General features: G+C 42.1%; 1 protein-coding gene across 3 annotated transcripts; it reads left to right on the top strand.

Moving 5' to 3' along the window:
* Positions 1–19,961: 19,961 nt before the first annotated feature.
* pcdh10b (protocadherin 10b) lies at positions 19,962–44,977 on the top strand. 3 transcript variants are annotated; one of them, XM_039814212.1, is made up of 5 exons: positions 19,962–22,785; positions 25,128–25,186; positions 25,919–26,025; positions 40,549–40,932; positions 44,850–44,977. In XM_039814212.1, exons 1-5 carry the CDS (start codon positions 20,431–20,433, stop codon positions 44,867–44,869), a joined length of 2,925 nt encoding a protein of 974 aa, XP_039670146.1. In that variant the 5' UTR covers positions 19,962–20,430; the 3' UTR covers positions 44,870–44,977. The 3 variants fall into 3 exon arrangements, with proteins under 3 accessions (XP_039670146.1, XP_039670147.1, XP_039670145.1); XM_039814213.1 differs by having other exon boundaries at positions 19,962–22,950; positions 40,549–40,706; XM_039814211.1 differs by having other exon boundaries at positions 19,962–22,950.
* The last annotated feature ends 27,112 nt before the right edge of the window (positions 44,978–72,089 follow it).

Below are 72,089 nucleotides of genomic sequence, written 5' to 3'. Positions count from 1 at the left end.
TTTCAGCTTAGGTGCTGCCCAAAACGGCTCGGTTGCTGCACCTAAACCTTGTAATGGCGGGAAAAACCTGGATAGTACCTCCCTACCTATAGCTGTCTGCATAGTTAGATCCATGAACAATAGTGAAAGATAGACAAGTGTAACAAGCGTGGATGAGACAGATGCAACGGTTCAGCTTACTGTAAGTCAACCTACTGAGATACAACAGGTCTTACAGATCTCGTTCGGGCAAGATCAACAAAATAAAATAAACCCAGCACAAACACAATATCAGGTATATCAATATTAGACTTCTCAGAAACTAGGTTGAAATAAATTAAAACAAATTGCCATACAATAAACCTGTTATGCGGACTACTCCTGCGTTTTCTACATTGTGGAATATTGAGGCCAAGGAAACTTGTAAATAATAATTTACAGTAGTGGATCTTAAAGTGTTTACTGCCAAGTTTCATCAGTATCTTAGTATAATACTACAATACTAGCAACTAGGTCTGGGCATGTTCCTTTAATGCTGCTGGAGAATTGAGTAGGTTCTTGTGGACTCTAATAAAAATAGTTTTGGTATCAGGCAACAGTCGCTGCCGCCACTTGAAGAGAGAAGCGTCGCAGGAAAAGTCGTATTATCTGTAGGGAGTTTGGCTTTGGTGAATTGCTTCGACATGCTAATGTCCTCTTTTCTATATCGGGTCTCTTTCTGTGTCTGACATGATGAGGAGTAATGGCCTTTTAAATGGAAGCGTCCCGCAGCGTTTGCTCAGGGAAAGGAGGCTGCTGGGATCAGACCTGTTTTTAACCGACGCCTCCCCAGTGCAGATCTGACAAGCATCCCAACCTTTCCCTTCCTAATCGGATAAAAGTCAGCTGAGCTCTATACAGCCTGCTTCACATTCTTATAACACGCATTTGTACCAGGGACACTGAATGATTCCCAGGCCCAGAGGCTGGTCGGGGCCCTGGAACATGGCAGGGAGATGCTACAGGATCCTGAATAGGAATGTTTTTCAGAGCTTCTGATTCTGATCACAAAGCTGTCTGAATGTTCACTCTAAGAAATATCTGTGTATTAGCAATTGTATGACTGTATATGTTAACAGAAATTCTCCATAGAATGTTATTCACAGTTGTATTTCAGTTTTTTTTTTTACATTTCAAATTGCATCATTTGTGCTCCGACACAGAGGGTTTTGGGAGATTAATGATGATTAGTGATACTTTTTACGACGTTTTGAAAGCTTTTTCCAACCTTTTTCAATCTTTTTCCTGATGTTTTAGTTCCTTTTTGAAGCTTTTTACAACATTTATCCTTTTTTTTTTCAACACCTGTGCGATGTTTTTGTTGCCTTTTCCGACATTTGGGAAGTTTTCTTCAACATTTTCAGAAGTTTATAGCTGAGCAGCTTCGTAGGAGAGAATTTTAAATAACAGAAAATGTTCGGTATTTTTACTGTAGCTACACACACAAATTCCGTTTTTTAATCACGGGGCAAAGTCTGGGTAATAAGCTGCTAGTTATTTTACGGATTTATTTCTTAAGAGTGTAAAAGAGAGGGATAAAATGCATTGCAGTGCATCTAACCACAAGGTTTGTCTTGCTATTAACCGAGTTTGCGACGCATCCCCTGTGTGGGAGATGGTCGTGGATGCTTCCCACTAACAGGCGCGCACGGCTGGACCGGCTACCAACGCAAAGAACAGAGAAGCTCGGATCACAACACACACACACACACACACACAGAGGGAGTGTGACTTCATTCTCTGATCAGGAGGCCATTAGTCCACTATATATTTACATAGCAAATATGTGTTCACTGCTATATTAATGTTGTGAAGTCGAGTACAGCCACTTTAACCACTAAAGCATTTGGAGTTTTGGAAGGTGCCAGGGGCGATGATCAGAGCTTTAGGGGTACCTAGAACCCTTTTAACGTAATATTGTTTTTAAAGGTTATTCTACTGTGCTAGCCAGGGCTTTAAATGAACTTGTTTGATCACCAGCCAACATGGCTAGGAGATTTTTTTTAAAGTTACCAGCCAATCAGATTTTCCACTAACCACGTTTTTTTTTTTTTCCTTCCTAACTTTATTTCCATTTCAGCTCCTCTGGTTTGTTTGGCTCCGTTCCGTTCGTGTTCTTCGTTTCAGCGTAGCTCGTAATCGCTATAGACAAGTAGCTAACGGTTGTCTGACACGTAACGACTTGGTGTTCATGGGAAATGTAGGATTAGTACCAGAAGCAGTGTTATCAGATAAATATTACGTTTCCAAAGCCCTGGTGCCAACTGTGCATTTTAACATCATTGTGGACCATCATGATAGGGGAAACACTGAATTATGTAAATAGAAAGACACTAACAATTCTGAGAAAACTTCCTTTAATGCTGAGCCACAGGGCTATTACTACAAAGGTCACGTGGTTCAGATATTTATCCATGGAAAAGCAGACATTCCCAAAATGCAGTATCAATAACTTAGAGATTTATGCAATTTTGACTAATGGCTGACAAGGACTATTTTCTGTAAAATGGCAACAAAAAAAATTCTGAATGGTAAAGGCGTCTAGATTCTGGGTTCAGTTTCACGATACTGGGATATTCCTAGAGCAGAACTCTTAAGCTCATTAATAGATAAAATAATTTTTTTATTTATTTTTCTTTTTTAGGGGTGACAGGATCAAGTTAAGGGGTGCTTCAGCATAGCTGGGATCGGGGGGGAAACACTCACTGCAACTAGTCACTGGTCAGAACTGCTGTTATAGTGGGTGTCTTTTCTTCATCGACCACAAGGGGCAGCAGAAAGGCCAATCCAGCCACAGCCGGTAACAAACAAACCAAAAAAAGGAGATATTTATGCTTTATTTACACAGGAAAAGACAAATTAATTTGATGAATGTACGTCTGCTTAACCTCCTCAGCCCAATAAACAGCAGCGGACAGCCGCTTCGCTAAATTCCTCCCACATGGCAAGATAGTCCCAAACAGTGCTCATCACACATGTGAAGCTAAGAAAGGAAATGTACACGTAAATGTACAGAAGTTGTTCTTAAAATGTAAAAAAGTTGCTTGTCATAGTGCAATCAACTGGCCAATTATGTAACATATGTTGCCTTGGCGACAGGGCATTTTGACCACGCTGTAAAAAAAAAAAAGCTGCAAGTCAATAGTATACATGCATCAGCTTGCTCTGTTTGCCGTGCAAAGGCAGACACTGTCATTTAATAAAATATAAATATATTTAACCTTTATTTAACCAGGTTAGCCGATTGAGAACAAATTCTCATTTGCAACGACGACCTGGCCAAGACAAAGCATACACCTGCAAGACAACATAGAGTTACACATTAAATATGCAAAATATAAATATACAAAATAAAGTGAAGAGTCTACCAACAATACAAGTCAAATATAGAGTCAATAAACAGTTTGTGCAACGGGATGTCTAAGTACTGAATAAATACTGAGCGTATATACAGTTTGTGTAAATGGAATAGTGCAAAAGAGCATTAAGCAAATATGAAACACACCTAAACTATGTCTAAACCTCTTTTCTTGTCATCAAACCATCTCGCTGTTTGCAGTGCTGTAGATGGAACAGAAAATGACAACGGCTCTCTCCGGCTGAATGTCAGGACAGAGGGAGAAAGACAGGAACACCTACTCGGGTAGAGAGCGAGAGAGAGAGAGAGAGAGAGAGAGAGAGAGGAAACTGTAGGATGATGAAAAAGGGAATGAATTATGGAATGAAAGAGGAGTGATAAAGAATGGCCAGTGTGAGCTGCGGCGACCTATAAATAATAAAGACGGACACGGAGGGGGGGAAAAGGACAAGACAATTAAAGCCCCTGACTGATGTGCTGCTCGGCGACAGGACGCCTGGATGTTTCCTGCCAAAGAGACAAACAAGAAGGAGACGAGGAAAGTCTCATGGAGCGTCGGAGGGAGCCGATAATGAGGACTCGCCTGTAAACAATGAAACACTTTATGAATTTGATCGGTGACATACGCAGAGGGGATACAGACACATTCCGTTAATTAGCATGGCTAATTAGCCGCAATGCAACAATAATTAATTTAAAAAGTGATATTTAAATTAATTATTGATTACATTAATTAAGTCAGAGGGGGTAAGAGGGAGTGTGGGGGTAATTAAGATAAATGTTAAATGTGTTGGTAATTAGGTTAGGATTGGAGCGAGGTGATGATGATAATGATGTAAAGACAGGAGGCAAGGGAGGAAGAGGAGCACACTGTCAATCCATCAGCAGGCTGCAAGCTGAATGAGATAGATAGATAGATAGGTAGATAGATAGATAGATAGATAGATAGATAGATAGATGGTTTAGTGGGTGGGTGGATGGATGGATGGATGGATAGATAGATAGATGATAGATAGATAGATAGATAGATAGATCGAAAGATAGGTGGGTGGTGGGTGGAAAAATAGATAGATAGATAGATAGATAGATAGATAGATAGATAGATAGATAGATAGATGGTTTGGTGGGTGGATGGATGGATGGATGGATGGATGGATAGATAGATAGATGGTTTAGTGGGTGGATGGATGGATGGATAGATAGATAGATAGATAGATAGATAGATAGATAGATATATGGTTTAGTGGATGGATGGATGGATGGATGGACCGATAGATAGATCAACGCTTATTACGATTATTTATCTATAATCTCATTGTACAAAATATTTAGTGAAAGCACCAATTGTCAACCCTATAATCGTTGCAATATCGACTTTGATGTATTTGCTCAAGAATATTGTGATGTCTGATTTTCTCTTATCGCCCAGCCTATGTCGAATGCAAACCACTTACAGTGCTTTACTTTTCAGAGCTGTGTGTAAGAATGGCTCAGAGCAGCTAGATAGATAGATATATAGATAGATAAATAGATAGATAGATAGATAGATAGATAGATAGATAGATCAACGCATTTTCATTAACGGGTTCTTGATATTGTACGAAACGTTCGCACAACAGTTGGTATGATATCCTACCAAATTACGGTGACGACCAGTCATGTGACTGTTAACTTTAGCGCTCTTTCCAGTTAGATTTAGCCGAGAAAAGGTGACTAAGAGCCGGGTACAGAGCACCGCGAGGGGCCGGTCCTTTCAGGGGGCAGTTGCAGCTGAGTTTAGCCGACAAAAAGTGAGCGTCATGCAGCGATGACAGTTAAGTTTAGACACCAAGAGGACTAGTTGAGATTGTAAAAAAGATTGTGGTTTGGGTTATAACTCCTGTCCCGTTAAGTAGCCCTCCCAGCACACAAACACACGTTTCCTGTGTGAAGGTCTTCTGTTTCCCTCGGGACACAAACTCTGCTCCCCCACTTCAAAGCCCTGTGCTCTATGATCTCATTCTCGCTCCTATACAGCAGCAGTCAATGTGGTGCTGACTGTAATAAATACGTGGAATACATACCAATTACAGTGCTTCACTTTTTAGAGCTGTATGTAAGAATGGTTCATGAGAACAGCCTGGAGGGATCGATAGATGGCTAGATGGATGGATGGATGGATGGATGGATAGATATTGACACTTTTTCTTCCGAGATTTCCTGCTGATCAGCTGCGGACTGTGCGCAGTGTTTCCTTGGTGTTCTTTCTAATGAGTGGCTATTGATTGGTCTGACCCTTTCTCAGCCCTGCTCACCTGCTGTTTGATCAGAGCACTGAATCACTGGTTAACACCGGACCGCTGCTGGATGGACACAGACAAGCTGCTGCTGATAATTACAATGAGAGCAGACACCAGACTTTAGCTCCTGCCTTCTCTCTACATCAGCGACACGAGAAATGTGAAGAGCGTGAGGCCACATCTTTGCACGATTAAAGCCCGGCTGCATTAACTGCTCCACACCTCCACAACACAATACAGCTTTGTTGTCCACAAGGGTGGTACTTTTTTCCCTTTGGTCCATCTGACACACAAACCACATTACAACAACACTGAGAGTATACATTATCCCAAGTAATAAACTACGTACACCGAACAAAATTATTAACGCAACACTTTTGTTTTTGCCCCCATTTTTCATGAGCAGAACTCAAAGATCTAAGACTTTTTCTATGTACAGAAAAGGCCTATTTCTCTCAAATATTGTTCACAAATCTGTCTAAGTCTGTGTTAGTGAGCACTTCTCCTTTGCCGAGAAAATCCATCCACCTCACAGGTGTGGCATATCAAGATGCTGATTAGACAGCATGATTATTGCACAGGTGTGCCTTAGGCTGGACACAATAAAAGGCCACTCTGAAATGTGCAGTTTTACTGTGTTGGGGGGGTCCAGGGTTAGGGTTAGGGTTATTTTTTTTTTTTTTTTTTTTTTTTTTTTTTTTTTTTTTTTTTTTTTTTTTTTTTTTTTTTTTTTTTTTTTCTATTCTCTCTCTCTCTCTCTCTCTCTCTCTCGACCTGACTGCAGTTCGTAATGGTAACCAACTTGAGTGGGCAAATGCTCACATTCAATGAAGTCTGGCACTTTGGAGAGATGCTCTCTTCACGGATTAACCCTAATCCTAACCCTTACCCTAACACCAGAGACCCCCCCGGACCCCTCCAATACAGTAAAACTGCACATTTTAGAGTGGCCTTTTATTGTGGCCTAAAGAACACCTGTGCAATAATCATGCTGTCTAATCAGAATCTTGATATGTCACACCTGTGAGGTGGATGGGTTATCTTGGCAAAGCATAAGCCTTTTGTGTACATAAAAAAGCCTTAGATCTTTGAGTTTAGCTCATGAAAAATGGGGGAAAGAACAAAAGTGTTGCGTTTATAATTTTATTGAGTATAGTATTGATGATGTTTCGCTAACGAGATTGTTCCAGTTTTGCCGTGGTCGGAGCCAGAAGCAGAGACGGTATGGACAACATCTGTGTCGTAAAAGGAAATCAAACGCAAAAGTAAGTGTAAAGCATTACAATTCTGAGGCAGTAATATTGTAACATACCTAATTACGCTCAAATGAAGAAGAAAAAAGGAACTACTAATCTATAATGTATTACATTTTGGAAGAAATTTGCCCAACACTGCTAACAGATGACTGTGTTTAATTAAAGGCTAATCAGATACCATAACACACACATGTTGGCTTAAAGGATGAGGATCAAAGTTTATTCTTGACCTTGGAAACAAACAAAAAAAATCACTAACATTGCAAACGCCAATTAGCAAATCTGACCTAAATGCAGTCAAGCGAGGACACGGACATTAATGCAGATGTAAATGTGTGGTGTTGGAAACTGTTATTAACTGCTGTTAACAGAGAAGGAGTCTTGTAGGTTCAGGTTCATGAGGGATCCTCTGATGGAAATGGAAGGTTTGTCTAGATTCCAAGTGGAAATGAGGAGAGCAGAAGGCGGCTTCACCTCCAAATGTGTTGACAAGCCAAATGATAATGTGATGGAGTGAGAGAGACGGAGAGAGTGCGAGAGAGAGTGTGATCAGATCGGGTGGGAATAGGGAATAGATATGCAAGGTAACTCAATTAAGGGAGGCAATTTCCACCCTCCCCTCTTGCCCTGAAAGAACTAGAGCAAGTGAAGCCACTTACAATGGTGTCAGAGGACAAATGGAGCACAGAGGCAGAACAAAGACGTGTACATTTTAAAGAGAGAGGACACCAAAATCCTGCAGAACCTGGATGTTCCGACACATGGAACCATCTTGTTCAATGTCAGGGATTGAGATAGAACCAACAACTTCAAAAAGAATAAGTTAAAGGAGAGAAAATAGCCTGATATCCTTTTTAATTCCTCTGGCCTCCTCTGTCATTGAGCTCAGGCTGTTCTCATGAACCATTCATACATACAGTATAGCTATGAAAAGTATTGCATTGTAATCCGTATGGAATTCACATATTACTGCATTCACCACACTAGCCAAGTTTCCATCCACTTGTCAATCGAATTATCTGAAGTTCGGTAAAGAAAACTCATGCGAATAAAGCTGGTGAAAGTGTGTTTCCGTCCAACGGCTTTAAAGCGAATAAAAACCAGTGCGTAATGACGTCAGATGCTGTTTTGTGGTCAAATTGCCTCCATTAATTGAGTTACCTTGCATATACCAATTGACAAGACAGATAACTACTTAAGGGGCACAGTGATTTAACCCTAACCGCAATCTTTTTTTCTAAATTTAACAAGTAAACTCAACTCCAACGGCCGTTGTAATGTCCGTCACCTCTCGGTGCTCCGGCTCACAGTAACCTTTCCTCTGCTAAATTTAACTGTAAAGACCGCTAACCTCATGTGACGGGTGATCACGTGACCTTGAATTGTTGCACATACGTTTTAGAAACAATATCATACGAATACGTTGAGCTCTATTCCCATTCAAGAAACACATGACATGCTTGTGTAGGCACATTTGGAGGCCTGATGGGGGGAAAGGTCCAGGATTCATCAAAAGAGACCATCAGAAATATGACAGCATTAGATGTTCCTTTAAATCGTAAACCCCACAAACTGTGGTGGATTTGGCATAGTGGCCACATTCACAAGAACAATATCCTTGAAGTTAGTCGCTTCAAAAACAGGTTACACATTAGATGTTTGGAAGCCTTTGGAAGATCCATGACGTAATCCATTACCTGCCAAGCAGGTAAAGTCAATGTTAGTGTTTTGTGTTTCTAAAGTTTATGTGGTATTGGTATATCTGATAACCCATGTTACCTTTGGTGATGAGGTTAGTCTATATCCACAACATTTCACTTTGGGGATTGTATCAGGTGCCGCTGGAAATTCTGCCGGATGTCCGTCACCTTCCTCTTTCTTTGTGTTGGTGTTCTAAACTCCGGTGGATTTATGAGGACTATGGTTAACTGCTCCTCAGATCTCTGCAGGGTAAATCCAGACAGATAGCTAGACTATCTGTCCAATCTGAGTTTTCTGTTGCACGACTAAAACAACCTTTGAATGTTCCACCAAAACAAGGTTAAAGTGCCCATATTATGCTCATCTTCAGGTTCATAATTGTATTTAGAGGTTGTACCAGAATAGGTTTACATGGTTTAATTTTCAAAACACACCATATTTTTGTTGTATTGCACATTGCTGCAGCTCCTCTTTTTCACCCTGTGTGTTGAGCTCTCTGTTTCAGCTACAGAGGGAGACATGTCACTTCTATCCCATCTTTGTTGGGAGTCGCACATGCGCAGTAGCTAGGTAAGGACTACTAGCTAGAAGCTAGCGCTGCTAGCCGTTAGCCACCTCGTTCTCAATGGCAAAACACTGCTACAACACTATACAACTACTTACATGTCCCTGTAGGTCTGGCAATGCGAGACTAACCGTTTTCCATTTGGAGCAGGACGGAGTGGAGCTAGATGTTGTGTTGCCCCAGGAGGCTGAGAGTGTTAACCTTGTGACACACAACAGTGGGAACAAATGCTATGTTAACCTTATATGTAGTGTTGGCTGTATTTCCATTTTCCAAGTTTCGGTTTTCTCTTGACAGCGTTTCAACCCGTTCCGCTAAAGGTCCACAGAATGTAAACACAACCATAATGTAGCATGATGCTAACTTAGGTGATGGAGGTGACAGATCAGAAAACATTTACAACGACATTTTAAATTGTAATGAAATGATAATTGCACAAACCCAGCAGAAAGGAAGTAATTATTTGGGTTGGCACCACCTACAGAAACATTGGTGTTTGAATTTGCTTTTTTATTTGAAAGAAGGTAAATGATCTGCCGATAGTAGAAGCAATTAAAAAAGAATGTTTTGATTTATTTAATGTAGTTCAAGTACATTTCACAAATCTAATCTTTATCTTTCTAATTCAATGCCATCATCATTGGCTCTGTCTGTCTCTCACACTCACACAAACACACACACACACACACACACACACACACACACACACACACACACACACACACACTCACTCATCTAACCCGTCTCCTCTGTCTTGTTGTCTCCTCTAAATAACGATGCAGCTAACTTAAATCTCAGCCAGCGAATCAGAATGAATATTCTGCTGCCTGCCTCACAGATGGAGCCTTTCAGCAGGCCGCTCTATTTATGCGGCAATCCAGCCGTGGCTCACTCACACCATTACTTTCATTCAGGATTATTGCAGAATGTCTGTCTGCTCGAACTGGAGTATATACCTTGCTGAAGTTTCAAACAGAATTTCAAACAATCTAAATGCAGCGCCACGCTGTGAAGGCCTCACTGCACATCACATTCTTTTACAAATTAAGACAGCTTGGGTACACTGTGATGCACAGCAGTGAGCTGTCTGCACAAAGACACTCACATATGTTTTTTTTTTTTTTTTTATTCAATCTCTGGCATTTTCACATCAAAACAATAGAATCATAATCTTTATCAAAGGATAATTCTGGTTTATTACAACCTGGGTACCAACATTTCTGTTTGTGATGAAGTCATAACATCACGATGACATCAGTAAAAAGAAGACTGTTCTCATGAACCATTCGTTCAAAAACCTTTGAAATGTTAAGCACTGTAATTCGTAAGCATTCCACTTTTTTTCTGTATTCACTACAGTGATGGCCGAGCCGCGTTCTTGTAGATCTTTTTTCTAATCTTAACTAGTTGTTTTGGTGCTTGATCTTAACTTTCGTCGCGGCAAAACGCTCATATTTTGTGGGCTCACAATCACCTATTTTCGGGGAACTGAACTACCGCTGATAGGTCTGTAGCCAGTGGCAGGAAGCTCTGTAGCGGCTTAAACAACTAGCCACTGCCGCTCGGCGTCATGGAGCTCATAGCCAGCCGGCATCATGTGACCACCTGGCGTCACGTGACCTCCTAATCTCCTAGGATATAATACGTTTTGGTGTGGCGTCCTCATTTTCAAAGGTCTACGTTTGTGTCCGTCGAAGACTACAAAGCAACCCTGGAGCTTTCAAAACCAAAACGGGGTGTTTAAAATGTTTCCGTTTTCGAGGCTCAGAAACGCCGGAGTAGCGCGAACGCGAGGCGTAAACGTTGCAAAAGATGTTCGTTTAAACCTTCATCTGGAGCAGGTAGAGGTGTCAGGAAACAGATAATTCATACCAGGAGTATCAGATGATTACCAAATTGCATAAATCAGGCTGACGATGTCGCAAGCCTAAACACAAAGAGCTGGTCTGGTTAAACTGTTTTTCAAAACGGTTTGTTGAACACCTGCCTGCGCCTGCTTTGTGTTTGCTGGCCCTTTCCATGTCATTGTGCTGATGTCACTGACTACGTATACATGCAGCCAATAACCCGTTCAAAACCGGAATATTATCAATAACCCGGTCGCGCACGGCCATGTAAACACCGGCAAAAACCCAAATATGCTACCTGGGTTACCCCTTTTTATAACCCGAAATTTTGGTCATGTAAACGCGTATCGGCATATCCCCATCAAAAGGAACATTGATTTGTGTTCTGCGCATGTTCTATTCGCAAGGAATCTTGGTCTTTTGAGTAGAGGAACTTCTTGTATGCGCCAGAAAACATAGTTATAATAATAATTATATACTATAATAATATAGTTATATATGTGTCAATGCAGAAAACCTGCGCGCAGTATACCGTAAGTAAACAAGAAGTAGAGGTAAACATGGCAAGACGCAGCACAGCACCACACTTTTGGAGCGAGGAGGAAACCAATTTCTTTATTAGTGTGGTGAAAACCATGAATATAATGTCTTTTGTTGACGGCAGAAAGTACCGAAATAGTGAGATTTATAAGAAGGTGACCGAAAAGTTATTGCGTCTTTAAGGTTGTCCGTAGGCTACTTCCAGACGCTAACCGTGCGTCGCCGTTTACGTCGGGATATTGCCAATTGATTACAAATTCCATGTAGGAGTAACTCTCTCTGCTCACGCATGTAAACGGGTTATTCCGAATGTTTCAGAAACCCGAATAGTGACCTTAACCCGACCATAACACGAAAATTGACTACGCTTGTAAACGTAGTCACTGTGTTCTCAGATCTCCCAAATGAATGTGGTCAGTACACAGTTATTGAACTGATCTGAAGGACGGTCAAAACCGTGAAAAATAAAAGCCTGGTAAACAAAGCGGAATCATCCTTTAAGTTCCATATTTGAGTCTGTGTTCACTCTGACTCACATGCTTGCTGGTTATTAAATCCACGTTCCAAAAAGAAAAGAAAAAAAAAGGTCAAATTACAGGAGAGGTGAAGCAGGCAACAGTCCTGGGGTCCTCAGAGGGACCTCTGAGGACCCAAAGGCTCCGGGCTGAGTCGGTGGTAATTAATTTTAAAACAACTATTGCAGGCCCAGGCCAAATACAATCAATGACCTGAAACAGCTTTAAAGTGCTCATATTATGCTCATCTTCAGGTTCATAATTGTATTTAGAGGTTGTACCAGAATAGGTTAACATGGTTTAATTTTCAAAAAACACCATGTTTTGGTTGTACTGCACATTGCTGCAGCTCCTCTTTTCACCCTGTGTGTTGAGCTCTCTGTTTTAGCTACAGAGTGAGGCATCTGACTTCTGTTCCATCTTTGTTGGGAGTCGCACATGCGCAGTACCCCGGTAAGCACTACTAGCCAGTCAGAAGCAGAGTATGAGGGCGTGCCACGCTAGCAGCTAGGCGAGCATTATAACGTGTGTTACAAAGTGACGCACGTTCGTCACGGAAGTAAAGGCTGGACTACAACAGAGCTGTTTGGAGCAGTTTGTGAACAGTGTTTTCTGTTGGAGATGGTGAGTCCCTTTGGGGTGGACTTTGGGCTTTTTCACTTTGTAAACCTATAACATGCACAAAAAAGATATATAACACAATAAAGGAAAGGGAAAAAGCCAAAAAAAGCATAATATGAGCACTTTAAAGTTTCATCTTCCCAACGCAGCACAATCGAGATAACACGAAGACGTATTAACAGTAATGCCGGGTGGATCCAAAAACAGGTGAGTGTAGGAGTCAAGACCACCTACACCGAGACCCAGACAAGGCCAAGACCAGAGTGTATCGAGACAGATACAAGACCGAGACTTTGAGGGGTTGAGACCGAGTCAAGACCAAGACCAAGACCAAGACCAAGACCAAGACCAGTGCCAGACGGCCAGACCTTCTTCTCTTGTTTCCCCCATTCACTTCTTTGGGAGTGCGGGGAGAAGTGATTAACAGTAACAAATTTCAAACATTAGAAATGAGTCAAGTTATTGCTCGCTTTTTATTGGTCGCTTTTACATACAATTACAGTAATACACAGGCAATTTAGTGATATCCCTGCAGTTGTGGTACTGACAGGTCTTGAAATAAAATCCATTGTCCTATCTATCCGAGACCGAGACGAGACCGGGCAAAAATGCGGCCGATTCCGAGACGGGGCCCGAATACTACAGCTATTCTATATATACAGCTACTATACAGACCACGTTTTACAGTAATGCCAGCTTGAAACGCCGCTCCCCTCACACACTATGTCTGAGCACCGCTTGCCTGCAGTGGAAACTTTCTGAAGGTTGGACCGTTAAAAGTGTTTGATCTGAGGCAGGCTGGCTGGCTGGCTGGCTGGCTGGCTGGCTGGCTGGCTGGCTGGCTGGCTCGGCCTGGTCTGATTCTGCTGCCTGACGTCCATCTGCGTCCGCGGTGCTCCTTCTCCATTCGTCGGCACTTCTCTCTCCATCTGTCCACTTGCCTCTGTCTGTCTTCTCATCCCTCTCTCTTTCTCTCTCTCTCTTTCTCTCTCTCTCTGACGCCGTGGGAGGCTTGTGTTGGCTTCCCACCGTCTGCCTCTCGCCAGCCGACTGACTGACTGAAGCTCCCACTGCTTGAGTGATGCCACCATGACAGCACCGTTCTGGACACTGTTTGTGTGTGTGTGTGTGTGTGTGTGTGTGTGTGTGCGTGTGTGTGTGTGTGTGTGTGCGTGCGTGTGTGTGTGTGTGTGCGCGTGTGTGTGTGTGTGTCTGTGTGTGCGTGTTCAGGCATGCAGGGGCGTTATTTGCAAAGTTAGCACATATGTGTCCACCGCAGCAGCAGCTGAGTCTTTGACAGCGGCTATTGTTGTCGTTGAAAAGCAGCCTCTGTGTTGGTTTCATAAAAAATGAAGAAAAAAAAAATGGAAGCACCTGGAAGCGTGTGTCTTTGAGGTGTCACATGCAGTCTGGGAGACGGGGATTGTGAGCGGGGCTAAATGAGTCGAGGCGACAGGCAAGATGTGGGAAAGCAGACCAGCTTTAACGCTGTCGCTCTGTGGCGCTGTGCCCCAGCTCCATAAAGCAGCGGTCGGATGAAAACCATTGTTCCACTTCTTCTGAAAACTTTCACCATTACTATCGTGTGTGTCTCTCTCTCTCTCTCTGCTTCACGGAAGTGTCCACACGCCGCCTCAACTGTCTGTTGAAACTTCCAGACTTTGAAGAACATGCAGCTACACTCGGGGGTTTTGTTTTCCAGGGTGGAGTTCGGCCTGTTCAAGTGTGAATTACCTCGGCCCTCGCTCCTCTCTGTTTTATTTTTTTATTTATTTTTTTTAAATGCAATTATTTTTCTGACACATTGTCCATTGTGTGCCTTTAACAAATGAGAAGGGAAACAAACACCGGCTTCCTCAACCGTGAGTTCTGATTGCCTCGCTTCGAGTTAACAGGTTATCTAGAAATCACTGGAGGGCACACACACACACACACTCACGCACACACACACGCACACAAACACACACACACACACACACACACACACACACAAACACACAAACACTGGGGAGGAAGCAGAGATTTCCTGAAAATGGAGAGAAGGTAAAGAAACGCTCAGAGCCTCCAATGAGACAGCTCTGCTGTTTACTCCAGTCTGATGATCATCTCTGGTCTGTGAAGTTTATTCATCTTTTCCATCTGAAGTTTGGTTGTAACTATTGGGGCCAAAAATGTATAAAAAAAAATTCAACTCAATTTTGTGTTGTTCTATAATAATAGATGATAGCATAAATAAATTAGTATGGCTAAAATATACAGATATGTAAGGATTTCCAGCTAGATTAACAACTCCCAGCATGCTGGAGCTAAATGCTAACTTGCTCACAATGACAACATTAGCATGATGATGTTTAGTGGGTATAATGTTTAGCGTGTTAACATGCTAACATATGCTAATTACCAACATGGGAGCGTGCCTATGGTCCCACAGCCCTATGTTCCCACATTTCGAAGAATTTTTTCACTGAAAATAAGGCCCTATGTTCCCATAGCCTCCCACATTTCGAAGATGTTTTTCAAAATCAGGCCCTATATTCCCACAGTTTCCACATTTCTATGATTTTTTTTTCTCCAGAATTAGGCCCTATGTTCCCACATTTCTTTTTTAATACATTTTTATATCAGATTTTATCCCCCTTAACCCTAACCCTTAACATAAGGATAACCCTAACCCAGAACATAGGGCTGTGGGAACATAGGGCCTAATTTTCAGTGAAATGTGGGAACATAGAGCTTTGGGACCATAGGGCTGTGGGAACATTGGGCTGACCCCACCAACATGAAGTAGGGAATGTCATTACTTTTGCAGGTATTAAGTCATAAAGCAATTTACATGTTTGACCTGATGATGGCACTAGATTCTGAAGTCAGGGATCACCAAAGTTTCATGGCAAACCATCCAATAGTTGTTGAAATATTTCAGTCTGATCCAGAGAGGTGGACCGACCAGCGTTACAATCCCTACAAATGAAATGAAGCTAGATTCCTGCAGTCCCTTCTTTCTCATAAAGCTGACATCCAGGCACTGCAGATTTCTTGAGAGCCATTGTTTTGCGAGTCACAAGTATGTCTCAAGTCAAGAACAACAAGTCCAAAATCAATACCAACAAGTCCCAAATCAAGTTCAAAGTCTTAAAGTCCTCGTTATACGTCCCCACCAAATAGCAAGCAGTCAGAAGGTTTAAAGGAGAACCAGTTAGTATAGAAATTGTACAGAAATAATGTTTTTATTTTTTGTTTTGTTTTTTTATCTGCATTTGTAGTTTCAAATATGTTGTAACATAGCATTGCATTCTCATGAAAGGGTTTGTATGACATCATACGGAAACTTATGCCCACCAATTCATACGATGCTGGCTGAAGTCAGGTGGTCTTTACAGTTAAGGTGACAGTGAGCCGGGTACAGAGACCCGTCACGGACCTTTCAGAGGCAGTTACAGTTTAGCCGACAGAAAGTGAGGGTCATGCAGCGACGACAGTTAAAGGTCCCATGGCATGAAAATTTCACTTTATGAGTTTTTTTTAACATTAATATGAATTCCCCCAGCCTGCCTATGGTCCCCCAGTTGCTAGAAATGGCGATAGGTGTAAACCGAGCCCTGGGTATCCTGCTCTGCCTTTCAGAAAATGAAAGCTCAGATGGGCCGATCTGGAATCTTCTCCTTATGAGGTCATAAGGAGCAAGGATACCTCCTCTTTCTCTGCTTTGCCCACCCAGAGAAATTGGCCCACCCATGAGAAAGAGAGAGACATCATGGCTTGCAAACAAGCAAAGTGGCAGTTGGTCAAGGCCACACCCCCCACCCTCCACCTCTCCTCCTCAATAGCTGCAGACACAGAAATGGCACATCCTAAGGAAAGCTCATTGTGGGACTGGCTCTAGTGGCTGTAATTCTGCACCAAGGCTGAATTTATACAGATACAGTATTAGGGGACCACTAAGGCCTATATAAAAGAATCCAAAAAGCAGCATGTCGTAGGACCTTGAAGTTTGGACACCAAAACGACTAGTTAAGATTAGAAAGAAAAAAAGATTGTGGTTTGGGTTAAAACACCAGCCCCCCCCGTTAAGTAGTACTCAAAGAAAAAGTCTGTCATATTCAAAGCACTGATTAGTCTTTGGTAGTAGGAGCTGTTCAAACATCAGACTTTTACATCACAACTGTGCAGTGTCTAGGACACCCAGAGAAATGATAGTTTCAAGTTTGCATTTAGTTGTCTTCCTTCGCATCTAAATTGACCTGGGTGGCAGCACAGGAGTGGCCTCCTCCTCTCTGTGTTAATTGATAATGTGCTTGTTAAAGCTGACAGGAGGAGAGACGGTGCTTGGTTTCAGATTAGACGATGCTCTCTGGTCCCTGGAACTTTATAACACTTGACGATCACACGCTCTTTCTCCTGCTCTAATTATCTTATGGGTGGGATTGCTTTGGGCTGCCTTTTTAGACACTAGTCTCTTTCTATTTTTTATTTTTATTTTTTTTATCTGCCCGCTACAATGCGTGGGAAAACTTGTGATGTGCGAGACAGACATTATTTCTACCCACCAAAAGCAGCAATTACTGGTCGACACGCTGTATTTTTAGCCCTTAAAATGACTTGAGAATAAAGTGTTATGACCAAGGGCGGTTTGCTGCTGTTTCAGTGTGTGTGTGTGTGTGTGTGTGTGTGTGTGTGTGTGTGTGTGTGTGTGTGTGTGTGTGTGTGAGAGAGAGAGAGAGAGCGAGAGAGAGAGATAGAAAGAGAGATGTGCGGTGAGTGCGTGGGGAGCGATGATCGAGAGAGATATAATCATATTTATGTAGTTAAATCAGTTATTGTTCATGGCTGTGAATATGGTTCATGTGTCAGTCTCAGTCTGGCTATCTGATGCATGTCTGACTGCACCACTGACTTGATGGAACCTGATTGGGAAAAAAAATCTCTTCTCGGAGCCAATTCATGTTTCTCAGTGGCCTGTTCTGTGTAACTGTGACAGTTTGCAGACAGCGTGAATCATGCACTTAGGCCACCGTGTGTGTGTGTGTGTGTGTGTGTGTGTGTGTGTGTGTGTGTGTGTGTGTGTGTGTGTGTGTGTGTGTGTGTGTGCGCGCGCGTGTGTGTGTGTCAGGGTGGAGAGGGCAAGACCCCACTGTGCAGGGCGCAGCAGTGTGCATGGCGCAGTGCTGTAGGCGTTCACCAGGGGGAGCAATCGGTCTGTGCTCTCCTCCTCCGCTCTCTAATCTCACCCTGACGCCACAGACAGTATCTCCTGTTGGTTGTGACCGAGGTTAAGCGTGGAAGACCAGAGAGCGAGATATGAACAGGCATCACAGTTCCACGTGGATGCTGGAGAAAATCATCCACATGGACCACAACATTCTGATCAATGGATGAGTGAAAAACCTTGAGAAACACACACACACACACACACACACACACACACACTCACACACACACTGCCATCCACTTCATTTGGTAAAGGCAGCTTTAAAAAACAGCGATGATAAAACGTTATTAGACTCTCAAAAGAGTAAAAAAAAAGAGGCAATATGGAAGGGCAAACATTGTCGATGAAGATCAATCATCTGAAGCGTCCATCATATTAGAAATCAGAATCAGTTCAAATTAAGAATTCATTTTCAGGATATGTTTTGGGCACAGGATGCACAGCTAGAGTGTCCGCTTTCTCCATTTGTGATACAGTTCAAATTCGAAATAATCAAGTATTAGTAAAGTGACTACATGCCTTTGTTGTCATGTGCAATTGCTTCAGTTATGCAATGCGCTTGATCTAATGTAGGACAGAGATTTGCTCGTCTGTGCTTAGAATATTCTGCAAAAGTGACTGACTGCATGCATAAACCTTCTGGAATCTGACTCCTTTTTGTCTGTTCTTATAGCCTACTTTTCATATCCCTGTCTTGCTGTTAATCTAGTGTGATCCACCGTCTCCGCATTGTTTTCTAGTCGCAATTTCCTTCGCAAACGACGTTTCCAACCCATGCACATTCAAATATGCTCAGTGCTCCTTTATATATTTTCAATTCATTCAAATGTTATAATACCGTCGTCACTGCTGTGACAAAAACCTCTGTGGCCCTAAGTCTATAGATAACGCACACATGGTTAAAACAGCCATCAGTGTGAGCAATCTGTTTTGTACTGTCTCAGGCAACATGTGCACACGGACATGTCATGAACACATTTGTTGACATAAAAGTCTCATTTGTAGGCTAGATGGAGGAAGGAATCAGGTCTGAAGTGGTTTAGTTTTTGGGCAATGATGGAGGTGTGGGGCACATCGGAATAGGCACACATACACACAATTAAATAGACATAGGAAACATATACAAAAGGTATTATAAGAAATAGAAAAAAAAATTGAATAAGAGTAATAATAACAATGGTAATATGTAAACTACAAACACCCTTATTATAAACAGACAGGTGCAAAAAAAAATGATATACAGATATACAGACGAGAGAAGGTGCGGATGGATAGAAATGGCATATTGCACCGTAGGAGGTGACAGAGTAATAAATAAATAAATAAATACATATTCAAAGAGCAGAATCCTCAGTTTGTTTAAAACACATCCAACCAGCTTCCCTTCACACACTCCATCCATTGACTGGTCAACACAGGACACAACAGGCCATGCGTTGTAACAACCCCAAAAAACATCATTTTACAAGCCTGTATGTATTCCTGTATATGGTCCTGGCTGTGAACCAGACTCTGGTTCGCATTTACACCGCTAGGGGTCGCATGAGCTCCGCATATGCGCCGCTCTCCCTGCCTCTGTGTCCCGCTGCTCTGTGGCTGCAGGAGAGTTAATAACGGCTCAACTCCTGGCTGTAATTATAACGCACACGCAGCCTTAATAACAGCACATGAATGGTGAATGATTCCCTGCATACATATCACAACATTTGCATGTATTAACCCGGTCAGCCAGTGCTATCCTGAGTCTCACACAGGTTTCCTGCCACCAAGTCAACAAGTCCTCCACTCACTCTGTCTCTGTGTGTCTGGTGATCACACAGGGGTCCGCTGTGACGCGCTTTACATTACGGACAGGTGAGGAGTGGGACCGGGTATGGCGGCTGATGGGTTAAAAGCCCACGTCGTTCTCTATCCCTCTTCTCTTTTGCGTCAGGTGTTGTGAAGTGGAAGCCAGTTGGAGCTCGGATGGAGGTAGAGCGACATAGAGAAGCAGTGAGGGAGCCGTGGGGCCGAGCGGGCTTCTGACAGGCAACCCTGATGTCCAATCAGGATGAGAGCGAGACACAGAGACACACAGCCAGAGAGTCTGACGTTTATTCCCTGACTAGGGAGCCTCGCAGAAGAGAAGAAATATCTCTTATTTGTTCTTATATGGATATTGATTTCTTTTTTTCAACCCCTCGAACTCCTTTCCAGACTGGCTCCATCACAGCAGCAGCACTGCGCTTCATTGGAATGTGCGCCGTAGCGTCTCCGGGACACGTCTGAAAAGCAAGACAGCCGAGACAGAATAGAAAAAAAAGAGCTTCTGCAGTCATTCAAACTCCTTTAAGAAATCTAAATGCCTCTCTTTTAATGGGACAGATTTCCCTGGACGCCTTACACATTTTTGGAGACTTTTTACGCATTTTGGAGACTTTGCCGAGTGAAATGGGTGATGGAAACGGACATTTTGTCTATTAACAGAGGATAATAAAACCGTATAATATTTTCTACCCAAGTGCACTTGCTTTCCCCGGCGATGATTGTTCTTTTGATTGCCCTGTGCATCACGGATGGAGTGCTCTCTCAGATACGCTACTCGGTGCCGGAGGAGGCGGACCACGGCACGCTGGTGGGGAATATCGCCGAGGACCTGGGGCTGGACCTTACCAAACTGGCGTCCCGACGCTTCCAGGTGGTGCCCAGCTCTCGGACACCGTACCTGGAGGTGAACCTGGAGAACGGCGTGCTGTTCGTGAGCGAAAAGATCGACCGGGAGCAGATCTGCAAGCAGAGCGCCAACTGCCAGCTCAACATGGAGGTGTTCCTGGAGAACCCGCTGGAGCTCTTCCGCGTCGAGATCGAAGTGGTGGACATTAACGACAACCCGCCCAGCTTCCCGGAGACGGACATCACCGTGGAGATCTCGGAGAGCGCCACACCGGGCACCCGCTTCCCGCTGGAGAGCGCCTTCGACCCGGACGTCGGCTCGAACGCGTTACGCACGTACGACATAACCACTAACAACTACTTCTACCTGGATGTGCAGACCCAATCGGACGGGAACAAGTTCGCGGAGCTGGTGCTGGAGAAGCCGCTGGACCGGGAGCAGCAGGCGGCGCACAGGTACGTGCTGACAGCGGTGGACGGCGGCCAGCCGCCGCGCACTGGCACCGCGCTGCTGGTGGTCCGGGTGCTCGACTCCAACGATAACGTGCCGGTGTTCGACCAGCCCGTGTACACGGTGAGCCTGTCGGAGAACGCACCGGCGGGCACGCTGGTCATCCAGCTGAACGCCACCGACATGGACGAGGGTCTGAACGGAGAGATCGTCTACTCCTTCAGCAACCACATCTCCAGCCGCGTCAAGGACCTGTTCAGCATCGACGCGCGCACGGGGCGCATCGAGGTGCGCGGCGAGGTGGACTTCGAGGAGAGCAGCCTGTATCAGATCTTTGTGCAGGCGAAAGACTTGGGGCCAAACGCCGTGGCCGCGCACTGCAAAGTGCTGGTCAAAGTCAGCGACGCGAACGACAACGCGCCGGAGATCACCTTCAGCACCGTGACCGAGTCGGTGAGCGAGGCGGCGGCCCCGGGCACCGTCATCGCGCTGCTGAGCGTCACGGACCGGGACGCGGAGGAGAATGGACAGGTGCACGTGGAGATCCTGGGCGACGTCCCTTTCAAGTTGAAATCGTCCTTTAGGAATTATTACACCATAGTGACCGACGGCCCGCTGAACCGCGAGCACGCGGACTCCTACTCCGTGACCGTGGTGGCGCGGGACAAAGGGACGCCGTCGCTCACCGCCAGCAAGTCCATCCGAGTCCAGGTGTCGGATGAGAACGACAACGCGCCCACCTTTACGCAGTCCGTCTATGATGTGTATGTGACAGAGAACAACGTGCCGGGCGCGTACATCCACGCCGTGACCGCTCTGGACCCGGACGCCGGACAGAACGCGCTCATCAGCTACTCCATCCTTGAGTGTGACATCCAGGGCATGTCGGTCAAAACCTACGTGTCCATCAACGAGGAGACGGGCTACCTTTACGCGCTCCGCTCCTTCGACTACGAGCAGCTGAAGGACTTCACGTTCACGGTGCAGGCGCGCGACGCGGGCAGCCCGCAGCTCTCCTCCAACGCCACAGTCAAAGTCATCATCGTGGACCAGAACGACAACGCGCCGCTGGTGCTGGCCCCGCTGGGGAAGAACGGCACCGCCAGGGAGCCCCTGCCCCGCTCCGCCGAGCCGGGCTACCTGGTGACGCGCATCGTCGCGATGGACGCGGACGACGGCGAGAACGCGCGGCTGTCCTACAGCATCCAGAGAGGGAACGAGAACGGCATGTTCCGGATGGACTGGCGCACGGGGGAGCTGCGCACGGCGCGCCGGGTGTCGGTCAAGCGCGACCCGCAGCAGATGTACGAGCTGCTGGTGGAGGTGAGGGACCACGGGCAGCCGCCGCTGTCCTCCAGCGCCAGCGTGCTCGTGCTGCTTGTGGATAGCGTGGCGGAGGGCCGCGGAGCCGGCGGGGACCGCGCGGGCACCGCCAAGGCCAAGGAGGGCACCCTGGATCTGACCCTGATCCTCATCATCGCCCTGGGCTCCGTCTCCTTCATCTTCCTGCTGGTCATGATCGTGCTGGCGGTGCGCTGCCAGAAGGACAAGAAGCTCAACTTTTACACCTGCCTGGCCAGCGAGTGCTGCCTGGGCTGCAGCTCGTGCTGCTCGCGGCAGGCCCGCGCGCGCAAGAAAAAGCTCAGCAAGTCGGATATCATGCTGGTGCAGAGCGCAGGCAGCGTCAGCGGGGCCGGTGGCACGGCTCACGTGCCCGTGGAGGAGTCAGGGAGCTTCGGCTCGCACCATCAGAACCAGAACTATTGCTACCAGGTATGTCTGACTCCAGAGTCTGCCAAAACCGACCTCATGTTCCTAAAGCCACGTAGTCCGTCTAGGAGCACAGACACCGAGCACAACCCGTGCGGGGCCATAGTGACAGGGTACACAGACCAGCAGCCTGACATCATATCAAATGGCAGCATTTTATCAAACGAGGTAAGAGTCCCTCTCATACCTTACAGTTTAATCCCCCCACCTCCCCCATCCCTCCCATCCCTCCCTTCTATTCTGAGAGCCCTCGGCATGTCTACACCTATCTGTAACACTTCCCCGCATTAGATCTAATCTCAGATTAAATCTGATTCCCAAATTGGGAAATGTCAGTGCTACAGCAGCAAAATATAAGACACACCGCACAGAATATGTATGAGTAAGACGTAATGAATAGGATAGAATACAAGAACGACTATACATAAATAAAGATGTTTAGTTTATTGGTTTACACATATACAAATACTACAGATTAATATGCACATAATCAATAAAAGATGTGATGGAGAGATGAATAAATAAAACAACCTTCTGTCTTGGTCACTCTCCAAAGCATACTCTGATGGAGAAAAATACACAGGAAAGAATGTGCAAACGTGTACAAAAGTGGCAAATAAACATCAGACTCATACAGAAGCCATTATCCCATCCCCCTCGGTTCAGTGACAGGTATGCACATGGATGTTATTGAGTACTAGTACACACCGTATGCCACATTATTACCAGTTGCTGACATGTTGCCTTTAGCAGTCCTCAGGGAGGTTGGCCTTCAAACAGCGATGCCTGCATGCTTATGTTGTGCTCCCATGTAGGGCATGCAACTATAACCATTATTTCCATATTCGATTCATGCGTGGAATGTTTCCTGGATGAATGGATTGGTTGGTTTGGTCTCTAAAATGTCAGAAAATGGTCAAACACGTGGCGCAGTGTTTGCCAAAGCCCAAGATGACGTCCTCAAATGTCTCGTTGTGTCCGCAACTCAAAAGATATTCAGTTTACTGTCACAGAGAGAAGAAACTAGAAAATATTCACATTTAACAAGCTCACATCAGAGAATTTGGACTCAAACCGATCAATGGATTATCAAAATAGTTGGCGATTCGTTTAATAGTTAACAACTCATCGATAAATCGATGCATCCTTGCAGCTCTACTTCAGAGTTTTTGAGATGATGGAAATCAGAATAAGAAAAGTGTATAGGGATGATGTATGGTGGCTCAGAGGCTGCTGGCTGCTATGTGTGTGTGTGTGTGTGTGTGTGTGTGTGTGTGTGTGTGTGTGTGTGTGTGTGTGTGTGTGTGTGTGTGTGTGTGTGTGTGTGCATGCGTGCACACACGTGCAGGGCAGAGACAGAGCACACCTCAAACACACACTCCCCATCAGATATGAGTAGAGCTGTAACAATTCCAAATGTTTCACTTATTGTCTCCAGAAATAATTGCGATTAACAATATAATTGTCTCTTTCAGTCAAATTTAAAATTCATGTGTTGCTTTTGCAAACAAATTCAAGTTTTGAATGAATCCCAGAATACATCGTTTGGTTATATATTACTCTTATGTGACCCACATAATGTAATAACACAGGTACACAGCCTATGAAGTAAAGAACGCCTCTTTATTATCATAAATCATTGTATTTTTTTCTTCTTGAATGAACATAAAGCTGACAATTACCATCGCCAGTCATACGCCTTAGGACCTTAGCTAATGTTGGCAATCAGTTGCGGTTAAACAAAGGAACGGCGATTATGTGGAAACAAATGCGATTAGACAATTATGTAATAATTGTTACAGGTCTGGTGTGTTTGTGTGGGTGTGTGCGTGTGTGTGTGTGTGTGTGTGTGTGTGTGTGTGTGTGTGTGTGTGAGTGTGAAAGAGCACGCTTCAACCACACACTCCTCATCAGATATGAGTGATATGCAAGGGTGTAACTTTGTTTTGAGAAGTGTTTGTGTTTTTTGTTTTTTTGGGGTGGGGGATAACTAAAAAATAAAATCCAGGAAATAATTAAGATGATCATAATGATTCATTCTTCCAGAAAGATAATTTCTAAACTATGTATAGGAAAAAAGATCTCTCACATTCTTCAATGTTCCAAATAGGGGCAGATCCCTGAACAAATTTGAAAAAGGGGGGAGCACAAACTGGATTTTGAAAAGTGTGTGTGTGTGTGTGTGTGTGTGTGCGCGTGTGTGTGTGCGTGTGTGCGTGCGCCATCAACAGTGAACTGTGTGGGCTGCGTCCCCCGCGGTTGGACGCTGCTGATGGTAATCATGTTACACAAGGTGCTGGAGCGACAAACACTGACGTTGGCCACCTTTTTTTTTCTTCTTGCAGACCAAACACCAGCGAGCTGAACTCAGCTACCTGGTTGACAGGCCGAGACGTGTCAACAGGTAAATATGGACCCATGTTCCTTTCGCTGCAGCCTCACCCTGTCACATAAGCCTGTAATAGAGCTCTTATCTGCTTCTACTTCACTCACCGATAACTCTCATTACTGTGATGATGCTCTAGGTGATGAGATGGGATGAGGAAAAGGGGGGCTGGAATAATCATAATTAGTTAGTTGAAAACATCCAAATGCTAAGCGAGGCTTTGATTTAAGTGGAGACACTACAGAGAAAAAATATATATTTTCTTTTTTTTTGGGGTTATTCTGCCTTCTTTGGATGTTTGTGGAAAACAAACAACCAAAAATACACATTTAGGTGTATATTTTACTACACTTTGTCTGTTTGTGTCTGTAGATTGTTCCTAAATTCACCAAAGTTAGCATTAGATAATGCATCATTTGCATATTTAAACATTAGAATTTCAGAAAACTTGCAATGCATAAAACAATTGTCTTAATGCAAGTATTCAACTGGGGAAGTTCCGCGGTGACAATCTGTTGTTTAAAATGTTTCACCCCAGTCACCTGTAGTGTCTTGCAAAATGTATGGAATTTTACAATCCATATCTTTAAAGGCTGTTTTCTCCAAATGAGTTTTTTTTTTATCTCAGACTCTGAGTTCAGAAATCTCCACTTCAGTCGAGCTTACATACACCAATATTTTGCAGTGTCATTCCTATCTACATTTTGAAGCTTGCATCATTCAGAACCCCCGATTTCTCCTCGGTTTCAGTTCGGCGTTCCAGGAGGCGGACATGGTCAGCTCCAAAGACAGCGGCCACGGGGACAGCGAGCAGGGAGACAGCGACCACGACGCCACCAACCGAGGCCATTCCTCCGGTAAGAACTGGCTCCAGTGTGTGCGTGATGCTGCCTCTTTCTTCACAATGGCTTTACTTGATTGAAGCTGCGTGTTCAAAGGGCAAATGGATGGCTCTCTGGCTTCTATAGGACTGGAGTAGGCTTTTGCTGATTAGCATGCGGCCACTATGAGCTGTGGGTCCAGGAGCAGATTGCAGCGTGTCTCTCCGCTTCTGCATTCTGGACTCTTTTTTTTGCTCTGTTTGTGGCATTGTGTAGGGCGGAAAAATGAAAGCTCATTTTAATTAGGGCTATAGCACACGGCTGGCGCCTGCATCATCTGTGTCCCACCGTCAGCTTTAATGCTGATGGTGTTATACTGTGAGACGTTCGGATTCCTCTCTAGTGGCACAGTGGCTGGTAGGCCTAGGAAGGAAAAAAAGCTGGAAAAAAGGATGGCTGGTAACAGACAGGGGCAGTTCTGGGGGGGGCAAGGGTGGCCAATGCCCCCTAAGCCTCGACCCCCTCTCTGGCCCCCTAACTGTGGCAAATATTTTCATACATTTTCAACCCCAAGTTAATTAATTAAGGGGGGATATTATTCATTTGCAGTAATAAATATAAATGTAGCGCTGCAAAGGAAGGTCTGGCTAGTCCACACAGCATTCCGGGGGTTGGGAAAACAACGTGCTCTGGTTTATTGGCATTTCCTTAAACCAATTCCAAATGTCTTGGGCGGCGCTAAACGCAGAAGTGGAAGATCGTGGATATTAGGGTTGGGCATCGTTTGGATTTTAACGATTCTGATTCCAATTCTGATTCTTCCTTTCGATTCCGGTTCTTATCGATTCTCAATTCCGATTCTTTGAGGGGTGGAGTTGAAACGGGTCACATGCCTATTTTCACAAATAATAGCAAAGTTTTATTTTGATTCAACGGTGGTTTGCAGTTTTACAGCTTTTTCAATGTAAAATAAAGCCACACTAGAGCGCCGCTTACTGTGCTCCATGGCTGCAACACAACAAGCACCTGGCTGCTACGGAAACCCAAACTTGCACTTGTTAAATTGGGAAGTGATGATCGGATTTGAAACCAAATCCTCCAAACGATTCCAAAACGATTCCAATACAGAAACGATTCCGATGGAATCGTAATTTTTGAAACGATTCCGATTAGGAATCGGTTCTCGATGCCCAACCCTAGTGGATATAGACTAAATGTAGCTTAACACTGAATGAGTATTCTTGTGTTTATTGTTATAACTGTATCGTTAGTCTTTTGTAGAACCAAATTAGGGCTGGGCATTATATCAATATAATATCGATATCGTGATATGATAAGATATTGTCTTAGATTTTGGATATGGTAATTTCGTAATATGAAGTGGTGTCTTTCCTGGTTTTAAAGGCTGCATTACAGTAAAGTGATGTCATTTTCTGAACTCACCAGACTGTTCTAGCTGTTCTTTGATTTGCCTTTACCCACTCAGTCATTGTATCCACATTACTGATGATTAGTTATCACAAATCTCATTGTGTACATATTTTGTGAAAGCACCAACAGTCAACCCTACGATATCCCCGCAATATCGATATCGAGGTACCTGGTCAAAAATATCGTGATATTTTAATTTCTTCATATCGCCCAGCTCTAAACCAAATCTTTTTAGGGTTGTAACACTTCTGCGTAATATATTTGGCACCCCCTAAAATGACATGTGGCCCCAGCCTGGCCCCTCCATTTCAAAAGGTCTAGAACCGCCACTAGTAACAGAACCAGGAACAGTGCCGGGAACATGTCTCCTAATATTTGTCTCTGTGTTTTTCCTGACACGTGATGATTTAATGTCGGCTGGGCAGAGAGCGAACCCCGGCCGCCGCTGTTTTGTAAATACGTGGCGGTGTTAATGAGCAGCCGGCTCCCTGGGAGCTCGGTCACTGGGTGCCGGAGACCACTTGATGAGACGTGACAGGCGTTTTAATGAGGCCGCGCTCGCACTGGAGTGCTGGGAAGCGGACCAAATAGGTTGCGGCCGTAGCAAACAAAACAGACGATTCATTTGTTCATTAAATTAATTAATGCATCCATTCATGCAGCTACTCTCCAACTTGCACTCTCCCCCCCGTAATTCTCTTTCCCCTCCCTGATCACATTCTTCCAAACCCATCCTTTTTTTTATTTTTTTTATTTTCTTAATCTTCCTAAAGGAACCCATCTGAGCTCGTACAATAGGGCCCCACTGAGTTCTGAATGACGGTTTTATGTCTTCATTCAGTGGCAAGCTTTCTTGGGTGCGGGACAGAGCCTGTCATAGATAGATAGATAGATAGATAGATAGATAGATAGATAGATATAGATAGATAGATAGATAGATAGATAGATAGAATAGTATTTTTACTATAGATAGTATTTATAGTAAAAATACAAGAACACCTACTCTGCCTTAAAAACAATGAAAACAACATAGTTGTACAAGTAGAGAATAAAAACATACAACCAGCATGCATACATAGAATATATGAAAAATATAGAATATATATATATTAAAAAAAAAAGTAGTCTAAATACACAGGAGTGTGCAATTTGTGCTTTAGTGCAATAATGTAATAAATGAGGTAATGACAGTGTTATCTCACACTCAGCGGTGAAATGTTTTTTGACGAGTTTTATGGCTTGTGGTAGGAATGATTTTCCACCGTCACTCCAGTAGGCCTGGATGTGTTACACAGACCATAGGAAACAGAAACGCACACAGCTAATCTGTTTCAGCTCCAACCAGCTCAGAGTTAGACCCTCACAACTGCTTTACATTAAATCCTTTTTCACCACTGTGGAAGTGTTTTCGCTCCAAATCTGGACTGAGGCAGCCAGCAGCTTTATGTAGATGGAGTGGTCCTATTTTGAGTGCATTAGCATTTCATGTGAACGCTGCCAGCCAGAGTTCATATTCTGTTATGAATAGTCGCACTCTGTTATACAAGTAGGGCTGAGAATCTTTTTAAAATGCATACCTGACTTTTGGTATCTACACCAAAGGGACACTTCTTTTGATGCCTTACTTTGAGGACTATAAATCCTGTTTTGCATTTAAAGGTGCAGTAGGTAAGACTTATAAAACTAACTTTCTGTCATATTTGCTGAAACTGACCCTATTTTCCAGTAGAACTACAAGAAGCAGGTAATTAAAAAAAATATATAAAATCCAGCTCCTCTGGCACCACCTACAGCCTGTAGTGTGATTTGCAAAAATCCACAGCTCCCTGTTCAGATGCACCAATCAGGGCCAGTGGCGGTGTCTAAATGCGTGTCAATCACTGCTCATGCACACACATTCATTCTCCCTTGTGGGGGGAGGGGCTTAGGAGACCGTTTTGGGCTTTAGCGGAAAGGGGGGAGGGACTGAGAAGTTGTCGATGTTCAAATCTTTTGGCTAAGTCCTGGATCTTGGCAATACTACCTTACAGCACCTTTAAGAAAATACGCCAAAGTTATCAAATGTTAAATGTTGTCTGAACAGAACCATGACTAAATAAAAGAAAACTATATCTACTATGAATTAGACCTGCACGATAAATCGTTGTAAAATCGCGATCTCGATTCACCCTGTTCACGATTACATTTTTAAATGACTTTGACAGCTCTCACACGGTTCAGGTCTTCACCCTCAACCAATGACAAAGTGCCTTTTAGTCACATGTTTCACTTGTCAGTTCAGGGCTTCACCCTCAGCCAATGACAAAGTGCCTTTTTAGTCACAAGTTTCACTCGTCGAGCGATCGCGGAAATTCGGAAGTTCGGAAATAAACCAAATGGATATTGATGAAAACCCAGGTACTAGTGACGAGAATCAGCCAACCACTCAGTCTCAAACCAAACTCGTTCCGAAAAAAGGCCCTCATTCGGTGGTGTGGAAGTATTTTGGATTCAAGCAAGACGACGAGGGTCAGTCTGATGTGAAGAAGGCATGCTTTGCCCTCGTTGCAAAACCGCAAAGTAACACCACCAATCTTTACCAGCACCTCAAACGTCACCACAAACTGCAATACGATGAAGCCGTACAAGGCAAGAGGTCCGAAAGACGTTTCAATTAGCCTTTTTACAGCCATGTTCAGGGCCAAATTCAGCGCAGTGCATTAAACTTCTATTTTTGGGAACCTACTTGAATGGCCAGTTGAATGTTAATTTTATAAAAGGCAAGCAGTTAAAGAGTGTGCTAAGAAATCATTCTGTTTTTGATACTGTACTTAAATTGGCAGTTGACAAACTCCATTTCTCTAGAAACTGAAGTTGTAGCTGCAGCATGATGATTGACATGTTTTAATTATGTAGACATGTTCAAGGAGTTCAGATAGAGCCGGTATCAGGGCCATATTTACTTCAATATGTTAGGTCACTATTTTTGGTAGCCTACTATTAAATGGCCAGTATTTACTTTATTTGAATGAATATGAGCAGACATTTCATACCAACTTTTTCATTCTCTGTGTGATGGACGCATTTCGGTCAGTGCTACAAAGGTAGTTTCGAGGTTTCAACTAGGGCTGCAACGATTATTTTCATTGACCATTAATCTGTGGATTATTTCCTGGATGAATGGATTAGTAGTTTAGTCTCTAAAATGTGGATCAGTGTTTCCCAAAGCCCAAGATGACGTCCTCAAATGTCTTGTTTTGTCCACACCTCAAAGAGTTTCAGTTTACTGTCACAGAGGAGAGAAGAACAACACTCATTCGACTGTATCGACTAATCGATTAGTTGATTTAATCGAACAGATCTGTAAATCTGGGTTTCTCCGCAAAGAGTCATGCAAAAGCACCACTTTAATTCTTGTGTTTACCAGAGATGTGCTCGTACGTTTCTTGGAAATAAGTCATTCAGCATGAAAAAAGCATCAAACATGACTAATCGACTAAAGAAATCTAAGTTGACTAAGACCAAAACGACCGATTAGTCGACTAATCGACTAAGAGAGAGCAGCCCTAGTGGACACGCGGTAAATGTTGTCCAAACACAAGCAGCTGCACAGGAACTTTAAAGTGTGAAATCCGGAAGGAAGTATTTGATCAAACATGAACAAAAATCGGGATCTAACCACACAGTTAACGCCAACGTTTAGCACAGATTGAGCCGTTTGTTGCTATGGACACATTTCAGTTGGTACCACACAGACATTGAGGTTTGAAGTTCTTTTTGCATCCATGTTGGACATTTTCATTTCCCACTCAGGTCTGAGCCGGGCCAGCTGCTTTATGTCCTGTTTTGAGTGCGTTAGCATTTCATCGCCAGCCCGCCTGTTCACACAGTCCCACTCTCTCTCTCTCTCTCTCTCTCTCTCTCTCTCTCTCTCTCTCTCTCTCTCTCTATACACCGAAGTGTGCCGTGTTGTGGGTCCAGTTGGGATGCAGCGGCAGGCCCAGCAGCGCTGCACTGCTGACTTTGAGTACCCTTGGAGTAGCGAATAGGCTGCGGCTACTTTGTTAAAGAGTTACCAGCCAGCTTAGTGCCTTTAAACAGATTATTTGCCGGGCATTAAGTCTTTGTTTGATTAGGATAATTGATAGCGTGGCTTAGAGCCCCGCACTTCTGCTCCGTCAACGCTGAAAAAAAAAAAGAACACGGGCTTTACTCTCTGTGTGCTAATGTAGTTTGTCAGCGGTGAGGGTATACTCGAAGTGCGTCAGTGTTTAATAAATGCTAATGTTGAATAAACATAAAATGTTCCTGTCATCCATCAGCGTGGCGTGTTAGCCTCTTCCCTTTGGCTCTGACAGGGGACGTCAGGGGGAGGAATTCACTCTCATCTGTTGTTTTTTTTTGTCCATGTAATCAGATTCGTGGGAGCGTATGGTTTTTATCTTGGATTTAAAGCATGAGCATTACACATTGACAGATAAATACTTCCAGTGAGATTAGTTTGAACATATTGAACATGCTGGAGACAGGCCTCACTGTTTACCCTCTTTGCCCCATCATTTGTCTGTCTTTTTTTTTTTTCTTCTTCTTCCTTTTCTGCTGTAGCTGTGGTTGTATTTTTGACCACCAGTACGACCGAGATGGTTTACACAGTGATTTGTGTTCTTTTTTTTTTTTCCTGCTGCGGGCTGCGTTGTTGTGCCAACATTTTCTGCTGCTTCACACCCTCGTTCCCTGATCCAAACCACTTGATTATTCCTCATCAAGGACGCATTTAAACAGTTACGGAGTCCAGAAATCACCCGCAACAGACGCATGAACAGGATCTATAGGATATATGTGTACTGTATAGCATATATTTCTTTTTACAAGGCATTTCAGTCAGTGGTAGAGAGAGACAGAGAGAGAGAGAGAGAGAGAGGGGGGGGGAGGATTTGAAGTAAAGGTCAAAAGCAGGATATTTCACCTTATGTGCCATCACACAGTGCAGTGTGCAGATGCGTGTGTGTGGAGTTCTAGCAGTGAGGATGTGATGGCCCCATCCTTTAACGATGGATGTTTTAGGCTGCATTTACATTGCTACGTTTTGGTTTTCAAGCGGAGTTTGGAGCCAAAAGCGATCTCCGTGCACTAGGGCTGACTCTAACGATAATTTTTGTCACTGATTAATCTAACGATTATTTTTGTCTATTTAGTCAATTGATCTAACAGTTATTTTTCCGATTAGTCGATTAATCTAACGATTGACTAGCATATTATTCTAAAGGTTCTTGAACTGAGCTTTGGAGAATCAGTATTTTTACTTAAGTACTTGACACTTAAATGGCTACATCGTATTTCTTCCATCACTTGAAAAAACCACAAAAAAACCCCAAATTTCCAACAAAGGAAAAAAAAAAAAAAAGAACGCGGGGCTCCAGCCTACTAAAGTGGCCTGAAGTTAAGACTTTGTGCGTTGGTGTGTGCGTCGATCTCTTTAAGAGAATAGCAGGGCCGGCATATGTGTGTGTGTGTGTGTGTGTGTGTGTGTGTGTGTGTGTGTGTGTGCGCGTGGGGAGTGTGTGGTAGAGCGAGTGAGAGAGTGACGTGATCTCTAGTCTAGGGCTGCACGATAAGAGAAAAATATGCGACATGCCATAACGTTGTGAATACAGCGATAACGATATTAAAGAGATATTAAAGAGTACTCCGTTCTGCATTTCTGCTGCTTTCAGTTTTCTGCTAAAATACAACAAATTGCTTGTTGAACTAAAGACAAACGAAAGGAAATTTCCAACCTACATGTATTGAACAAATTGATCATTGAATTGAATATATAAGGCTCCACTAAAAAAGAATGACAGTTTCTTTTTAAAGTGTATATGTTGCGGCAGTTCGCGATATGTATATCGCGTCTGTTAATATTGCGATGACGATAAAAAACAAAAACGATATATTGTGCAACTACTAGAGTCATAGTGAGAGAAAGCGTCTCCCCTTAACATGGGCTGCAATGGGAAATTGGCATCACCGATTTCAGTATTTTTCAATACATTTCTCAGACTTTCTGTTGCAATTTGTGGGAGATTGCCCCACCCTCCCTCTTTTTTCTCCCAAAATGCTTGTACTATATCATTTCTATCACAACTACCACTACTACTACATACCATAACGCCCTGCAGTGCCCTGCTATGACATGAACTACTACGACTACCGTTTTTAGTCACTGTTCCATTATCTTTATTGTGACTATTATTGCCACTGTTCATCACACCCCCAACCGGCACCGTCAGACACCGCCTACCAAGAGCCTGGGTCTGTCCCAGGTTTCTCCCTAAAAGAGTTTTTCCTCGCCACTGTCGCACTGAATGCTCGCTCTTGGGGAAATTACTGGAATTGTTGGGTCTTTGTAAATTATAGAGTGTGGTCTAGACCTACTCTATCTGTAAAGTGTCTCGAGATAACTCTTGTGATTTGATACTATAAATAAAATTGAATTGAAATTGAAATGAAATACTGTTGCTACTACCATTTAACATACTGTTATGAACGATAAAATATTCATAACATCAAAAATGTCAGAATAAAGCCAAGTGTGCTGCTGTAGAGAACAAGGTGAAAACATGTTAGAAGAGCTGAAACTTTTTTTTTTTTTTTTTTTTTTTTTTCACAAGGTGCCAAAAAAAGTTAGTCCACTCACAACTTGGACTAAAGTTGGCAAAACATATAATATGGTACAACTATTTCAGTCCTTGAGGTTGATTTAGAATTTCTATTTCAGTGAAAACAATGAGAGTTGTGCTGAGAGCTTAGCGGTCTGCAGCATAGCAACATAATTAATCTCATTCTGTTGCTATGCTTTGCTGTCATGTTGTTGATACGTGAGCTTCAGGTTTTCAGAATTGTGTGCGTATATATATATATATATATATATATATATATATATGTACAAATAATATATATAGGGCTGCTCGATTATGAAATGATTGAATTTGAAAAACAGTGAAAGAGTGAAACAAATCGACAGGGAAAACACTCTGAACTGTGAAATTCCCCTTCATACTTTTCCTTCCCCCCCCCCCATTCAGAACACAATGCAAAATAAGAGTTTAGTTGCAAAACGTAATTTGCACAATAATCGCTTTTCTCCATTGCTCGTTGTTTTTGTGATTGGGAATTCAATTAATTGCACAGCCCTAGTGCATAGTTCCATTTTTTTGTGTGTGTATACAATGTAGGAATGTTTTTTTCTCCAGGATATTTTACACTGGACATCCAGTTCGTAATACTGCAATATATATATATTGCAATACCTTCATTAGTGGGGCCACAGGCTCAATCAGCAATGTGTTTCCTCCTCCAGTGATAGATAGAGAACAGACATTTATTGAAATGAAAAATCTTTGAGATTAAAGCTTTAAGTAAGAATGGAAATAGCAGATTGTAAAACAGAATACTCCACTGCAAGCCAAATGATTCCTGCATTCAAAATGTTACGCATTAGGCATAACTCTCAAAATGCATGAATGCACATGCACATACACATATTATTACTCTTCCACTATATCCATACACATCCACTTACAGACATGGATTTTTACTCGAGTCATGGACATGTAGTTTCACTTTCAGACACACGTATTTTATATTATAAAGAATAAATGGATCTAGCATGAAAATGTATGTAGGAATACAATAAGTGTATGTAAAATAAAGTATTGTAAGGTATTTTATTGTGTAACCTGTCAGTGAAATACCTTTCCTTACCTTGTGCTCAGCTTAAGCATAGGTAATATTTGTGGTACTCACCATTGTGGCTGTAGGATGTCCAATATGTGGTAGGGCACTTGTGCATTAGTTGTTCATTTGATATTTCATACAGCATTGTGCAATACATACGTTATAGATCACAGCATGATTTAACGGGAGATGTGCAATCTGGGTAGAATTAAGTGCAATATGAGGGGGAGGATGTGCAGCGGGTTCTCTTTCTTCTGTGTGGGGGGAAGGTTGTGGGGGTGGGGGGGTCTTGTGTGAGGTTTACTGAATGTTTATTGAACGCATTTGGATGAGATAATGTATGCTTATGTTTTTCTGCATGCTTACTCTAGGTCTGTTGTGTGTTTACGTGCGATGCGTCGCCCTCATGGGTCGACTTTTGAGTGTGAAAATAGTACTTTGACAAAAAAAAAAAAAAATAATAATAATCCTAACTCAAGGGCCACTTAAGCTTTCGTGGCGCTTTCAACTGTCGGCTCGTCGTGTGTGGTCAGAGTTGTACTGCAGCAGTATTGTAGTAATGAATTGTAGTTCTCTGCAGTTCAAGCGCTGAGAGTGAGCTCTTGAGTTAAAGGTCATTCTTTTACATGTTCTTGTTTGCTGCCGGACCCTCCAGGACCACTTCCCTCAGGCGCCCCCATTTCCAGTCCCCGCTACATGTGTAAAGTACATATTATCAATATATAGCCAATGTCACGCACTTGGAGAAGATTATCCTTTTTTTCTCTCTTTCCCCCCCCCCCGCACACACACACACACACACTACGCTCCCATCTCTCCCTGCTGCCGTGATAAATTCCTCCTTGGGCCCGCCGTTCCTGTTATCACGGCGGTAACAGCTCGCTGATCAGTAATTCATTTTTCAGACCTCTGCATACCAATTACCAAATGAAGGTTATTATCGGGACTTTGCGTTTGCCCTGCACGAGTGCCGTGCAGAATGCTAAGAGATGAGATGAGGCGTTAGAAGAAACGAGGGTCAGCGCCATTCAGAGAGACATTACCGTCCCCGCCCCTCCCCGCGCTCTGTCTCCGCGCCGGCCTCTCTGCTGGTTTTTTGGCTTAGCGCGAGACATGTTGACACACTTTCTTTTGATCCCGTGTTGAATACTAAGATACCGTACTCTGGAGCCCGAACCAAGCCTCATAACTCACGGTGACTGTTTGCTAGGATGTAAATGGACTGTTTTTATATAGCGCTTTTCTAGTCTTAACAACTACTCAAAGCGCTTTAACCCCATAGTACAGGAACCATTCACCAGTCACCATTCAGGAGAAAAGTGTTGGACAAGTTACATAGTGGAGAGATAAGGGCGTTACCCACAACCTTTAATTTATATTTTAAGCATGGCTTCTGATCTGTGTGTGTGTGTGTGTGTGTGTGTGTGTGTGTGTGTGTGTGTGTGTGTGTGTGTGTGTGTGTGTGTGTGTGTGTGTGTGTGTGGCTGAAATGTTTTTATCCTCCTGATTCAATAGAGACTGTCTAATGTGCCAGGGAAACATGTCATTTCAACATCTAATTTTGCCAAAATGTCAAGAAATATCAAGATGTCTTAATCTGGCTTTGTGGCAGAATAACCCTCCCTCTGTCTTTCTTCCTCTGTGTGTGTGTGTGTGTGTGTGTGTGTGTGTGTGTGTGTGTGTGTGTGTGTGTGTGTGTGTGTGTGCGTGCGTGCGTGCGTGTCTCTCTTATCTCTCTGACAGTCTAAATGCCACATTTCCCGTTGCCATTTTGAGAATTAACACAGCATCCATTTTGTAAATGAAAGCAGAGCTCCGTGTCCTCCCTTGCACTATTTTCTTTTTTTGTTGTTGTTGTTGCTGCTGCAGTTGCCCACAATGCATCACTCCAGGTGTGCTGATACAGTAAGTCGGCGCCCAGCGCGCGTTCCGGTCGCGCCCACGTCACATGAGTTGTTTCCTCCCATGTAAGAGGCCGTATTAAAACGTAATGTGATGGTGTATTTATGGCGTGTTGGTTAATATTTAATAAGAAACCCTCTCGTTAGGCGTCTGGGCACTTTTCCAAGCTGTTAAGGACGGCAAGCCAAATTAATCCGCTTTGTAACAAAGCGAATTCCCCCTTTGCTGACCGCCACAGACACACACAGACACATACAGGCACACACACACACACACACACACACCCTCTGCTTACTGGGGCGGCAGCAGACCTTAGTCTAATCAGTCTGTATTCAGAGGGATTAGTATCAGATAGCCCGAGCTGGACAGTTCAGATTGTAGCCCCAAACAGCGGCTCAGACACACACACACACACACACACAACAATCGGATTTAGCTTTCAAAATACATGCAAACACGGGATCTAGGCCCGACTGCAAAAAACATATGGGGCAATGAAAACACAATTTGGCTTAAGGCTTACACTCGGCCTAAATAGCTGTGCTGAACAGCTAACATGCCTGTTAGCTCTGCTCCCCCTCTCTGCTCTCTGACACCAGGGGATTTTCTCACAGAGAATTCCAGCTGTTAAAAAAAAAAAGCCTCACAAATAATTACTCCACATGAAAGCGAGCACACTCAAACTAGTTTTGGGTCATACCTGTAGCCAGCCTTTCATGGAGGACAATAGACTGAAGCCCGGGACAGAGGCAGGCTGGGTAATCCAATGCTACTGAGTTTGTGGTTTGGTTGATCTAATGCCCAGGTTAAAAGGAGCACGGGCCACACACGCACGCACACACACACACACACACACACACACACACACACACACACACACACACACAACTCGGGACCACTAGGGATGAACCAAATGAGGAAAATATGCGATATGCGTTATTGTCGAATAACGTGATAACAATATCACTTGCGATCAATAAATATATATGAAAGTTTTCTCAGTTCTGCCTTTCTGCTGCTTTCAGCATTCTGCTAAAGTACAACATATTGCCTGCTAGGAAATCATTTCCAACATTGTTTTATTGAAACAACTGCACACTGATTTTAATATAAAAAGGCGACACTAAAAAATGTGATAAGCCTTTCGCGATGTGGTTATTGCACCAGTAGATATCGCGATGACGATACAAAAAATACAATATGTTGTGCAGACCTAACACACACACACACACACACACTCTCTCCCTTTGTCGTATAAATCCCGGCCACCGTTTCTAGGGGAGCTTTTCTTTGCAGCTGCATGTTGGTGCGCGTAAACGCCTGCGGCTCACACACAAACATCCAAAGACCTGCGATTGAAGACTGATTCGAGGTCACAGCCACAGGCGCTCTTGTCTGCTGAGCCAAACACTGAAAATAACATTCACAATAGTCACCATTAAGGTCACGTCTTAAGTGTTTTTCCTAGGAATGTTGGCAAGCGCTGGGAGTTTACACTCTACAATGTAAGTAGTCTACTTACTAAGTACATATAATCAAGTATTGTACATAAGAACACGTTTGAGGTACTTCTTTTAATTGAGTTGAGTGTGGTCTAGATCTACTCTATCTGTTAAGTGTCTTGAGATAACTCTTGTTATGATTTGACTAGGGCTGCAAATAACCATTATTTTCATAGTCGATTAGTCTGTCGATTCTTTTCTTGATTAATCGATTAGTTGTTTGATCTATAAAAAAATGTCAAAACTTGGTGAAAAATGTGGATCAGTGTTTCCCAAAGCCTAAGATGACATCCTCAAATGTCTTTTTTTTTTTGTCCAAAACTCACAGATATTCAGTTTACTGTCACAGAGGAGAGTAGAAACTAGAAAATATTCACATTTGAGAAGCTTGAATCAGAGAAATCTTATTTATTTATTTTTTTAAATGACTCAAACCGATTAATCGATTATCAAAATAGTTGGCGATTAATTTAATAGTTGACAACTAATCGATTCATCGATTAATCGTTGCACCTCTAGATTTGACGCGATGAATAAAATTGAATTGAACTATTATTTGCTGGTGGTTGACCGCATTAGCAAACACGGAGTCACTTCTCCAAAAAAAAACAATGACACATTGTGTGCATGAGCACTTTCGTAACACTTTGAAATAGTTTAGAAAGAGAACATTAAATCGTGATTTTAGTCCGTTATTAAATCTGCCTGTATTTTTTACTGCTAATTCAATACACGTGCTTGGTTGTAGTGCAGCAATCTGCTTCACTCCGTTTTGGTTCCTGATTCCAGAACATTCCACAAACATTTGAAAGTTACAGCTCTCACTCACTGGCTGAAAGAATTCGCCTTTGGAATAAAATGGGTCTTAAATGCTTAAATAATCAAAATGACTTGTTCAGGCAGATGTTTTTTTTTTTTTTTTTTGTTGCAGTGAAAGTGTTTTTAAAATCCTTTTGATTCGGATGCATTTACACATGTAACATTCATGCTTTTAGCGCTTTGACATTCTTTCTGAAAAGAAAGAAAAGCTCAACTGTAGCGCCGCCTGACGTGGCAGAAAAGCCGGTGCCTACCAAACGACTGTCAGACAGCGTTGCATGATATTACATGTTTCACCAGTAAGCTGCCTGAAATGCTTTATAATATCAAACATAAAACAATCATGTCTTCTATGGAACGTCTTAGTCTCAAAAAAGGAACCAGCAATTGTAGCTGTTAGATAAATATAGTAAAGAGTATCTCAGGTATAAAGTCAAATTGCATATGACCACAACATTGAAATTATACATATATCTGTAGTTCATACACTGTGCTTTCGTAATATAATATAATAAAATCTCTTCCACACAAAGTTACTTGACTGAAATGAAGAGTTCCAGATTTTATAAGCTGATCATGTGTTTTGTAATTAATACATAATAAGTAAGTTCATGCTGTAGCTGTAAGAAAATGTACCGCAGTGAAAAGTACCGATAGTTCCCTCTGGAATGTAGTGATGTAGAAGTAGCATCAAATGGAAATACTCAAGTCAAGTACCTTATAAATGAAGTACATATTGTAGATACATTTCTTTTTTTTGTTATGCTTTCACAAAGAGCAACCAGCAGTCACTTTGTTCCACAGCCCTTCACTGTGTGTGTGTGTTGTGTGTGTGTGTGTGTGTGTGTGTGTGTGTGTGTGTGTGTGTGTGTGTGTGTGTGTGTGTGTGTGCGTGCAGAGTTTTTTTTTTATATCCATTATGCGGGCGGCTTTGATCTGAACGATTGTGACGTGAGGAATCAAAGAGCAGGTTTCATACATACATATCATGAAAATATTGTGGCTATACGTCATATTGTGTCGTGTGTGTATCTGTCTGTGTGTGTGCGTGTGCGTGTGTGTGTGTGTGTGTGTGTCTGTGCGAGCACAGGTATCATGTTTCCTGTTTGTCTTGATTGTTGAAGGACTAAAACACCTCTCTGCTGTTTTTTCTCCTCTCTCCCTCACCCCCCCTCCTTCCCTCCTTCCCTCCCTCCCTCCCCTACAGGCGCCGACCTTTTCTCTAACTGCACGGAGGAGTGTAAGGCGCTGGGCCACTCGGATCGCTGCTGGATGCCGAGCTTCGTGCCCTCTGACGGGCGCCAGGGCCCGGACTACCGCAGCAACCTGCACGTGCCCGGCATGGACTCGGTCCCGGACACAGAGGTATTTGAAAGCCCCGAGCAAACGGCCGATAAGTCATTCTCCACCTTTGGCAAAGAGACGCCTCTCAGTCACCAACACCTCCACCACCACCACCACCACCACCAACACCTCCACCACAACCCTCTCAAAAACCATCACCTCAGCCACCACCAGGGCTCCTTACAGGGGACAGAGTTGGAAGCATTTGTGCCTAGCTCCAGAGCGCCTTATAACCCGGCTTATTTAAGTGAGTATTGTGTTGCCCGCCCCAGCTCTCGGATCCGGTGATCCAATTAGGTGAAAAAATAAAATAAAAAAAGATTCCAAAATTCAATTTTCTCTCCTCCCCCGATTGACCGTGAGACAAATTTTTTTTATTCTTTTTTTTTTATTTTTATTTTAAAAAAAAAAAAAAAAAAAAAAAAAAAAAAAAAAAAAAAAAAAAAAAAAGGAAAAAGAATTTTTTTTTTTTTTTTTTTTTTTTTTTTTTTAAAAAAATTTCAAAAAATTAAAAAAAAGCATTTATATTATAGGGTTACTTTGATGTGTGTGGAGATGTTAGCTCAAAGAAGCCTCTGTCTCATTATAAAAAAAAAAAAAAAGGAAGAACGAACGGCTGCTGTAATAGAAGTGACACTGGCCCTCTCACAAAGCTCAGCAATGGAAAAATAGCACTTTTGAATCAGTTAAGGAAACAAAAGGAAACGGCAGGCAGTGAGCCTGGCGTCTCTTCTCATCCGGTAGACGTCATTGGGATCAAACAACCAATTTTAAAACATTTGGAGGAGGGGGGAAAAAAAAAAGAAAAGAAAGAAGAAGGGAAATTCTCTTCCCCAGGAATGACTGTTTCTAAACTCTCATTCAAAGGGCCACAAAGAGATACATCCTCAATCGCTGCAATTTGGTGATAATGCTTAATTATAATTCTGTCACGCGGCGCCTGACGAGCCCCCCCCCCCCCCCCACACACCCTTCGCTCGTCATCCGACACAGCGAGCGGGAATTATCAAAGTGTCAGAGCAGCGCTGCTTCCCTCGCCGCCGTCATTTCAAACCACGGCGCAGCAGGGACCATTATTCCCCTCTCTCCTTTGATTAATGTTTTAATGTTTTATCCATTTGCTGTGCGTTGTATTTTTTGGGTTTAATCCTTGATCAAATAGTTTGTGTCGACAATGTTTTCAATGTTTTCGTCACGTTTTTTTTTTTTTTGGGCGGGGGGGAAATATTTTTTAAAGTTTTTATCGCTTTTTTTTTGTCTTCTTTTTTATTTTATTTTTTTTTAAACATATGCTAGCTAAGTGAAGAGGCTGGACAAAACCCATAATTTTTTCATCAGATTTTACTATACCCACTTATACCAATTTTTAGGAGTTTTTGTCACTTCTTTCAACGTTTTTGTCTCTTTTTTGAGTTTTTTTCTTTACAAATTTATTTTCAAGGTTTTTGTCTCTTTTCTCCCTCCACGCAGACTTGTCCCGGGATCTCCCTATATAGTTGGCGATCTCAACCCCCCCCAAAGTTGAACCCAAAGTTACGCCCTTGTTAGGTTGTATTGATTGCTATGAGGAACTACGGCAATGAAGTACACGCAGAATAAAGATCAATTAACCCTCCTGTTGTCTTATGGCGCTGACACACAAACCCGATAATCGGTACCGTGCCGTCGTCCGTCGGAGGAGGAGCTGTCGGCCTTCATTTTGGCCGACCTGACTTGCTGGGTCGGAGGGTGGGCAGTCGGACTCAATGGCCGCGCTAACCCGGGAAATGGCGAGCGGGATGAGTGACGGACGCCTTTCAAAATCTGACGAAAATCTTTTTAAACTGACCTTTGTCGATCTGAAATGAAGACAGATTCAGCAACTGCACGGCCTGCATATTTCTCGCTAAAAATGTTTTCACAAACTATATTTATATACTATTTTCGTAAAATAGGAGATCGTATTTCGAACAAGCCGCCATTACGATCGGCTGGAGAAGCCAGACCCAAGTGACGCGTTCGTCATTTCTGTTTTTTTAATTTTTTGTACGCGCAGAACGTACGATCATGTCGGCGTCGCTGGCACTTTTTGGACCTCGGGGAGCCGACTGACCAGTCCGACTGCCTTTTCTGTCGACAGTCAGCCATCAGGTTGGTGCGTCAGGGCCTTTAGGGTCAAATTAGACCTTTTTTAAAGATTCTGTAACAGAAAGTTTGGCTTTCTTTCAACCTAATTGCCCAAAAATAAATAACACGGATGGACGGTGGCTGAAAACACTCTTCACAAGTCAAATGAAAGGTTCCGCTCACTACTTTCGTTGACTTTTGGGTGTTTTTATTCAATTGTATAGCTTCAGCCTGACTAAACTGACTGTCTCAATGTAAGAAATCAACCGGGGAAGTGTCATGGTGATATCTCTTAGTTAACAGAACATGTTCAATTTTTTTTATCAATAAATTAATTGGCATCATCAATCAAAAATACAGTAATGCTGCATGTGCATCACAGATAGTTACATTCCAAGTTATATTTATATTATGCTGATTACAGCAGTAATGTAAGCCAGCAGTACTTGGGGAAATATACAGAATAAGCAATCCGTAATTATAGGTGTACAAAATAAACATGTAAGTATATAAGTTGTAGTGATGTAAAGCAATGACAAGAATATATTTTAACACCATCAAATGATATATAAGAATAACACAAAATGTCTAATGCACTTATGATGTAATAAAAAATACAGCAACGTTGCAGTAGTGACAACGCATGTCGTCGCTGTCGGGCAGAAACCCTGTATCTCCATATTTCGTCATTTTGAATTTTTTTCATAAATCAATGCCATTGGTCGCCCTTTACATTCTCTGTGTGTTTTACACACATGTAAACAGTGACAAGGCAGTTTGACTCCGTCTTCGGTTAATGGCTCAATATATATTAGATATATTATATCATATTTCAAATGAGCCTCTATCCATTTCCTGAAAAACAACGGTTTGGGACGTACAAGCTTTTCACCCCGACGACTATGATATTTCACAATAAAGGCAAGAAAATGTGAACAGAAGATGTGAGGACTTGATGTAAAAAAACATCTCCACTTTGAAATGATTATCATTTCTGTTGTTTTTTTTCTCCCCTTTCTGCTTTCCAACCTTCAGTTGGATGCACACTGCGTGTGTGTGTGTGTGTGTGTGTGTGTGTGTGTGTGTGTGTGTGTGTGTGTGTGTGTGTGCGCGTGTGTGTGTGTTTATTATGGGCTGATGATGCAGCACTCCAAGTGAAGGGCTCCCAATATCGCCGCGTTTCCCACGAACACCGCAGCTCGTTCCTCTCTCAAAGTAGATCACTGTGGCCCTTATGCTAATGAGTGTGGGGGTGCCAAGAGGGGGGAGTGGGGGGAGGGGGGGGGGGAGAGATAATAGCAAAAGAGGGAACAACAGTCGGAGGAGTGGAGGGAAGGGATAGAATGATGATGCTAAGAGGCTGAAGCTCCCTAATCTGATCGAGTCAGCCAGTGATACAGAGACGCTTTTGTCCGGGGCCTGGCCTGGGGTCGGGTCAGGGTGGGGTGCAGAGAGGGTGGGGGAGGGATGATAGCCAGATCCCAGTGATTACCGTCATCAAACTTAGACACCATGGAGGCAGAGTGGGGGAGGGGGATGGGGAGGGGAGAAAGAGAGAGGTTAGACTCCAGACTGATAGAGCTGCTGAGCCTCCCTCTTTTGTTGTTGTCCCAAATAAATTGGCCATGCAACATTCAACCAGCTCCCACCCACTCCAGTGTCACTGTTTCCATACCAGCCCCCACCCCCCCCCCACCCTACCCCACTTCACAAACATAGTCACACACACACATTACCCATGAGCCATTTCACAGGAGTGAATTGAAGCGGCCCAGCTGAGGGATGTGACACTTCCTAGCCCTGCGTGTGTGTGTGTGTGTGTGTGTGTGTGTGTGTGTGTGTGTGGTGTGTGTGTGCGCACCCTCGGATTCTGTGTGAATGAGGCCATTTAAGTGCTGTTTTTCTTTCTTCTTTGTTTTCTGTCATTCCTCTCAGACAAACTTGAAATCCCCCTCCCCCTACAAACACACACACACACACACACACACACACACACACACATGCACACATGTAAACAAACAGCTAACCAAGCTTTGTGTTTTTCTCTGCTTCTTGCAGCGAGGAAAAGGGTTTGCTAGCTCTTTCCGCGTGGACATACCGGACACCGCGTGACTTTGCACAATCACTCCCAGAAGACCAAGGCTATAAGAAAAAAGGCATCAAGTTTTCAACCCATTTTGCCCTCGGATCCCCCTCCTCACCCAGCAACCAAATTGAAAATGAAAAACACACTCGACTACACACAAAAACGAGGAACGACCCAGCTTCCTTAAATTTCTCGGAGCACTGCCGGAGGCACCCCACTTTAGGGATTTGGAGACGGTCGGACACAGGGGGGGGTGTGGGATGGATGGGTGCAGGCAGGTAGATGGATAGCCTTACTGGGAGGACGCCCATTGTCTCAGCAGGACTGAGAAACAAACAGAGGAGGAGGAAAGGAGAGCGACGACGGACGGAGAGGTGAAACTGGATACTGATCTCTCCGTCCTTTTTCCAATCTGCGTGTGCCTGTTTACAGCACTGATGTACTCACCGGAAACCAAGACTACACGTGTACTGAAAGACAAATCCAAAAAAGAATTTAAAAAAAATACCAACGAGAGCCACCCAGAAAAACCGCCACTGAGCCCTTTAGGCGTTTGTACTCGCAGAGAGACGCCAAATTGTACAGGAGAATCTTTGTGCATTTTCAAAATGCAATACCACTGTTTTCGATTTTTCTATTCTGTTCGTGTGGTCAGGTGTCTCTTTTCCGATCTACTTCAAACTTTGTAAGAAAACATTGTGGGCAGGCTACTTTATTTTTTATTTTTTTTTATTTATGTTTTATTTCACGAGTTCTTTTTTTGTTTGTTTATCACACGTAGGCTTGGACAATGTTTGACCTACACTTTTCGGATTCTGAGACGTCGAGTAGTTTCTATCATGTGTGAGAAGTGTTTACTGTACTCTTTTAAAAGTTTTAAAAGCTGAATATAAAACTCTACATATATAAATCTATCTATATCTACTTGTTCTGAAGGCGCGCTATCCGTTTGCTGGGTTCCACGTTCTGATTCAGAGGTTTGACTCTCGTTTAGGAGCCCCTGTTGAAGGCTTTTTTGTGTGTTTGTTTTTGCCAGTGGGACACATGAAGAGAGACAGAACAGCCTTAGCATTATTTCATGTTTTTATTTTTTATTTTTTCCTTCCACTTTTTGGATATTGATAAAGGTCATGTCTTATAAATAAAAAAAGGAGGTAATAATTTAGATTGAAATCCATGGTAATTCTGTGTCATTGTAACCAAAACGTTAAGGGTCCATTTATAAAGAAACAGATCAAAAACAAGGCCAAAATGCAAAAAGGTGTTGTACACGACGCAGTGGTATACGCACACGTTTTTTTTCTCACAAATTACAAACACAAACACACCAATATGCCAACAATAAACTGAAAATGGTGAAAAGGAAGGTCTTATGTGCTTTTATTTTGATGTTCATCCTGGTCGTACAGGAAAAGTAAGACTCGAGGTGGACTGATTTCAGAATCAGAATTAGAATCAGAAACTGCTTTATTGGCCAGGTTTTGCGTAAACAAACAAGGAATTTTGACGGTTAATCTTAACTCTCAAAGTACAACACTCACTTAACATATAAAGAATTAAAACAGAAAGGACAGTAAGAAATATGAAAAAAATACCGTTATCTATACAGTATAACAATACAATAGAATTTCCAAATTCACAAAAAATATATAATAACAATTGAAGAGATGGAAGGAATAGTGCAAAAAGGAACTCTGTGTGTCTCCAGGGTCATGGCTTTATACTGCCGAGCAAACTGGGAAACTACGGTAAGCAGCAGGTTCCAATTGTTTTATAATCATTTTGATTAATTGCACATTTGTTTGGGAAGCTGCATGATTTAAGTACGATATGGACTACAGTAAGGCAGGTCCTGCATCATAACCTAATTGTGCGCTCCTCTCTCGACTGATGCTGTTTTAAAAATGTGAATAAAGCTGTTTAATCAAGTTATCCCAAAGGGATGGAGCCTGAGGCAGCATCACTCCAGTGTGCGAGCGCTGGGTCTCTGGACACAAGATGAGGATGTGTGCTAACCAGTGTTGTAGTTCTCCAGACCGGTCCTGGTCTCAGGACCACTTTTTGAAGGTCGGGTCTCGGAATCGACCGCATTTTAAAAAGAAAAAATGTTTAAGATTATTTGGTAACATTTTACTTGAAGGTATCTACATAAGAACACATGACACAGTCATTACACATGAACCCTAACCCTAACCCTAACTCTAACCCTAATGTTTTAACCCAAACCTAACCCTAACCCTAACTTGTCATGACAAAAACCGAATGACATTTACTAAAAGAAGAGTGTCATAAGTGTTTATGACTTGTTTATAATGTTTATGACACGTTCATGACTGTGTCATGTCACTCTTATGTAGATAGCTTCAAGTAAAGTTGCATTTGTGGCATTTCTGCCTTTAATCACCAGAACAGCATGCCAGGGGAGAGAGAGGGGGAAGACATGCAGGAAACCTGCCGCACGTTGGATTCCAACCCGCGACCTCTGCGTCGAGGAATAAACCTCTTTATATGGGCGCGCGCTCTACCAACTGAGCTACCCGGGCGCGCATCGACAGCATTTTTACTCAGTCTTGTCTCGGTCTCAGATTAAAGAGGATTTTATTTCAAGACCACAACTGCCTTTTGATTATTTTATCAAGGCATTGTGCATGATACACTTATGGCTGTGAAAGAGGTGAATGAAAAAGACTCTTACTTTATTTTCTATGTTTTTTTTTTTTTATGGGACGGTAAATCTTTCAGATCAGTTTGAGTAGTGCCTATGGTTAGCATTTTCCACATTTTATCGTGTGGGACTCGCCCAGCCTTGGTCTTGGTCTTGACTTGGTCTCAAACCCTCAAAGTCTCGGTCTCGATTCCCTCTGGTCTTTGTGATGACTTGGTCTCGGTTCAGGTGGTCTTGACTACAACACTGGTGTGCGCTGTACTCAACAGGACATACACACATAGTGCACATAGTGCTCTTTGCACATGACCAACAATTTTGTATGAAGAGATAAAAAAAAAAAAAAGAGTTCACGTTGTAGAGTTTTTGGGCTCAATATAATTGACAGTTTTCAGAAATCTGATTCGGTTTTCAAAAAGTGCATTGAGTGCATTGATTGATGAAAGCTTTATTGTTAGACTCAAGGTCCATTTAAAAACGCAAATACAAATACAACAATAAAAGGACAGACACAAATTTTAAAAAGACAGCTATACCCGTGTTCCCACGTAGGTGACTGTTATGGCACAGCACTGATCCTAGGATCACACAGTTGTACAATACATTCATAGATATTAGTGAAACATTGTGAAATGTACGTATTTACTTAGTTTCTGTGCAATCTTTAGGTAGCCCTACTTGTGTATTTTCTCCTTGTAGGTTTTACATCTGCCTGCTAGAATCCAGATTCTGCATACTAAAGCATATGAGCTTATAAAACATGATGCATCGTTGGAGATCAAATCAGTAGTGGTGGAAGATGTTTGCAGACATATTAAAGTAAAAGTTTTGCATTGGATATTTTACATAGGTAAAAGTACAGCAGTATTATGAGAAGTACTATACGTGTACCTAAGGTGAATATTTCTGATGCATTTACATGTAAGCAGCATTGTAATACTGTGGCAGCTAATTCATATTTAAAATGCTTTTTCCATAAATGGGATGAAGATGCAGTTGTCAGGTTAATTTGTTGAATCAGCCTAACACACACACACACACACACACATATATATATATATATATATATATATATATATATATATATATATATATATATATATATATATATATATATTGTGTCATGCTTTTCAGGAAATTATATATATAGTGTGAGTGAGTTCTGAATATATTGAATGAAACTTGAATATATGGAATGAAAGTCTGAATGTAAATAATATAATATTATATGATGAAGTCAGATTTGATTCCCTAAATTCAGACTTTCATTCAATATATTCAAATTACACAACAACACACACATATATATATATATATATATATATATATATATATATATATATATATATATATATATATATACATTATTTTTTTTATTATTATTTTTTTGGTTCACTACCTCATCTCCATTCCTTTTGTCATTTAATGTCCATCTCATTACATACAGTAAGCTTATAAGAAGTTTAGGTGTAATGTTCAGTTTTAAACTCTCAGCATCTTAGAATACAGTAATGACAAACACATTTCTAATTTGATCCATGAGGTCATGCTTTTTTGATTTATGTCGCAAAGCTTTTGATTGGTTAACTACCTCTGGATGGCTCTGTGCAGGAATGTGTACAGTTTGGTAGATATGAGGCAGCTTATACACATGACGAATCCGTTTGGGTTCTGGCTGAAACTCTGGCTCTCTGGCAGATGCTCTGCAGCATTTACCGCAACTCAGACAAAAGCATGTGGCAGGCTTTTAATATTATTTTATTACGGGCCCAGACTTGTCGTTTGGGTTATACGGCAGAGGTTTTCAACGCTGTAAACCTTTTTGCAAATTGATATTTTATTTGGATCTTTCCAGTCGAGCAGCAGGTTGTGGCTTTCCGTAGCAAATAAAACTCCTGATTGGCTCCGTCAGTGCCACCTAGGATTGGGCAACCAGTTCCAATTTGGAATTGTTTAAAAAAATTACCATTCCAATGGAATTTACTGGAAATTTGGTGTTGAATCCGACCATCGGTTCCAAATTTTAACATTCGTAAGTTTTGGTTTCCGTAGCCGCTGCCGTACTTCCAGGCGCTTGTTGTGTGGCTTTATTTTACGTCAAAAAATCCAAACAAAAATTGTAAATCACCGTTAGTCTCGCATTGCCAGACCTTCCTCCACAGCGCTGCAGAGGAAGGTCTGGCTAGTCCACACAGCATTCCTGGATGGGAGAATGCTCTGGTTTATTGGCATTTTTCAAACCAATCACAATCATCATGGGCGGTGCTAAGCGTCGGACGGAGCCACGGTGCCTCTGCAAAATAGCCTCGGGAAGGAACTTGTTGTGGTGGAACATCTGGAACGTCTGGATTTACCCTGCAGAGATCTGAGGAGCAGTTAACCATAGTCCTCATAAATCCACCGGAGTTTAGAACGCCAACACAAAGAAAGAGGAAGGGAAGGACATCTGGCCGAAATGACGGACATCCGGTGGAATTTCTGAACTATCCCGGAAGTGGAACGTCGTGGATATAGACTAAATAACTGTTGAATCAAAACAACATGTTCCTCTTATCTGTGAAAATAATCATGTGACCCGTTTCAACTCCACCCTCAACGAATCGGAATCCAGAATCGATAAGAACCGAAAGGAAGAATCGGGATTGGAATTGAAGAATTGTTAACATCAAAACGATTCCTAACCCAGAGTGGACTGATGGAGCCGAGTGATTAAATCCTCCCAGCGGACTAATCTGAGCATGAAATGAACACTTGTGATTACTTCCCCAAAACATGTGATAATGGGCGAACATGACCTCAATATGTTCAGTATGTTGAATTACAAATCAAGCAAAAAATCGTTATCTTCCTTCACTGTCTCCTCTGTCGAGTCCAAACATGCCATAATCCACTCGTTCATGTTGAGTACAGCGGTGTAGATTTAGGAGATCTCGCTGCGTGTTTTCATCCGTCTGAAGGAGATGATGCGGCTGTAATCCGAGGTAGATTATGGTATCTACAGATGGTGACGAACCAGTAACCCGGCAGAGTTCAGATACACATGCTAAACCGTCCGTAGTCCTGTTTAATCTTCCGGTGCACACTGAATATTCATCGATTTGTTCATCTAAAGCCAACAAAAAGCCTTTGTTTGTGCACACTATAAATATTACAAGCAAACAGGGGAGGAATGGGTGAAAAAAAATTAAAAAAAAAGCACAGAGGAAATGTCTCAGTTTTTCTCTTTTTGGCTTTAGAATCCCATTACTGGTGTTAAATATAGGATGACAAATAGCGAGAAGCGGCAGTGTGAACCCTTTGTTGCTGCGTAATGAGGGCAGAGCTATCGGAGCCGCGGCGTTCAGATTGAGGGCAAAAAGTTGAGCGAAGAGCGAGCGCAGAATAATCATATCTATTTTGGTGTTAAATAGAAGCTATTATGTTTGACCTCCACTCGGCGCTAATCTCTGTCACAAACCGAAAAGTTTTAATTTCCATGTGCGTTTATGCACGCCAGGCTCCAAATGAGAAAAACCAATAGAGGATAATGAGTGATAATTTAAGAACAAAAAAAAGAAAGAAAGACTTAACAATTCCCCAAACAAAACGGGAGGATATGAAGAGAGACGGACGGTGAAATGGAGAGAGAGAGACAGAGAGAAAGAGAGCGCGACGTCTCTCTTTCCATTTCCGGTGTCGCTGGGAGAAAGAGAGGGGGGGGTTATGTGATAGTGAGTTTCAAAGTCACTCACTTCACAAAGGCAAAGCGGATTATGGGAGGCCGAACTTTTCGCGTCACAGCGCTCGTCTTTTGCAGATGCCGCCAGACACACACACACACACACACACACACACACACACACACACACACACACACACACACACACACACACACACACAAAAAGGAGTCACCACGGTGAATCAGTGCTTGAATTCCCTCGCTGGTCAGTGCGGATGGAAGCAAAGCTGCAGGCGGGTGTGGGTGTTTGCGTGAAGGTTGATTATGGGCTGCTCAGATGTGCATGAATGAAGGAGCGACTTTGAACAAATCTCAGAAAAGAAAGCCAAGACTGGGAAAACGTATAGAGCCAAGGGTGTAACTTTGGGTTCAACATCGGGGGGCGTTGAGATCTCCACTTCTGAGCAGAATTGCAATTTTGAACACCAAACACTTCATTTCCTGCATTCTTTGGGATTTTTTTTTGCAACAATGTGTGCCTATTCTGAATGGATTTATGGTGCAAATGTCTGTATTTATGTAAAGAAAGTTATAATAGTTTTTGTTGTGGGGTAGGTTGCACTGGCAAATTTTGATTATTAGGGGGGGGGGGTTGTATATTACACCTATGTATAGAAAAGTCCGTAGAAACAAGGGCTAATATACTGTGTTGTTTTTTCTGTAATGACGTTTTTCTGTATTTTGATTTTTTTTTCGGCTTAACAGAAATGTCTGTGAAATGTACTGAGGATATACTTTAAATCTACAGAATTTTCCGTTTTTGGATTAACATAAATGTCTGGAAACTTAACGTAAAAGGAAGTGGTAACTTTCTGCCAGGACATTATCCATTTTTCTGCGGATTTTGTTCGGTGTATGCTGCCATTTGGGGTTTCTTAAAGTCCCTGAAAACACATTTTCTCATCTTGTTAGTCGGAGCGATGGAACTGTTTTACACAACCTATTTCTGTATTTGTGTTTACTCTGTCATTTGGATAAAAAGGTCACACATTGCTTTCATTTCTTTTCTTTTTTTTAAATAACTTGCAAACGTTAGGAGGGTTAAGCTGCAAAAAGGAAATGGGCTATCTGTACAACATGTCTCAGACAGCATGAGGAGAAAAGAGCTTCTTTCAGAGAAATGGAACTTCTAAGGTTAAAAGTGAAGCTAGCGGTCTCACAAAAGGAACCAGTGCCCTATTAAGGCGCGTTCAGACCAAAGAAAGCGAGCCGCCGATTCTCCGCAGGGTTGGGCGACGGTGGGAGTGTTACTTTAAATGTCCCATTTGTGTGACGTTTTGGGTTGTTTAACCCAGGAACAGCCTCTATATCCACTCCAAAAGTATTATGCAGCCCATAGAAGATACAAGTTATTGAATTTGTCCTTCTCATGACAATAGAGTCCCTCCCCGTCCTCTCTCCCTCCTGGGCTCCCATCAGTGGGAGGAAGGGGTGCGATGCGGTCCAGGACATTCTATCTGTTGCAGTATTTCTTAAAGGTAAAGGTACTTTATTGTCACATACACATAGCGAAATTCATTCTCTGCATTTAACCCATCCCTCAAGGGAGCAGGGGGCAGCCCTTCACAGCGCCTGGGGACCAACTCCAGATCTGAGCCTAGTACATGAAGAACCTAGTACATGTTTTTGATGGTGGGGGAAACTGGAGCACCTGGAGGAAACCCACGCAAACATGGGGAGAACATGCAAACTCCACACAGAAAGGCCCAGAGCGGCCTGGATTTGAACCTAGAACCTTCTTGCTGTGAGGCCACAGTTGGTGGGTGGATGGATGGATTGATGGGTGGGTGTTAAAACACAGGATTTTCACCCAGGAAATGCGTGTTCCTTGGGAGTGTTTTAATCCAAACCACAATCATCTTCTTCCTGAACTTAACAATGGTCCCACCACCAACAGATCAATGTGCGACCGGCAGCTTGCTTTCTGTCATTCAGGCATGCAGTAGGTGTCTTTGACGTTAATGTTCTCTATGGCTTCATTGAGACATGACAGGATATTTACAAAAAGAACTAACGCTAGTTTGCCACTTGTCAACTGGTGCAGCAGAGAGAGAATGAGAGAAAGAGAGAAAGAGAGAGAGAGAAGAGAGAGAGAGAGAGAGAGACAGAAACCTTGTTTTTACCTGGTAGTAAGATCCGATCTGAGTGATCAGATCACAAGTGGACAGCTCTAAGTACAGGTGAAAACTCTCTCAGGACGCATTGAGGCTGCATTGAGATTGAATCGCAAAAATCCCATTTGCCGCTTTGTGTCCACATTCTATTAGCAGTGAGAACGGGAATGTCTCCTTTGTCCGCATTGAAGACCGCCTACTCAACTGTGAGCGGAACTACGTACAGTAGATCTCCTTATGTCGGCACCCTTTTATATACATTCTACGGTCAGCACACAGACAGACTGTGGGCAGTGCTTTTTCATTTTTTACTTGATTAATGTGAAAGTAACATATGACTTTATAAACACACACAACAAGCCTATATGCAAACGGAAATGATGTACGTGTTTACGTGAGATCACAGTCTGTTCTCTTGAACCATGACCAAAAGCTACGAAAAGTTAAGCACCGTAATTCATATGATTTCCACGTTACTTTTCCGCTGTATGCACCACATTGACTGCCGCTGTATAAGAACGCTGCTGGCCGCGTAGGGAGCAGGTTGGGGTGGGTGGGTGGGTGAATGGATGGATGGGTGGGTGGGTGGGTGTTAAAACACGGTATTTTCACCCAGGAAATGCGTGTTCCTTGGGAGTGTTTTAATCCAAACCGGAATCTTCTTTCTACACTTAACAGGTCGTTTCAGTGCCTAAACTCAACTTTCGTCATTATTATTATTATTATAACTGCGGCTCCTTCCACGCATTTCTGCACATGGGTCAAAGCCATATAACAGCGGAGCACCGTAGCCGGCGTGGCAGAGCTCTGTAGCAGCTAAATACATCTGACCGAGCTGTGACGGAGATTTGTAGCGGCTTAAACAGCTATCAACTGCCGCTCGGCGTCACGGAGCTCTGTAGCCGATTTCACATGACCAGTCGGCAGCCTCCTAGTTTTCGTATATCGTACGTTTTAGTGTGCATAACTTTTCGTACGATACCATACGGCCCCGTTTATGAGAATGTGTTGCTGAGGACGCATTTGGAGAAGCATTCTACAGACAGGTGAAAACACACACACTTAGAGCTGTACGCTGATCCGATCACTCGGGACAGATGTTAAAACCAGGTCAAAACAGCCTAAGAGAGAGAGAGAGAGAAAGGAAATTAAGTGTTAGAGGCCCAAACTTTTCTAATTTTATGGGGGCCGTTATTATGTGTCCCTCCGAAAAGATGAAACAAAACCTAAGCCCTTGCTTCCCTATACCGATTCCGATACTTGAACTTGTGTATCAAGTACTGATCCAAAACCAGTGTGTCGTATATTTTATTATGTTTTAACAGCTGTATTCTCATCCCTGTATGGATGTGATATGATTGCTATCGTTGTTGTCGGCATGGCTCAGGTTAAACGCTTTGTGAACGAATGCCATAAAACTTTCTTTTATTATCCAGTTTGACAATGAGTCATAACAGAAAAAGAACCTAAATAAATTACATTAAAGTACATTTTCTTCGGGACTAAATTACATGGTATCGGAGTGGTTCATAGACTCCAGTACTTTCCGCTTTCCACTTTTAGCCTGAGGTGAAGTCACTTGGAATAATCATGTTGTCAAGACAGAACACTTCACTGTGACATGGCAGGCTCAATTTAGAAACCAATATATTCATTAACCTACTGTGTGATGTTACTGAGTGGCCTGTACCTCTTGGAAGCACGTTTTTGGTTTTTGTAGTCCATATACAGTATATATATTTAAAAATGGGCCTTTTATTTCAATGCACTGGACACATTTTTTATTACATATCCAGAAACTTTGAGCAGGTCGGTGATGTAACTCTTCTGTTAAGTTTTACTGCAATTGTTAGGATGAAAAAGAGGATTAAGTCCAATTCATGGTCCCGCTTTAAATCGACGTGGACCATACGTGGAGATACCGACCCTGTAGCCTGACGTGCAACTCCCAAAAAATGTAACTACACGTCGCTGTGACGCAGACCGCAACAATTGTGATTGGTCCGCTTGGCTGTGGCTTGGTAGTGCTGCATTTTCCCCTAGTCTGGCATTGCCAGACCTTCCTCCCCAGCGCTGCGGAGGAAGGTCTGGCGAGTCCACACAGCATTTTATTGGCATTTCTTTAAACCATCATCTTGGGTGGTGCTAAGCCCCGGACGGATCAACTCTGCAAAATAGCCTAGGGAAGGAACTTGTTTTGGTGGAACATGTGTACGTTCAAAAGTTGTTTTAGTCGTGCAACAGAAAACTCAGATTGGACAGATAGTCTAGACAGCTGTCTGGATTTACCCTGCAGAGATCTGAGGAGCAGTTAACCAGAATTTAGAATGCCAACACAAAGAAAGAGGAAGGTAACGGACATCTGGCCCAAAATGAGGTACAGTATATAGACTTCTGCGATGGTCCGCTCGACCGTGGCTTGGTAGCATTGCATTTCCCCCCGACTCATTTCTTGGTTCTCCTTCTCCATAAACAACATGAAATCAAGGAGAGGGTTAACCTTTCCTGCTACAGATTTCCCACCGTGCTCAGAAAGAACAGGGGAGACACTTTGTTTCTCTCACAATAGCCTGTTTGCCAAGTCGTTACAGGAACAGTCCACTTCTAAACAGTCCTACTAACTACTCTCCCCCAAAAAACGTTTTTTTCCATTTGCGTTCACCAAGTGCACTTCATGCCAAGTGGCCATAGGAACTGACCTTTTCTTATTATAACACAGCCATCTAACCACCACTATGCGGAAAAGGGAAAAGGGAAAAGACCCTGACCTGAAGTAGGAGCTGAAAGAGTTACAGGAACTGTGGCCAGAAGAACTTAATAATCCCCAAATTGGTCCAGTCGGAACACGAGAAAAAAAGGGTTTTAGGAACGTTATGTTCTAGGACCTGCAAAAATCTTATGAAAAGCGGCTTATGGCTCTAGAGTCCCTCTCTCACTCGCTCTATCACACACTCCCCACCCAAACACACACATGCCGGCCCTGCTGTTCTCTCAAGGAGATCGACGTACACACCAACGAACAAGTTTAAACTTCAGGCCACTTACCTAGGCTATGGAGAAAGCTCTGCGAGGAGCCTCTGCAGGACCACAAGTTGCGCTTAAGGAGTTGGAGAAAAGGGAGAAGAGCTGTTTGTTGTCCTGGCCTGGACACTGAGCTGCTGTGGTCAGACATCAGCCTCTTCATTCAAGTCTTTTGTTTTACTTATTGTTCCACTCGGATAAAGAAATGATGATTAAACTTGAATGTGTTTTGCTATCTTTTTTTTATGGGGGCTGTTTTGTGCCACTGAAATAATATATTGGTTATTATCAATAATTACCCAATACATTAAAAACAATCTTTACTAAATATATTATTATCTTACATTTTATCCATAGTTTCCACTCATACTATTGAATGTGATATCAGTACTCTTCTATTTGTTCTGTATATGTTTTGTACCTGTGTAGCTATGTTCACACACATGAAAAAGGAATATAATCATTTAATTTATAAATAAATGTAATTTAGTATGTGATTTAGTAAATTAATTCCAAAGCCTATACATTATTATGCTTGTTTTAATGCCTCATTGTGCAAAGTGAAGTTTCCCTCGAGGATGCGGACTAAATATATAGAGTAATTCTTCAACTGCCATCTGAAAATCACATTTTAAGTAATTACAAAGGAGGGGCTGTGAAACTTACATAGCTGGTGGCACACACACACACACACACACACACAAACACACACACACACACACACACACACACACACACACACACACACACACACACACTCACAGATCAATCAGTAACAGATGACCACAGCGGTTGTAGCCCAGGGCGCTGATATTATCTGTGGATCATTCCCGTCCTCCTCCTCCTCCCCCGCTCCCAAATTTGAAAGAAAACACACACTCACACACTTGCACACACACTCTCTCCGCTGACCCCGTGTGTTCCCTGCTGCCCTGACTTGCCCGGTCTGCACCGGCTCCAGCCGACATGCCCTCAGGGGGGAGAGCGTGGGAGGGCAGGGGGTCGGGGGAACACAGCCATCCAGCATGGAGGCTGCTTAGTGTCACAGAGATTATACACACACATGCGCACGCACACACACACGCACACACACACACACAAACACACACACACACACACACAGACGCGCACCCATATAAACGCACACACACCATCAAGTTTGATTCCTCTGGGCTTAAGTGGGGTTTATTTTTGTATTGTGTTTCTTTCAGATACGAGTTTGATAGAGTGTGTATGATCTTGTTTGAGCCTCTACAAGACAAATACGACTAACCACAAATAAATTACATTTTCTGTCTTTAATCAGGAATATTGGTATTTCTTATCTCGTTGTTACTTACTGTAATGTGACTTTATCGATATTTGTAGGCTTATTTTTTTAATTACTTAAAGATTGTGACTGGAATTATCCAGATTTTTCCTTTCTCTCATGCTGTCAGACAACGTACATCACTTGGAGTCTTCCAGTAAAATGGGCAGCCCCATGTTCACAACAGCCATTGCTGTCTTGTTGTTGTTTTTTTGCATGGATTGGTGTATGACGCCAACGTGTCCATTTTGATTCCAGTGTTTCATTTCAAATCTGCCTCTTACAGTAACAAGACATTGTGAATCAGCTTGTTTTACACCCAGGGCCAACATGTGGACTTTTGCGAACTGTGGCTACCTTCTGCGTAGATCCACGGGGATCTTTGCAGAAATACCATTTGAACATCTCTCAAACTAAAAACCAATCTTGATGATCTTATGCTTGATGACAATTCATTTGTAGAGACGATCCAATGGGTTTATTCTACGGTGGCCGACAGGGACAAACGCACTGCAACAAAAAAAAAAAAAGAAACACATGCAAATAGACAAAACACAAGCAATTTAAGAAAACGGCATTTAGCAAACACGCTGCAAATACACACAACTCAACCAAATAAATGAACGCGCTGCAAATACAGAAACGACACAAAACAAAAAGCCCACAAACCCCGAGAACAAATGCAACAGAAAAACGCTGCATCCAGTTTACACAACGGAAGTTCTCCAGGCTTCTATGGGGAGCGCTAAGTGGAACAGCTGGGTTTTCTACCCCACAGAAAAAGAGAGAGAGAGAGAGAGAGAGAGAGAGAGAGAGAGAGAGAGAGAGAGAGGATTGTACAGTAATTATATTGTACAAAACTGTTAAGTATTATTATGTAATTGTTTTGTAATGTAGTGTGCTGTATAACTATCAGTGCAGTATAGAATCTGTGTGACACCTACTGTATGTATTTAATATGTGATATGTACTATATATGCATTTTCTGTAAACTGCTTTGGCAGCAACGTTTTCTTTGTTCATGCCAATAAAGCAAAATTTCATTGAATTGAGAGAGAGAAAACGAGAGAGAGAGAGAGAGAGAGAGAGAGAGAGAGCAGATGAAAGGTATGTTTTTATTTTGGTCTAACAGTATTATAAAAGAGCAACAGGCTTACGTAGCTACCGTGTTAGAGACTGACTTCTACAAGCGCTTGCTAGCTAACACTAGTTAGCCCATATATGTTACTGAAAAGTAGAACACTAATTCAAAAATCTAATAAAAAAATTAGGAAAACAAAATATTCACTCTCTCTGACATAACCTTGCCTTCTGTTGTGTAAACTGGATGCAGCGTTTTTCTGGGTGCATTTGTTTTCAGGGTTTGTGTGCTTTTCGTTTTGTGTCATTTCTGTATTTGCAGCGCGTTTATGTATTTGGTTGTGTTGTGCATATTTGCAGCGTGTTTGCTTAAATTATGTGTTGTCAAATTACTGAAGATGATTTCTTAATTTGCTTGTTTTTTTGTTTATTTGCATGCGTTTTCTTAAGTTGCAGTGCGTTTGCCCCTGTCGGCCACCGTATTATTCAGCTTATAAAAGATTGTTGCATCGTATCCGTCTGAAATCCTGAAAAGCTTGAATGTGCTACATTCAGGGTTCAACATTAACTAGCCAAATGGCTAATTTTACCAGCCACTCAATAGATCACCATTGTTGTTTTTGGGCTGGTGACTGAAGCAAATCTACCATCCAGTTACATATGTTACCAACATTTGGCTGGTAGATGCTGCTAATTTTAAACCCTTGCTGCATTATACACCGTATTTATTTGTATTTCATGGGGCAAATACATTCAGGATAACCGCAATAACAACATTGTTGCCAAGATATCTGCTCTTTGGGCTCTTTGTATATGGTCTGTTCTATACCACTTTCACACACAAGCCTCAGTTTGGCATCCCATAACAAACATACACTTAACCTGTGCTTGACCCGTTCATACCAGGCTGCATTCTCAGGTTTCGTGCTCAACACTGTTCACACACTCTGCGGCCGGGAGTCTGTGCCCTCTCCCTAATGGTATAAAAACAAGTACATGAAATACAAAAAACACAATATACAGAGTACATTGGAATTATTTTTTAAATTATGTAAGGGTTAAAAATGACAATTCATCAGGTTGTAATTCTCATTTACCTCCTATTTGGTCACATTCTGTATGTAAATGATTTAGCTGCACAGCTGGCATGAGAGAAAGTTAACATTTGGATGATTAGTGTTCTTTCTCTTTTGATCCGCAGCGCGAGCGAATAAAATGGATGAAAACACATTTTTCACAGATGGATCTGACATGAATGTCCTCAACAACGTCAAATTGGCTCATCAACAAGTTTCTCATGATTTATTAAACGGAATTCATTTTTGAGTAGTTTGACACCAACAATCTTAATTCAAGATCTGATGTTTGTTTTTGTTTTTATCCCAGAGGTTTTGCATTTCATGGTCTTCTATAGATCATCCCAGCTCACAACAGTGTCAGCTGTTTGTTCTATTCCATTGTATCTGATAAAACTGCATAGGCTGCAATTGGGGGCTTTTGATTGGGGTTCCTTAGGACCCCAGTACATTGGTATAAAATAAAAAATCAAATGAAGTCATGTAACACTGGAATGATAGAATAAAGCAGCTGTGAGATATGACAGAAAGCATACCTGGGGTCTGCGGGTACCCCAGTCAGTAGGATGAGGGATAAAGCACTATCTGTCATTATCTCTAAAGTTGCAGAAGACTTTCCCACGAGACAGAAATCTCTTAGCAACCAGTCACAGCTCAGCAAAGTGTCCCTCACCTCAGGACACTCTGTCCCATCTTTCTGTCTTTCTTCATTTCATGCCGTAGAGTCTGGCTTCCATCCGCCGTTACTCCCTCTCCCCGTTCTTTCTCTGACAACAGACGATCTGATGAGTTGTCATCAGTCAGCAGTATGCTTTCCTCCTCAGCGCAGCACAGACACAGGCCCTCCTGTGCGTACACAGATGCAGGCATGCATGCATTTACAAGCCTGGGAAGAAACGACATCTAATTGCTAACAAGTACGTCACTGGGCCTTTGCAAACAAACAATTCTTACATGCACACACACATTCACAGTGATTCCTCAGGCCATATGTTTCAACAGTTGGGGAAGCATTTGGCCAGAGTTAAAGGCGGTGTGGGGGGAGGGCAGGGCGGGGGGTGTTGCTGCTGCAAGACGAAATGGTGTGGAAATAAGCAACTGACAAATGCTCAACCTTACAACGTAGAGAGGAACGCAGGGATTGGGTTTTTATGGAGCCTGGGTGTTAACAAGATCTGTTTACTGTTACGACAAATTAGGCAACCTGTTGTTCTGTGTTATTGTAGGGTGTGAGCTTTGGCTGGAAACTCGTTTGCTCACTTGAGTGCAAAACAGGCTTAATTTCATCTCTGTAACTGCATTTGCAGACTTGTAAAAATTATTTGACCAAAATAATTTGACCATAGGGTGTATTCATATTTACAAATAGTGGCCAACGTCTTTATTTATCACACAGTGATCGTTCGAGACAGGCCTTTATTTCTAATTTACCTTGTTCCTCGATTAATGCAAACTTGTCATTTCCTTCACTGCTGTACTGACACATTTTATTGTACGTTTCCAAACACAAACTCCATCAGTACATCAACAGAGTCATGTCATAGTTACCACTCTGCTGAAAAGACTTAGCTGGTTACTTGTATTGTGTCACTATTTTATGTTTTTCTTTTGTGTTTTATTGTGAAGCATTGTGTGACATCTCATCTTAACTTACTTTACTTTCTATTCAGTACCTATTTCCTGTTCCTTGTACCAACCTTCCCTTCCCTGATCTGCTTTTACTGTTTAGTAGTGATGCCCACACAAAGCATTTTCTTTATTTTCTGAGCACAAAAGTCACAGACAACAAAGACCACATTCTGGATTTGGTTATCTCCAGATGTCTTAATATCTTAAAACATTCTCATGAACAGATCTGTAAGATACCTTACGGAAACGTATGCACAACAATTCCGATGACATCCTACAAAACTATGCCGACCGGTCATGTGACGACCAAAGTTCAGCGGCCTTTATAGTTAAATTTAGCCGAGAACAGGTGACTGTGAGCCGGGTACAGAGCATCGTGAAGTGACGGTCCTTTCAGGGGCCGTTGCAGTTGAGATTAGCTGACAAAAGGGGAGCATGAGCCAGCAACGATTAGGCACCAAAATGACTTGTTAAGATTACAAAACAATTGTGGCTTGTGTTAAAACACCGGTCCCCTTAAGTAGAACTCCTGGGACATGAACACCCGTTTCCTGGGTAAAAGTCTTGTGTTTTCCCCTTTTTCCAGGACATGAACTTGGCTCTCCCTGCTTGAAAGCCATATGTGTTATATGATGATTCGCCTGATTTGCTTCCCTCAGAGTTTTTTTAAAAAGGTTTTTGGTTGCCTGGCAACAGATGCCTCACAGATAGTTAACAGTTCACTGCCTTTAGGGGTGTTCTCCAAAGCCCTGAAATCAAACCACAAAAAAAGAAAACCTAATCTTGATGCATCTGCACTTAACAACTTCAGGCCCATTTCAAATTTGCCATGTATTAGTAAACCATACCATAATATATTAATAGATAGACTGGTTTGGTCTCTATCACAGTCCTGAATTGGTTCAACTCCTGCCTTCGAGACAGAGACTATTTTCTATCAATTGGAAGCTGTACATGCAAGAATTTTCCAACAATGTGTGGAGTTCCGCAAGGGTCAATTCTTGGACCTCTGTAATTTCTTTACCTGCTCCCGTTAGTTGAAATTGTACAAGACATTAAGGTTTTATATGACAATTGACAAGCCTGTGCTTACCATAATAATCTGTCTTTGAAAAGTACAAATTGAGATAGAAATCTCAGTTTTATCTGAAATTCTCACTTAACATTAACATTAAATTCAACAAAACAGCCTTCTACCGGCTTAAAATATTGTAAGGATCAGGGACTCGTTGTCTAAACATGATCTATGGAAACATGTACATACTTTCATCTCTAGCAGACTGGACTACTCCAATGCACTGTTCACAGGTCTGTCTAAAAAATCAATCCAACAGCTTAATCTGATCCAGAATGCTGCTGCCAGGGTTGTAACAAGGACCAAAAAGGCTGAGCATATAACTCCAGTTCTCAGCTCATTACAATGACTACAAGTTTTTCACAGAATCAACTTCAAAATTATATTGATTGTCTATAAATGATACTTTTCAGGACTAATGACCCAGTGCAAACCTCGCAGATCTCTTAGGCCGGCTGGTTCTGCAATTGTTCCCAGAGTCAAAACTAAACACATTGAAGCTGCCTTAAGCTTTTATGCTGCTCAAATGTGGAACAAATTGCATTACCATTGTTTTTAATTAATTTTCTGTTTTTATTCTGTGTGCATTTGATTGATTTTAGTTTTTTGATTTGCACTGTTTAATCTGTAAAGCAACGTGCTATATAAATATATTTGCTTTGCCTTTTCAACTAAATAACTACCAGAACACCGACTTTAACCTTATATATATATATATATATATATATATATATATATATATATATATATATATATATATATATATATATATATATAGAGGTTAAAGTCTAGGTCTACAGTATATATACATAATGTATAGTATATGTTTAAACTGTATTAAAGGTGCACTAGGAGTTCCTGCATGGTTTCAGCACAATTTCATTTTTGTCTCAAATCGTAGGCATCTCTCCTTGATCCGCTATCTGCCTGCCCCCTGAATACACTGTGAAAAAGCCCGGTCTCCGAAGACAACACAGGGGTCGTAAACTTCAAACAAACACTGGAGGCACAGGATCGGCACCAAAATACAACAAAACACTCCAGCCAATCACCGACAAAATGGTTGGGGGAGGGGGTGGGGGTTAATGACAGTTATTCAGTTAGTCATGACAGTTACGGAAACATGGGGGGAGGGGCGAGCTTGCTCTGTTTTGTTTTGAATTTACTTTGAATGTCAACAGAAGTGACCATGCAGGAACTCATAGTGAACCTTTAAACTTGATGGAGGGATGTAAAAAAAAATCTGTCTTTTGGCTCCAGTTCTAAAAGCTGCTTTTTGACTGAAAATATCAATTAATTGATAAAACAACGATTGAACAAAACCTCAAACTTCGTTGTCGAAGTTAACATTTAGGTCAAAGATTACTGAAATCAAAGTTAAAGATGACTCAGAAGCCCTCCTTCTGGTTGGTGATAAGCCAAGTTTTTTGTGTAGAAAGATGAAAAAAAGAGTTGTTGTTTTATTGGAACTCTACAATTGAATCCACTAATACAGGAGGGACACCTGCATAACAGATGCAACGTGATAGCATGGGCAAAGACACCACATCAGAAATTAGCATTTTTAAGAAGTATCTTAAATATTCAATCAATATGAGCTGAAGTTTAGACCACAACTGCAGAAAGCAGTATCTCTGACCTGATCGTGCTTTCCACCAAATGTTGGATGTTCAGGGAGCCCATCCTTGTATCAGGAACTAGTGGGGCATTGTGGGAACCCCACACACATTATATTCTCCTGGAGAAGCTCATTACTAGCAGGTGAAAGGAAGCAGCTGGTGAATGTCATGTGTTCATTACTCGTAGAGTTCTTGTATTACTACTACTTCAATCGAGACATCTCTGCCTGATATCAACACACACACACACACACACACACACACACACACACACACACACACACACACACACACAGTTAGTAGATGAAACAGTGATAGCGAGCCTGCAGAAATCCGGGAGAGCAGCCGAGGATGACTTTGATGTTAATTTTGTTGATGATTTCTGAGCTCCTCTTCACTTACACAAATCAAAGCCCTAATATTTAATACTGATTCATATCTTGAAACAACTCATACTCTTTTTTTTTTTACTTTTTTTTAGCCCCATAAAAGCACATCAGCCCACCATTATCTGGGAGTCTGGCAAAAGATAAAACTGTGTAATACATGTGTGTATATGAGTGTGTGTGTGTGTGTGTGTGGGGGGACACTGGCAGAGCAGCCCTTCTCCATTTCCCCTGATGTATGCATGTGTTCCATCAACCTTCTGTCAAATCAATATTATAATTTTTATTATGACTGGCTTAATGTTTCAATTATGAATGAAATGTCAGATTAATTACAATGAGGTTGATTTGTGCACCCATACAGTGGTGCTCATGAGTTTATGAACCCATGCTAAAGTTGACTAAAAAGAGGAATAAAAAAATCATCTTTTGGAAATTGATTTAAAGTGATGGTTCGGAGTAATTTCACCCTAGGGTCCTTTGCACCACATGACCTCGAGCCAAACACCCCCCCCAGAAGCTTTTTTCAGCTGGGTCGAACATTGGGAGAGTTAGCGTAGAGTAGCGTTATCAGCTGATTAGCTTAGCGCAGGGGCTAATGGATCCGAAGTGTCTCTTAACATTACCCCACTAATAATGCCCGAAATGATACCAAACGTCTACAGTAGTACAAATAGGTTATGCACTCATAAAACGATGGATTGGAAAGTTTGTAAGTACACCAGAAGTTTATGTAAATAACACTTGCCTGCTGGCTTCTGCTCTCTGCTGCTGCTACCTAACGGGCAGTAAGAGTGCTTAGGGTCGTCTACAAATTACAACACTGAAAAGAGATGCAACAAAAATATTTATTAATTGAATGATTAAATAAGGTAATGTCTCCAAACTTACCTCAATTATAACTTGTCTTCTGCTAGTTATTCTATAGCACTTACTTTAAAAAATAAGTTAAATTAATAAATATTTTTGTTGCATCTCTTTTCGGTGTTGTAATTTGAATACACGTCTAGCACTCGTCTTACAGCAGCAACAACAACAGCAGAGAGCAGAAGCCAGCAGGCAAGTCTTATTTACAAAACCCAGTGTACACAAACTTTTCAATCCATCGTTTATGAATGCACTAACCTATTGGTACTACTGTAGACGTTGGTATCATTTCGGAATAATGGGGTAATGTTAAGAGACACTTCAGATCCATTAGCCCCTACGCTAAGCTATTCAGCTGATAACGCTACTCTACGCTAACTCTCCAAATGTTCGACCCAGGTGAAAAAAGATTCTGGGGGGGTGTTTGGCTCGAGGTCATGGTGCAAAGGACCCTAGGGTGAAATTACTCCGAACCATCACTTTAATGCCTTAATTAAAAAAAAATAGGAAAACTTCAACCTTTAAGGACACCAATTTTCTTTCTGAATGAATAATGTATCGTAAATAAATAAATGTTCTTCCTTAAAATACAGGGAGGTTGGTATGGATTTATTTTAGTTAGCCTAATAGCTGGTTTGATTTGCATTGAGAGATGATCTTATGGAAAGTACCCCATGCCAATCTAGGTATGGTGAAGGGTATGTGATGATGTGGTGCTATTTTAATTCCAAAGGCCAAGGGAACTTTATCAGGATGCACAGTATCCTGGATCCATGAAATAACTGGCCTTTAAAAATCAAAATGCCTGCCTCTATGGGAATTTAACATAGGGGTGTACTTACCTATGCCCACTGTATGTTAAGGAAAAACCTTTATTTATTTACGATACATTATTCATTCAGAAAGAAAATTGGTGTCCTTAAAGGTTGGATTTGTCCTCATTTTTTTAATTAAGGCATTAAGATCAATTTCCAAAAGATGATTTTTTTATTCCTCTTTTTAGTCAACTTTAGCATGGGTTCATAAACAAAAGGGTAACTAATCATTTGTTACCCTTCTGAAAAAGGGTAACTAATCATTCGTTACCCTTCTGAAAAAGGGTAACTACCCTTCTGAAAAAGGGTAACTAATCATTCGTTACCCTTCTGAAAAAGGGTAACTACCCTTTTGAAAAAGGTTAACTAATCATTCATTACCCTTCTGAAAAAGGGTAACTACCCTTCTGAAATACAGTAACTACCCTTTCAAAAACAGTAACTACCTATTTTTTTTGTGTACCTTATTGTAAAGTGTTACCAATGAAAATTGAGCGGAAGTACGTAGGAGGGCGGAGCCAGGCTAGCGTTTGAGTATCTGATGAAAACAAACTACTGGATCTTATTTAATTCTCACCTGTGCCTTAAATAACACACCCCCATCAACATAGACCCCTTTTCAGTCTGAATCCCCACTTAAAACAATGTGCTATTGAGATTATTAGGGGAAATATCAGGATATGTCAGACTCTGCTGCTTAGGTTTTGGGCTATTCTTCTTCTTCAAATCTCTCTCATGTGAGTCCCCCAACTTCATGGAAGTGCAATACTAAATCGTTGGAGTACTCCATTAACTTGTCAGATTTTATATAATCTATTTCACATCTATTGTTATGTCTCGCATAAAATTCAGTAAAATAATTTACCAAGGTGTAATGGTCTGGAAACATCCAGTGCTAGACGCCTGACAGAAATAGATGACACCTGCTGTCTTCATTACATAAGTCTAGTATCAGCCTGATATTGGGCCACTACCTCTCCATACTCAGATTTTTTAATGTGTGCACACTCTCACACAAAGGTCTCCCTGCAAAACTTAAGATTGATTCACTTTAGAGGTTACTATTATGGAAAGAACAATTGACGTGTCAGTCCCTGGGAATGTTTCATCCATCACTGTCCAAAGGCCTTATTAGTACTTCACTACAAAGGAAATCCTAATGCACCCCTGGGATAAAGAGGCTGCCGCTAACTGCTTTGTTTCATATGGAAACTCCTATCGATACTTTCCTCGTTCACTCACTCACTCATGCAGGACGCAGACACAGGAAATGATCCTACACACATGCACACACACGCACACACACACACACACACACACACACACACAGAGTAGAGACAATTGCAAGCCATCTGCAAGCGCTCTGCGAACTGGTGGAAAAAAGGTAATCAACAGCTTGTCCGACTGCTCATTACTTCTTCATTATGGAGCGGAAACAAACACTAAACACCTGAGCTTGGAGGCAGCCCTGACACACACACACACACACACACACAGTCTGTCTCTCACTGTCATCCAAATGAAAAGGGTGAGAGCTATTACGACTCCAAAAAGGCAGCAAACAGCCTGTTCCTGTTCCAGGAGGTGTGCTCACAGTGCTCCACACCCACGTGCCCACTCTTTAGAAAAAGTCATCATGAAAAACCCAAACCTTTTTTCTTTTTTAAATTTGTTATTCTATAAATCAAAAATAAAATGGAACAGGCAGATTTTACCAAGTCAAAAAAAAACATTTAACCAACCATTTAAAGAACCTTGTGAATGAAATGTAAGACCTATATCGTGACAAAGTCACAAAAGTACTTGCAAAGTAAATACATTTAGTCAATTTGAATAAAAGCGAAACAGAGTAATATTAGTTGGTAAATATACAGCGAATTATATTTGGACAATTCAAAAGAAGAATTACACCACAGAATAATAAAAAAAATTATAAAGCGCTGCGGAAGCATTAGAGGTAACATTACAGGGACGTAGGGAAATTAAGACATGTTTAAAATTATTTAAGACCTAGAACACAATACTTTTTTAAATACTAATTTAAAAGGTCCCATGGCATGACAATTTCACTTTATTATTTTTTTTTTTTTTATTCACAATTTAACACACAAAAACTAAACATACAAGACATACTCCAAAACACAGCCACAAAAAAAACAATAGACAAAACAGAAATAAATAATAATAATAATAAAAATAATCCTACGCTACCACGGTATGTGGGTTATCCATTATTCAATGTGAATTCATCATTTTATAGTCTTTATATAATTCTGTATTAAGGATCATGCGGATAGGAATTCTTGCAGTCTTGAGTGCCGGTTACTTGTAATTTCTTCAATGGGCAACAAGTCTATTATCTGCTCCAGCCATTGATCCAAGGTGGGTCCTGACTGGGAAATCCATGTAGTAAGTATACATTTTTTTAGCAAAATAGGAAAACATTGTAAACACACATTTACTTGTAGGGAAAGTTATTTTCCAAAAGCAATAAACAGCTTTACAATACCAAAATAAATGCATGAATGTTCCTTATTTAGTTCCACATTTTCTACACATAGGAGAATTTATATGATCAAACGTATTAAGCCTCACTGGGGTTATATAGTATTTATACAGGAATGTATAATTAGTTTCTTTAACTTGAATGTTTATAGTTTAAGGTGAGGTCAATTCTGTACACATAGTTAGCCATTCTTTTTCACTAAACTTCTTTTTAAGCTCTTATTCCGAATTTGTTCTCAAAGAAGAAAAAGAGTTCTGGGAACTTTCAGTCAAAATCCAAATGAAGAGGGTGAGAACTATTACGACTTCTAAAAGGCAGCAAACAGCCTGTTCCTGTTCCAGGACGTGTGCTCACAGTGCTCCACACCCACGCACCAAATCTTTAGAAAAAAGTCATCACGAAAAACCCAAACCTTTTTGTTAAAAAAATAAAATGGAACAGGCAGGGTTTGTGCAGAAGTAAAAAAAAGACCATTTGAAGAACCTTGTGAATGAAATTTAAGACCTATATCGCGACATAAAACTACAACGAAATGCAGAGTCACAAAAGTACTTGCAAAGTAAATACATTTGTTCAAATTGACAAAAAAAAAAAAAAACAGAGTAATATTAGTCGGTAAATATACAGCAAATTATATTTGGACTATCAAAAAGAAGAATTACACCACGGAATAATACAAAAATTATAAAGACAGATTATATGGACGTAGGGAAATTAAGACACGTTTAAAATTATTTAAGACCTAGAACACAATACTTCAGCAAATGTAAAGGTCCCATGGCATGAACATTTCACTTTATGAGTTTTGTTAACATTAATATGAGTTCCCCCAGCCTGTCTATGGTCCCCCAGTGGCTAGAAATGGTGATAGGTGTAAACCGAGCCCTGGGTATCCTGCTCTGCCTTTGAGAAAATGAAAGCTCAGATGGGCCGATCTGGAATCTTCTCCTTATGAGGTCAAAAGGAGGAAGGTTACCTCCTCTTTCTCTGCTTTGCCCGCCCAGAGAATTTGGCCCGCCCATGAGAGAGAGAGAGACATCATGGTGTCAGTACCCGATCCGTTCCACCTGCACAATCCGTTCTGCGCATGTGCAAGATGACACGTATGCCATGACGTAGGCGCAGATGATAATGCTGCGTTCATGCCACCACCACCTCGGAATAACGGCACCGCTTCCACCTGCACGATCCGTTCTGCGCATGCGCAAGATGTTCACACGCTAGCCTCCAGCTAGCCGCTAGGTGATTATAGCGGTCTGCCGTTAGCCTCCACCGGGAAGCTAACGTTAGTTTAGCTAACGGTTAATTTGGCTAACCGCTAGCTGATTGCAGCGGTCTGCCGTTAGCCTCCACAGTTAAGCTAACGTTAGTTTAGCTAAGGGTTAATTTGGCTAACCGCTAGCTGATTGCGCCTACGTCATGGCATACATGTCATCTTGCACATGCGCAGAACGGATCGTGCCGGTGGAACGGATCGGGTACTGACACATGGCTTGCAAACGAGCGGAGCATGGCAGTTGGTCAAGGCCACACCCACACCTTGCCCCCCCCCTCTCCTCCTCAATAGCATTTAAAGCTACAGACACATAAATGGCACGTCTTAAGGCCAGTTACACACTGGCTGCGTCGCGTGAGCGTGTCAGCTGCGTGGCGTGTCTGTTTATATTTCGGCTCCCATGTTAACAGGTTACACGCACGTCCCAGACGCGGCCCGAGCCGAAATAGAACCGACGCCTATTTTTACGCGACATGCAAACGTGTTGGAAGCGTTTCCAGGCAAAACATAATAGGAAAAGATGTTTATATGTCATTTAGACACGAATATTATTAAATTACATGTTGATTTTTAAAAGTCTCTAGGTTTTGATATAAATGCAGATATATAAATGTAATTAAAAAAAAAAATAAACGATTTTCTAATATTGCACCTGTCGATACAGAACGAAATATTCTGTAGCCTAACTAGCTCCCTGGCTTGAAAGTCCTGTGTTTTAACAGCCCATCCATCCATCCACCCACCTCGACTAACTCCCCACGTGGAAAAAGAAAAGTGGAAATCATACTAATTACAGTGCTTAAAGGTGCTGTAGGTAGGCTTGTGAAGATCCAGGACTAAGCCAAAAAATATGAACATCGACAATTTCTCAATCCCTTCCCCCTTTCCGCTAAAGCCCAAAATGGTCTCCTAAGCCCCTCCCCCCACAAGGGAGAATGCATGTGTGTGCATGAGCAGTGATTGACACAGTTAGACAACTCCTGGCCCTGATTGGTGCATCTGAACAGGGAGCTGTGGATTTTTGCAAATCGCACTACAGGCTGTAAGTGGTGCCAGAGGAGCCGGATTTTTTATTAAATGACCAGCTTCATGTAGTTCTACTGGAACATAGGGTCAGTTTCAGCAAATATGACAGAAAGGTAGTTTTATAAGTCTTACCTACTGCACCTTTAACTTTTCGTAGCTTTTCGAACATATGGTTCATGAGTTTAGGCTGCGTAGCTCAGTTCCAATGCAAAAGAAAAGAAAAAAAGCAAGCAAAAAGGCACCATGAACCAATGGTGAACTGCCTGTCCTTGTGGGTTTTACATTGCACACGAAATATAATAGCCCATATTCTCTTAAGCAGTCTCAGTAAATGTAAGTCTGAGAACGCTTTGCTTTTACCAGATTGTTACACCAGTAATTTTGCTCCCATTTCATTAAAACCTCTGAAAGCAGCAGCCCTCTTTTTAGTGCTCTCTGCAGTCCTGCGAGAGGCTCAAAGCCGCTCCCAGTTAACGCACGCTGCAGCGGCCACACTTTAATGGCAGCCGAAAGAAATAGAAGTCAAATGGTGGAAATGAAAGTCAATTATTCCCTGTCTTCTCTGTTTAACCCTGGTTTACTCTAAACCACCTCAGTGATCAAGAGGAGGCGTGAACACAATCAACTCGGCTGTATTTGTTTACATCCTTCACATCAGCCGCAATAAATATGGGATTATGCGGAGATGCTGGAGAGCAGAAATACAAATTCATCTCTTTTCCTTTAAGCGCTTTCAATCGAAAATCTGTGTGTGTGTGTGTGTGTGTGTGTGTGTGTGTGTGTGTGTGTGTGAACTAAACTAAAGTCAGAAGACATCTTGTTCCTTGCTGTTGCAAATACCCCAGCACGGCTTACTATTACTCCTTATAAAAGATTAATTGTGCTGATCATTAATTCAACCTCAAGGCTAACACTGCTCTGCTGTGAGAGCCCATTGATGTTACTTTTTTTCACTTCCTCTCTCTTTCTGGGTTTATGAAATAGACATAAACCACTGAGTGAGTAAGTGTGTGTGTGTGTGTGTGTGTGT

Source organism: Perca fluviatilis, chromosome 10, assembly GCF_010015445.1.
Source record: "Perca fluviatilis chromosome 10, GENO_Pfluv_1.0, whole genome shotgun sequence".
NCBI lineage: Eukaryota > Metazoa > Chordata > Actinopteri > Perciformes > Percidae > Perca > Perca fluviatilis.
Note: the sequence above shows the minus strand (reverse complement) of the source record. Positions and strands in the feature narration are given on the sequence as shown.

What these genes read in the sequence shown, in the direction of transcription:
- pcdh10b (XM_039814211.1), top strand. Translation starts at nt 20,431, where the DNA reads ATGATTGTTCTTTTGATTGCCCTGTGCATCACGGATGGAGTGCTCTCT. An exon ending in AGGCCGAGACGTGTCAACAG is followed by an intron (nt 25,187 to 25,918) that starts GTAAATATGGAC and finishes CCTCGGTTTCAG; the next exon opens with TTCGGCGTTCCAGGAGGCGG. An exon ending in TTATAACCCGGCTTATTTAA is followed by an intron (nt 40,933 to 44,849) that starts GTGAGTATTGTG and finishes TGCTTCTTGCAG; the next exon opens with CGAGGAAAAGGGTTTGCTAG.